The sequence below is a fragment of the Tamandua tetradactyla genome, chromosome 25 (genome assembly GCF_023851605.1).
Source record: "Tamandua tetradactyla isolate mTamTet1 chromosome 25, mTamTet1.pri, whole genome shotgun sequence".
NCBI classification, from domain to species: Eukaryota; Metazoa; Chordata; class Mammalia; order Pilosa; family Myrmecophagidae; genus Tamandua; species Tamandua tetradactyla.
In genome coordinates, this window is record NC_135351.1 from 44,729,401 (window position 1) to 44,799,417 (window position 70,017).

Sequence of the window (70,017 nt, forward strand, 5' to 3'; positions counted from 1 at the left end):
CTGCTGACTGCCAGACGTGTGAGCAAGCCTGTCTCAGGTCATCTAACCTCTAACCGAGCCAGCAACTGACGATGTGTGTGCGCCAACACAACAGGCACCAGCCAAGCCGGCCAAACCAAAACAGCCCAGCCAAACAATCATGAGCTAAATATAGTGCTGTTTTAAGCCACTGATTTTGGGGGGGGGGGGGGGGGGTTGCATGTTATGCAGCAAAAGCTAACTGAAACAGCATAAAAATTTGTTGTCTTTGTTTGTTTGTTTGTTTGTTCAACAAGCATTCCCTGAAGACATTCTGGCTAGGCTCAGGGACCCAAAGCCAAGCTAGAGGGGGCCACAATCTATAACAGTGTGAAAATTCACAATGCAGTGTAATGCTGAGAAAGGTGCAATGAAAATAGCATGTGACAAAGACACAAGGTGACTTACTGGCTTAGGATGGCCTTGGAAGAAAGTAGGTGAGAGCAATAATTGGATTCTCACCAATGAATTGACATTTACCAGCCAAAGAAAGTGAAGGAGACCATCTAAGCAAAGAAGAAAGCATACGCAAAGGCTGAGTCATGAAAATATCGAGAAATTCAATATAGTGGAAACGGAGCCAGAGGATGGAATAAGTTGATAATAAAGTAAATTTGGGTTAAATGACTCATTTGGTAAAAATGTGAAAAAAATCACAAAATTAAGCAAGAAATAATTAAAATGAAAAATCACAAAATTGTTCAAACCTCAATTATAATCATAATAACATTTCTCCCGTTCTCTCTGACACTGGAACTTATTTCTCTGTGTAAGTAAAGCTATTGCAGTACTAGTCTTTTCTTGTCTATTATATGTCTATTCTGATAGTTTAGTTCACATCATCAGCCCCATTCTGTTAGGGTCACTAATCATACTTGCTGTTCTAATTGGTATATACATACACCTGAATTATTTGCAAAGCAATTTAACTTTTCTTACATTGATTTGAATCAATAATTTCCTACAATCATTTCTTAGAACACAGTGGAAAAAATTGGTTTAGACTAATTCGAAAATTCCCCCTCTCAAAGTCAAGAAAATAAGCTTGATTGTTAATAAATGTATTCTTTGAGTACTAGACCATTTAAGAGCACATATACTATGCTAAAGAAAGAACATCTCTTTAAAGTGTTAGGAAGAGAGTGAGTATTTCAAGAATCATCATAAAACTCTGCCTAAAGCCTTCCCTTCTCTGGATCTTGTCTATCCATCTGGCACGGTTCCATCTTTTTAAAAGTATATATGACCCTACTTTGTATCACTTGTACCCCAATGTTGCCAATGTTGGGAGAAATGTGTTATACTGGGGAAAGTTACTCCCACTGAGAAATAAGAAATGAGACTGGGCTTCTGGTCTTTCTATCACCCACTACTTATAGTAGCAGAAGCAGTAACTACCTGTAAAACTTCAGGCAGGCCACCATCTTCCAGAAGGAGCTTGCACAGTGCCCTGCACAGGTACCTGATAATACTTGTTGAATGAATAAACAGAGCCACAAACTCGGCTTCAGTTATATGAATAAACAGAGCCACAAACTCAGCGCCCCATAATAAAATGACAAACTAAATGATCAATGCATTGGTTTGAAACTGTTTGTATCCCAGAAAAGCCATGCTCTTTTATTCCATTCTTGGGACAGACTTGCTGTAGGTGAGATCCTTTGATTAGTTGTTTCTATGGAGATGTGATCCACCCAGTTGTGGGGCAGGACCTTTTGATTAGATTATTTCCGTGGAGATGTGGCCCTGCCCATTCAAGGTAGATCTTAATTAGTTTATTGGAGTCCTTACAAGAGCTCATGGACAAAGTGAGAGCTCAGAGCCGACAGAGAGCAGAGAGATGATATTAAGACACAGACATTTGGAGAGGCTAAGTGAGGGGCCACAGATGCTAGACAGAAAGCCACTGGAAACAGGAACTGAGAGAGCTGTTTGAAACCAGAAGCCAGGATAGGATAGCAGACGTCGCCAGGTGCCTCCCAGTGCGAGAGGAGCCCTGGACTTGACTGGCCTTCCTTGAGTGAAGGTATCCTCATGTTGGTGCCTTAATTTAGACATTTTTGTGGCCTTTGGACTGTAAATGTGTAACTTAAATCCCCTTTGAAAAAGTCAATCCATTTCTGGTATATTGCATTCCAGCAGCTTTAGCAAACTGAAACAATCAGGAAAGTCCTCACCAATCCCAAAATTCAATGAAGTAATTTTTCCTACAAGACGACACAAAAGCAATACAAAGGAACACAAATTGCATACATCAGTTGAATTTATTATAGCCTGCCTAATACATACTATTTGTATTTGCTCTTTAAAAGGAACACAAAGTATAAAACTATAAAAAATAATCCTGGAAATTATACAAAAATTTTTAAAAGCATGATTTCTAAAAGACCTTTAAAAAGTGATTGAGATATGCCACAAGGAATCATAATAAAATGCAAAAGTTGAAAAACCAGCATTGATGTAGAAGCCAATTACCCATCATCACTGCGCATTACATATAAGGAAATCATGATAAATTACAGCTTCACTTCTGCTGCGATCAGTAGTACTTCTGTGACTGAATCCATGAATTTCATTACAACTTTCAACTGAATAAATGTGCAACTTTACTTATTATATAAATTAATACTAAAGCATACCTTGAGCATTTCACAAACCTTGGGAATACTGTCCTTTTTGGTTTTGGTAAAGACTGAAGATAGCATATCTTTTTGTATTTAATGTAAACCCAACTATTAATGCAAATCATGAGAAAAAGAAACTACATGGGGGAGCTAAATGACTTCTGTGGTAAGGAGCGTCTATGCAACTCCTTTTTAAAACACAATTCAAGTTTTCAGTACTGACTGGTGCTTACAACTCATCAAATGAACAGAGCAGGGCAATATAAACATTTCAAATGCAGCATAAAAATCTTTAGACTTCATGTCCACTGAACTAACCATTCAAAGGTAATTTAATATGTTAGGGCTGTCACCACAAAACTAGTGGAATGTTGTAGGAAAACGATATCATTCTTTACTCATTTCAAATCCCTTTCTAATATAGGTAATCATTTTTAAAAGTTATCACTCTGTACGAAAGACATTCAGTTAACCTAATTAAATATTCATTGAGCAATTCTACTCATGAACTGATGTAGAACCCCTAAAAATATCTATTTCTTTGATCTGATTTCTTTTAATCAAGTAATGTGATCAAACCCGAATGCAGTACTTCAATTTCTCCATACTAAGTATTTTCCATTGGTGAGCTGGACGTGACTTTAACAGAAGCTTTTGAAAAGTTACTTGGTTAAATCTGAACTTACTGACCCAAAATACCAACTTAAGGTCATTAGGAGAAGAAAAAAAAAAAAAAAAGCTCTAAGAATTTAATCTAGGCTTTTCAGTCACCTGATCAGAAAATTAAAGTCCTGGGATAAATAAGCAAATGCGCCAATTACTATGGAAAAGGTGACTTCAATGACAAAAACTTTCTGGAACAACAGCAGGGGTAGGACCCTCCGCTCAGTGTTAGTCAGTGAGCAATAACAAATCACTGCTGCTCATCCATCACTAGACTCCAAAACCAACACCGAATAATAACGTAGCTGAATACATAATCTAGTCTTTTCCTTTACCAAGGAATGAAGACATATACAAATCCATTTATTTGTTTAAGAATCCTGTCTGAGGCGGATAAAAAAGGATTCTAACAGCGCACATTTTAAAAAAGTACAATTAAATCTGATTAATTTACTTTTGCTGGGAAAGGACAATTTGACCTAATGAATCAGCCTTAAGAACTCAAGAGAAATGCATGCAGTTTTATTACTTCCAAATTCATAAACTATTACCACTAAAAGTAGCAATGCACTGAGGAACCATTTCCTACTACCATGATATTTGTGTGCAAATGGGTTAGCAAAATGATTTGGGGGATGCTTAAATTTTATTCATACTAATGAAATAGAATCATTTTCTTAGTTTATGTTGTCACTTCGTTTCAGAAATGCTTTTTTAATTGCCAAGAACAATGGAAAGCTCTAGTTCAATGTGAAAAGGATAAATTATTTAAAAAGGAGATTACATCGATGAGTTTTTATTTCTGTAATGCATGTTCATGAATCTTCCTTGTAATCCATTTCTTTGCAGTTTCTTTTTAAGTTCATGAAAAAATCACTCTCCACATAATACATTGGCATATCAATCTGAATACAAAATGTCAGTTTTGAAATGTTCTGGGTTAACAAAGCATCTCAAAATATATTTTCTCCAATAGTATAGATCAAGAGTTATTAAAATCTATGTGGCCAATTTATGAAAATAATGCATGTCAACAAATGAGTAATGAAATTTTAGAATTTCCTTAATTATAGGTGCAATAAAATACTTGTAAAAATCCATAAAAGGCCGTAGTTTAGCAAATGATTTTTCAGACCAACATACCAATTTGGGTAGTTCCTACTTTTTTTCTTTTCAGTATTACCCAACATTTCTTTCCAAAAACACTTACTAGGCACCATTCTAGACAATAATATTTTCCAACGTAATTTCCTTACATCTAAATGTCTCTTCTTTCTGCATTTGGTAAGTGGAAAACTTTGTCATATCAGGACACATTTCTCTCTCAAAGGCCCCAAAACACTCATCAGCACCTAATAAGTACCTTTGTTGTTACATCCATAAAATGAACACTGAAAGGTCTTTATCGTTTGATCTTACTTTCATCTTTTATTTAAAAAACAAAGTAATTGCCAAAAAGGTGACTTCAAAAAGAAATCTTTCTCTTCACTTACTTTGAAAGGACTTCACTAGACCTGACCTTTTCTTATAAGTGCAATTTTAAAAGATCAGATTTAGATTAAATTCTAACAAAACCATCACTGAATTATTTTAAACACAGTGGAGCTGGTCTGTGTTGATGTGATTTTTTTAAAGGCATAACTAATGTTCTCTTACTTCCTGGGCTCCACAGTGGGGAACCACTTACAATACGCAGACGTCAGTGTCTTTCCCTCAAAGCCATTTCCACTAGGAGAAAGAGGCAAATAATTTCATTCCAAGCCTTCGAAACAACACCCCTGCAGTTTCCAGTCCCATTTGCTTCCACTGTGGTGAGCCACCGTGCCCGAGACAAACACATTTTGTAATGTTTGCATAACTGCTCCTTAGGATATTTAAAAATATCATATAACCTTGTTTTGTTTTGTTTTCAGTCTAGATTGCAAAATATTAAAAAATCTGTTATGCTTTCAAACTCCTAACTACAGTCAAAATTCCATAGGTAAAATCTGTTAGTAATATAGTAACCTAAACTTCTCTATCTTCAAGGGATAAGGAAACTTGGCTGCAAACCCTGTTACCTTCAACATCATCAAGATCTCAAGACCCAAGGGTAAGGGACAGCTACAAAGGAACGCCACTGAAAGGATCAGTAGCACCGGGCCCAACACCAGAAACAATTCCACGCTACTGAAAAACAGAGACCCAGTATTAACAAGGCCCCTTCCTGTCGGGGCTGAAAGGATTCGTACAACTATTCTTGCAGGATTTAATCCAGTATTCTTCTACTCTAATTCCTTTGTTTATCCTAAACCTAAGGTGTTCACATTAGTCTGCCTCCACTACACAAAAGTGAGGTCGACATGACTCAAGGGATTAAGTCGCTCTGCAGTTCGCCTTAACATACGAACACGAGAGTAACGCTAGTAGTAATGATAAATTCAAAATACAGTTGAACAAAATTCTAACAATTAGAGTACCCAACTTGTTTTGCCATATGGCTGAAAGTCTGAGACAACTAATGTATATCACCTTTTAAACATTTTGAAACATTAATTAATATTAATAAAGTACCATCACACTCAGGTTTGGACTGCACTCATGAACACGTACATGCTCCAACAACACCCCCGTCAGGAGGGCACCTGGTTTTACCCTGCATCACACACAATCACCTGGAGAGCTTGAACCAGAAATCCCTGGCTCCTATCCGAGGTTCTGATTTGGTAGGTCTGGGGTGAGGCCCGAGAACCAGCATTTCTAGCATGTTCCCAGGTGATGCCGCGACTTCTGGCCCAGGTCCCACACTCTGGGAACCGCCGCTGTAAGTGATCCGTGAGCCTCAACAACCAGAGACACCAACTAGGGCAGGCCTGGGAAGGAGGCGAGGGATAAAAGTGAGCTCCAGTATTTCTCTCGGTCCGGAGGTTTGCGCTTTAACTTGCTGGTTAGCACAGACCAAAGAATCATCAAAAATTTGTCAAGTGACGATCTACTTGGCCAACACACACAGTTTTACCAGCTCAAAAAGCAAGCAACATTGCTCCCTTTACAAGCTAGACAACCACCATGCTGGAAGCTCTGTGGCCCTTCAATACTGCTACGCGAGACCACTTTCGAGAACTGAAGGGGCAGAGAAAGCTAAGCAATGTGTTCTCCATATTTTTGTTTTTAATTTAATGCTCCCCAGCAAAAGCAATGGGAGTCAATCAACACACAGCTCTTACAACACACAGAAAATCCACACCACAGAAACAGGATGATTATATTTGTCATTTGTCAAGTAAGTATTATATTTTTATTTAAATGAAAGTTTTTGCTTTTAAGTTACTGAACCATGTAGAGGGAAAACATTAATTTCATTAAAATTTGAACAAATGTTGCACAAAGAGAACATTTTAAATTTATAGTATGGTGGCATAACACAAGCAAAAGAGAGAACAGCCAGATGTGTGAAAGAAAAGAATTAAGAATGGGAAAATGTTCAAAATCTCATGATCCAGTGTGGAAGTAAGACACTAAGCTTAGTTTAAAGTCCATGGATTTAAAAATGCACAACCATGAAACACAAGCTAATGCTGGAGTTCTCCCTACAACATCCCTTTCCTCAGCAAAATCTTAAAAAGCAGAATCACATTTTACAGTCTTCAATACCTTCTGCTTTTTCTGTAGACACTGAGACTGTTTATGTAATTCAACCTCACAGCTGAAAAAGAAAGCTTAAGTGCTGAGGAGCACACCTCCTAATTAAGAAGGCTGGTGTGACAAAACCCATCAGTCTTTAATGTGATATTTTTCAACTGTACTAAGGTCCTGCTCCAACCAAAAAAAGTCTTAAGCAGATGAGGATTTCTCTTCACCGTCCAGGGAGCGCCTCAGCCAGCCCGAGCACCATGTATGGAAGCACCTCTAGCAGTCCAGCTCTCTCAGGGACAAACGGAGGAGGGGAAGACACAATGGGGTTCTGATATTTATAACAAGGTAACTTGCCACCATTTCAGACTACCCAGTGCCAGAAGTTACGTAAAACAAATAATTTAAGTACATGCCCCCTTCTTTGCAAAGTTATTCTAAATACTGATATATTTATTTTCTTAAACCAACCACATCAGGTCAGTTTAACAGTATAAATACCTCAAGAATAGGTCTTTGCTTATTTTTCTTTTATACCTCGATCTTTATACAAAGAAGCATTCATTTTTGTTTGAGCAGCCCATGGTAAATTAACTTGGAAATATTTTAAAGAGATTGCTGACTAAGATGTTTCTGCTTTTCAGGATTGTCTCTTTACAAAGAATATACCAAATTTCACACTTATTTAAATGTCTTAAAACAACATAGTCAGATTTTTTATAAACATCAAAAGGCAAAATTTTAAAATGCTTATGAGATAAAAACAGTTAAGTCCTTTCTGACATTTTAAAATCTCTTCACACAATATGACCAATTCAAACTTAAAATGAGGTATATTTTCTTCTCTCCAAATATCAAATACCTAGAAGATATAAAATACATGAGCAGGTTCAAATTAAAGTAAATTCAGAGGCTTCTTGTTTGTTTGTTTTTGCTTTAACCTGTCACACATTGGATGTGAACAAAAGAAATATAATTACTCTGTATGAGGGGCGTAAAGACATAAGACAAATACAGTTTTGTGGATTACTTTCAAAAGACGATAAATAGTGTGATCTAACACTAGTCATGATTTTAAGTATGTTTCAAGTGTCCATTCGAGGTCATCTACATACCAGCATCTGCACGAGCGGACACATGAAGATAAAACTTTACAGTGATCTTAGGGGGTGCTTAAGCAATTGAACATTTGTATCTTAATCTGGATTCTTAATCTTCCATACAATTAATAATCTGGCAAAAAAGTTTCACTTTTTGAATGCGTGGGTTACAGTCCAGAGAAAACATGAGGAATAAATTGTTTGGTCAGGATCTTGTTAGTTTCAGATGCCAAGAATTTAAGAACCAAAATATGCACACCATCAAAAATACTAATTTTGAAAATTACATAAGCTAAAAAATGAGCAAAAAAGTTAGATTAAATCACCCTGTCCAGCAAGTTCCAAAAGTTTCACACATTTCAAACATTAAGGCAACTTTTTTCCAGCTAAACAGTACTTATTTTATAAAAATATATGTCACTTCAAAACATTATATACATAGTGACAATAAATGCAGCTAGTTGTAATCTTTAATACATTAATAAAGTGTCATGTATTACAAAGATTAGGTGTTTGCATGTGTGTGCAAGTGGAGTGATGGTTTTTAAAGCACAGGTTTCAACACCGAGCGCAGAGAACGTCCTTCTTTAGTGAGTTCCCGAGTCACACACATGCATGGCAAAGGGACAGCATCCTCTCGTTTCTCTACAACGTTGTAACTGCATTTCTTCAAGTGGTCGGCCATGCTCAGGATGTCAGCGAATTTCCACTCATTAACAGAACAAAAGGCAGTACTGAATCGCCACACCTAAAAGGAAATTTTACTTCAGATTAAACAGGTCACTTCATAAGGAATCAAAGCACATTTCTTGCTCTAACTGCATCCGTCTCTAGTGTCAGAGAAACATTCTATATAAAGTTTCAAGTAGTTAGTTACAAAACTGAAAACTGAATCTGTTTGTCTAATTTTTATACCAGATACAAATCTGTTTATCAAATATTTAAATCATTTCTATGATACTATGACTTCAGTGTTACATCCAAGAATAAAAGAGAAAACTCAGTAAAGTAATATTTTTTAAAATTTCAACAATTTTTTTTTAAATGTTACCCCATGAATTCAGAGCCTGTTCCTATAAGACAGTATACATTGCATTATATATTTTTATCCTACCCAACTGGCTATATAGAACCACCCATTGTTGGAGAGTCTGACAGTGTTACTTTATTTCTAGGTTTTTCTCTCATGATTTCTATAAAAACATTCCAGAATACTGTAGTAAGAGACCTTATCTTCCCACCATTTACAAGTAGGGAAGGAACTCAGGGATAGTCAAGAATACAGGTGCCTCAATCTGTTTAAAATATTTCTAAAAATTACACAGAAACTTCAGCCTATATCACTATAAAATGTGCTTCTAGGCGAGGCGCTCCCCTGGCACGCTGCTCCCCGTCTGCTGGAGAATGGGGGTCCCAGCGGCTCCCCCTCGTGCTTACACCTTAGCGCACCAAGGAGCTGCCGGAGCCGGGGCGGGGGGGGGGGGGGGCGCGGGCGAGGGGCCGGGGGTGGCCCAGCCCAGCTCCCACCAGAGGACAGCGCAGGCCGTTGGGGAAGGGCGGCTGTCGTGGGGAGCTCCAGCACCCGCTCCTCCGGAAAGGGACGGCAGGCGGCTTTGCAGGAGCAGAGGCCGCCGGGGACTGGCACAAGGGCTCTCCCTGAGCGCTCGAGCTACGAAGCGCCCCCTCGGCGCGGGTCCTAGCAGTGACCCTCAGGGTGGTCCAGGTCCAGCCCTGCTGCCACCGCCTTCCTCCCAACCTCGCCCTGCAAAGGCGCAGGGGGAACCCGGAGCCACCCCGGAGTTCTGACAGAGCCAAGCAGGGAAAGCAGTCTCTACACTCACACAGCCAAGAACTCAGGAAAAGGAGGCAAAAAACAGAGGTTCCCACGCCCCGGTGCCGAGGTTTCTTCCAGTGGGTCATTGCCTGGTTCACCATCCCAGACGTGCCCACTCAGGGCCTGCCACACGGCGGGGGCAGGCGGCTCTGGTAAGCCACAAGGTCTTCCTTCTCAAGGAACTAACGGTCAATGAAGAAAAGTGAACATCAATCCATAAATTCGGACACAGCGGACGTGCTTTAGGAGGAATATAAATTATGGAGGAAAATAAATGGTTTCACAGTGGGGGTTCCAGAGGGCCGTCATACGAGGTCCGACTTAGTGAGATGCATGGAGGCTCTGGGGACCGGCTGCCTAGTTTTGACTCCATCAATTAGCTGACTACGAAACAAACTGCTCTAAACCTGTTTCTTCATCCACTTAAAAATGGGGTGGGAGGATTACACAAGTCAGCGAAAGGAAAGCCCTTAACACGTCGTCTAGCGTGTGTCACGTCCTCAACTGTAGCTCTTAGGCAGAGCACACCCAAAGACCTTGAAGAAAGAAAGAAAGTATCAGGAATGTGGCTGGAGCAGAAGTGACGAGGGGAACGTGAAGAAGCAAAGAGGACTGGATGTGAATAGTCTCAGCTGCTCGTCAAGGAGTCTGCCCCATCCCAGGCAGTGGACACGGCAGAGACGGCGTAAGAACTGCACCCGAGACCCTGCACAGAGCACGCTGAAGAGGGGCCCAACGGGAAGCAGAAACCCAGCCTGGAGGGGACTTCCGTGGTGATCTAGGAGAGAACTGAAGGTGAGGAAGAGCTAGGGAATGGCAGTGGAGACAGAAAAGCAAACCTGAGAGGGAACGGTAAAGAAGGGAAAACTTTGTGATCACCTGGATAGGGAAATAAAGAGGAAAAAAGGCTCAACCCTAACTCCTCAATTCGTGGTTTAGGCAACTTAGTAGCCAGGGTGCCGCTGACTGAGATGAAGGGGCATGGGAGCGGCACCGGTCAGACCTGCGGAGTTTGAGGAAACTGGGATAATCAGTGGTGAGGTCCAGCAGACACTGTGTATATCCTGGTCTAGAGCTCTGAAGGGGAAAATGGCTAGAACACAGAATATAAACTATATAAAGGATTTGTAGTCTCACCCACTCAAATCCGAGAGTAGGTGAGAATTTCTGTGCAGGAATGATTATACAATCCCCAGAAAATATTTCCCCCCATATGTCAGTACGAGGGGAAAGGCCAAAAAGGAGTTATCTTCAGGGCATCCTATCCCAAAGATGAGACAGGCCAAATGAGAGACAGACACCAAAAATCATCTGGGAAAATACACATGTATTGCATGCATGAAGCTTTCTGCCACTAGCATTTCCTTTTGGGGGAAAAAAAATTAATTAGTGTGTTAATGTATTGGTCAAAAGTCTCAGGTGTATAGAGAAATAGATGGAGAATTCTGAAAGACTGGAACAAGCAAAAGCAAGGGAAACCCAAAAGGTGCTAAGAACAAAGTATAAAGCACTATTCACCCAATGCAACAAAATGCTTCCACTTAATAAAACGCAAAGTTTCATATGGCAAGTTTTCTAAAATGAGAAACACCTCCAATCAACGACATCCAGAATGTCTTGTTTCTCCTGGATAGTGTCCCAAACAGAAACCTGGGCAAAAGAAGGGCATTACGGGAGGAAATGGTGGGGCCAGGGTTTGCTCTCAGGTCAAGCGCCCAATATGCAACAGCCTCTCACACGGTACCAAGCCCAGAGCCTCTACCCACAATGCCGCATCCTACTGCGCTGCTCTTATTGCCTAATATACTTCTGTTAGGTCGGGGGAACAGGGACGGTCACCATGGCTCGAGCTGTGTAAAATCTGCCGCCCCTTCTAGATGTCACCTAACCCCCTTGCTTAAAAACTGCCTGTACCAGGACCCAGGGGCGAGCTCCCAACTCCCTGCCTGGAGTTCTGTGAGCTCTGCCCAGGAGCGCAGGAATAAACTCGCTCACTCTAGGGTTTCTCGGTCTGCCTCTTCTCTCTTTCACCTCCAAAACCTTTCAACTTCCACATGACTCCGTTTATTTTCTCTATCCCCCAGATATTCCACTGGTAACTTGTATGTCTGCAGTAGTTACAACTTTTTTCTCATCTCTTCCTATCTAAGTTCTACCTGAAGTACTCAGCTCCTAAGAGAAGTTGCTAAGAACAGAGGAAAACTGCCCTTTATAAGCAGAAAAAAACCTTCTCTTATGCTCCTTTGGTGAAAATGCTTCAGATGGAGCCCAAGTTGAAAGGTGGTAATTTGGACCCAAACAAAGGTAGCTGTGACAGAGGAACTGAGGGAGTACTGAACTGCTTAGGTGAAGAAGCAAAAGTGGCTTCCACCATATTCAATTAGAATCTCATTCGAAGAAGTGTGCAGAAAAACCTGTGACTACTACAAATCTCTAAGTATCCCAGATCTTCATTAATTATCATTACAAAAAAATTTTCCATCATATTGACTTTGTAAGTTTTAGGGGATGGGAAATTTCTCAACAAGGTATTAATTTTATTATTTCAGCAGTATTAAGTGCCTACTATGTGCCAAATAAGGAGCCTGCATGGGTAGGATTACACTAACCTTTTCTTTTATTTGCCATGATGAACTTCCGTCTGGATGCTTCCTTTTCCCCCACTGCAGTATGACCATTCCACGAGACGGGAGCAGACTTCCACACACATCCCTCATCAGCCTGGAGACACAGGCGAGCTGGCACAGACTGAAGCCGTCGAGGAAGCCTGCAATATGCTGCAGGACCTCAAAAGGAAGACCACTGAGACGGTCACTGCGCCATCCCAACACACAGTTTCTAGCAGGCTCTACTAACACTGTAGATACACATGGCTGAACTCCAAAGGACCTCAAGTGGCGGTCATGAATGATCTTGGCTCCTTGTGCTGAGGGACAAAACCTGCGCTGAGAATAGGTACAACCATAGTAAGCTAAAGGGCACCTCTGCTCCATCCAGCCATTGAGTCCAGCGTGGATGTCACCGTGCACGTTCTTAAAATGTGAAGAGAATTCTTTTCTTCTAAATAACTGTCCACAAACAAATGTAAACATTGAACGCTGCTTGGGTTGGTACCTGGCCACACATTCCAATACTAAATCCAGCCCGAGTGTCTGAAAAGGACTTGGATTTGAAAGCTGTGGGTTGGCGTGGTCACAAGCGGAAGCTGACGCTATCTCCCCAACCATGGTGTTGGTGGCCAGTATTGCAGAGGGAAGTGAGAACGTCTGGGTCCCAAAGTCAACGTGATAAACATCGACCATGCGACTGTCAGCGATGCCCCTCCCACCCGGAGAGTCTCCCAGACAGAACAGTAATGCTGCCGTGATCAGATCTATTCCCTGGAGGCCCATGGGATCTTCTGCAACTTCCAAATCGGACGTATCCACTGCTTTATCCTCTTTCGGTTTGGACCAACACGAACTGGATAAAAATTTGAATGAAGGAGGATGACTGAAAGCCAAGACATCCACGTTCCTCAGACCCGCGAGGTCGACTCCTCTCCAGCACAGTTCCCTTTCATCCTCACCGTCTGGCAGAAGGATGTGCGGCAATGCGCCATTTGGCAGAGCACTTGAGGGTAGCACTTCCCGGAGCTGGGCTGCTACTGAAACAGGACTGGAAAGCTCAGAAGTGCCCCCCGATGCCATATATTCTCCATTTGTTAAGCTACTCTGTTTTGAGTCTAGGGCCTGTGTGCAAACATCTTCCACAGGAAAGCCATTACAAAGAGTGGAGGTACCAAAAGAACGTGAATTCAAGTCACATAATAAATCGCTTGAACCATTTTGTTCAGACTGGCCATTGCCACATGTATCCTTAGGGTCAATCCCACCGACCGCTCCTATCTCATCCTCAGAACAATGGTCCTGGTCATTTAGGCTTCTATCATGTGAGCTTCCTCCAGCAGTTTGCTCTTCACCCATCTCATCTTGAGAAGCACAAAGACTCGTACTTAGCCTGCCAAGGTCTCTTGTGGCAGTATTCAGAATATCTAAAGCAGCAGCCAGACTTCTGGTTGTTTCTACAGTAGCCTGATAAAGTGCACCATAAGATTCTTCATCAACAGACACCAAACCATTAGCGTGTGGTGTGTCTGGGACACTTGATTTAACTGAAATTTGTTCTCTAGGCTCTGACAGTTTGTCAGTCGCTTTAGACATCATGGTGGCCACCTTGAGAGATTCTAAGAGCATCCTTTGGTCTTGAAGGGCCAAGGCCATATCTAACTGTGCCACTTCGTCAACATCTCTGCTTAGATTCTCATAGGATTTCCGGTCCGCATAACTAACTGGCCATCGGTTCCACTCCATAGTACAGCACACCACACTTGCTGGACATGTTTCTAGATGCTCAGCAACTTTATTTCGGGCCATTGAAAATGGACATCCAAAGTTACTATTTAAGCATGGCACTCGTTCAAGTGGACATAGAAGCCGATGTTCATCAGCCTTGCAAGAATGGAAAACTGCCCCACAAACCAAAGGACAGCCAATCAGATCGCAGGAAATGCCAGGCTCCGGTCTGGTCATGCAGCGCCGACTGACACAATTCGTGCAGTGTGAGTGCCGCGGTGCCTCCTCCATTGCAGCCAGGCTGGCGCTACGTGTCGAAAGGGAAAATGGTGAGAGGTCAGGCAAAAGGTCCTCAGCCTTGAAAAACTGTTTAATAATGTAAATCTCTAATGTACTTTTGCCCACTACGGGATGGAAACAAATAAAATAAAGCTATATGGCAAGTTTATTTTGCATAAAATTAAAACATCTTGAAAGAACTTAAGTGCTTCAAGTACTTTAACTAAAATATTGTAACATTTTATTCTTATATACCATACGCCAATGTGCCAAAATAGGTATATGCGTTAAACACAATACTTATAGTCTAGTATTCTGTATAGTATATAAATTAATACCAATGACAAGTTAATGCCTACTTTAACAGATTTCAGACTGCTTTCGTTTTACCTTTGCTGCCTTAACTAAACTGATTTTTATAAATCTCACATTGCAGAGACTTCCTCATATTTTTAAAGGAGAAATATCTGAATTTCTTAAATATATGCAACCAAACTTTATTAGAAGGTCTCTTTTTTATTCCCTCTAAATATATGAGTTAACTTAAGATCTGTGCATTGAGCTCTCCTGTGCATGCCTTAAACTGTACTACAAATCAACAGGGTAAATCTTAATTACAGAAAAGAGAAAATTCATCAAAAAATACACGATTTTAGCCCAAGCTCTATGCCTATGGGCAAATCACGTCCCTATGAGGGTGGCACTTTCTTTGCATCCGTCAAAGGCCTCTCTACTGGTCACCTGCACGGACCAGGTGCTGTGCTGGGGGTGGCCACACAAAGGCGAGGAAGACCAGGTGGGGCTTCTGCTCAGGAGCAGCAGCAGGAGGTCAGAGACATGGGATTCAAGCTGCACAACTATGTGATCACACAGAAGACTCATACAGAAATTCCCAACAAGACAGGTAGGGCTTAGACAAGAATCCATATCAGTCTTGAAAGATGGCGAGCCTCAGGGCGGGACAGCAGGGCTGGTAAGGAGGGGCACTGCCTGCCGAAGCAACAGCACATGCAACTGAAGAAGAGCATCCCCTGGCAGCATATGCGCAGGGTACCACCAGCTTCCTGGTAGTGCCGGATCACAGAGGAGACGCAAGGTAGAGGCGAGGATGCATCAAGTCCCGAACGAGACCCAGAATGGAGAGTGCACCTGCTACTCTAAGGGGCTGAGGCCTCGAGGAACTGGGAGTCAGCAAAGATTTTAACCAGAAACAGAGTACCTATAAAATAGCATGACAGGACTATGGGCACCTAATATTTCCTACTTAAAATAAACTATTCTAACTTTCACCAAGAAAAGCTCTGTGCCAAAAATAAAGGAAAGCGACTTCCAGGAAGATGGCCAACTAGAGCAGCTTGAGATTAGCCCTGCTCCACGGAAAAGTTAGAAAAGGGACAGGAGGGCGACTGAGGCAGCGATTCGGGAGTGCAGCTGACCTGGGAGCGCCTTCTGCACCACATGCGGCAGCCCTAGCTGCAGAGGCTGAGGAACTGAGGGGCAGAAAACTGGAGCCTGGTGCAGAGGTACAGAGCCCGCGGGAGTGCACGGACAGGAACACGGGACTGGGAAGTAAGCCAGGCCGCATTCCTTGGGCACACTACCCTCACCAGTGCAGCCCCGTGACCAGCGACTCACCCTACACCCCACACACCTGAAGCCCCCTTGACCCACTCCCATGCCCCACACTCCAGGCACCCCCACCCAAGTGCAGCCCAGACCACCTCTCCTGCACTCTTCCCGAGAACAACCTCACCGTCCCTGTTTCCTGCAGGCTGTTGCCAGCACATAAAAGGTGCAGGCACTAACCTCCATACCTAGGTTACCTCCGCCCCCCGCCCACAGTGTCACACAGCCTCACCCCACCCTCCCTGAGCTCTGCACATCCGTTCAGGGCACTCCCAGGCCCATGCATACGTATGGGCCCCCAATCATGTCATTCAGTTTTGGAAACTGCTCTTTAAAGCAGCCCTAGAACGCACACGCGCACAGCCCTCAGCCTCACTTCCCAGCTCTGACAAAGTGCTGACCTGTGCAGCTGGGTCACATCTGCCCCCAATCCACAAAGGCATAATGCCAACCTGTTGCCACAGCTCTACACATGTGCACAAAGGGCCCCGTGCCTTAGACCAGCACACACCAGGATTACACCCCCAGACCAGCGCACCTGCACAGCTACATCCTCCTGGGCCACTGGGCACCCATGTTCACAAGCATCAGTGTAACATCCCCAAACTGCACCTATACCTGCCCTGAAACAAATCACTGCACTGAGTGCTCCACCCCATCCATGCCCTGCTCCCTCCTGTACAACCATCCCACAAACACAAGGCCTTAGACTACTGAAAGAAATCAACTCCCAAAGTAAATCAATCAAGATATCAACATGCAACGAACACAACAGAAGATCAATGAGCATATCACAATGCAGACAGGTATAGCCCTGCCTAATGACCAAATTAAAATACAAGAGGAGACACAGATGTTGGAACTAATCAAAGATGTTCATACAACTCTACTTAATAAAATAAGTGGGAAAGCAAATGACATAAAGGAGATCAAGAAGACAGTAGAAGAGCACAAAGGGGAATTTGAAAGAATAAATAGAAAAATAGAGGAAATCACAGAGCTTAAACACTCTGTTGACCAAATAAAAAACATGTTACAGGCACACAATACCAGATTTGAAGAGACAAAAGAAAGAATAAGTGATATGGGGGACAGGATAATTGATTTTGAAGACTCAAAATAGCAAATTGCAAAAAAGATGGAAAAAATTCAATGGGAACTCAGGGAAATGACAGATAAAACAAAGCGCGCAAATATAAGGATCATTGGTGTCCCAGAGGAGAAGAGCGGAGTCGGGGGCTAGGAAGCATAGTTAGGGATATAATGGGGGAAATTCCCAACCCTCGTAAAGGACATAAATACACAAGCCAAAGAAACCCACAGAACTCCAAAGAGAATAAATCCAAAGAGGCCTTCCATAAGGCACACATTAATCAGTCTATCAAATGCTGAAGAGAAGCAGAAAATCCTGAAAGCGGCAAGAGAAGAGCAATCTACTACATACAAGGGAAACCATACAAAAGACTGAGTTCAGACACCTCAACTAGCATCCTGGAAGCGAGAAGGCAGTGGTATGATATACTCAAGATCCTGAAAGAGAAAGACTTACAGCCAAGAATTCTGTGCCCAGCCAAACTGTCCTTTAAAACTGAGGGAAAGATTAAAGCTTTCATGGACAAAAAAGTCCTGAAAGAATTTGTCAACAAAAGACCAGCCCTATAAGAAATAATAAAAGGAGTTCTGAGCTGGAAAAAAAAAAGACAGGAGAGGGAGGTCTGGAGGAGGGCACAGAATTGACGAGTATCACTACGGGTAATTTAAAGAATTTAAAGAGGAAGAGGTAAATGAATATACAGATCTGACAAATAAAATAAAAAAGATAAGATGATGGAATCAAGAAATGCTTTTTCAGTAATAACTTTGAATGTTAACAGACTAAACGTACCAATTAAAAGATACAGACTGGCAGAATGGATTAAGAAACATAATCCAGTTACATGTTGCTCACAAGAGACTCATCTTCAACAGAAGGATACAAATGGATTGAAAGTGAAAGGATGGAAAAGATCTTCCATGCAAGCTGTAACCAAAAGAAATCAGGAGTAGCTATACTAATATCAGCCAAAATAGACTTTAAATGTAAAGACATCATAAGACACAAAGAAGGACACTATATACTAATTAAAGGGTCAATTCACCAAGACAATATAACAATCATAAATGTTTATGTTCCCAATCAAGGAGCTCCAAAGTACATGAGACAGACATTGGCAAAACTGAAGGGAGCGATAGACGTTTCAACAATAACTGTAGAGACTTAAATACACCACTCTCCTCTACAGATAGAACACCCAGACAAAAGGTAACAAGGAAATAGAGAAGTTAAATAACTTGATAAATGAGTTAGACATAACAGACATATACAGGTCATTGCATCAAAGTTATACATTCTTCTCTAGTGCTCATGGGACATTCTCCAAGATAGATCATATGCTGGGGCACAAAACAGGTCTTTACAAATTTAAAAGTATTAAAATTATTCTAAGGACTTTCTCTGTTCACAATGCAATGAAGCTGGATCTCAATAACCATCAAAAAATGAAAACACTCACAAATATAAGGATATTAAATAACACACTCTTAAGCAACCAGTGGGTCAAAGAAGAACTTGCTAGAGAAATCAGTAGCTATCTGGAGATGAATGAAAACGAAAATAAAACTTATCAGAACTTACGGGATGTGGCAAAGGCTGTGCTGAGAGTGAAATTTATTGTCTTAAATGCCTATATTAAAAAACAAGAAAGAGCAAAAATTGAGGACTTAACAGCAAACCTGGAGGAACTTGAGGAAGAGCAGCAAACTAACCCCAAAGCAAATAGGAGAAGAGAAATAAGAAAGATTAAAGCACAGATAAATGAATGGGAGAACAAAAGAACAACAGAAAGAATCAATAAAACCAAAAGTTGCTTCTTTGAGAAAATCCATAAAATTGACAAGCCACTAGCAAGACTAACAAAGAAAAAAAGAGAGAGGATGCAAATAAACAAAATCAGAAATGAGAAGCAGTGCGTTTCCAAAGATTCTGAAGAAATGAAAGAAATCATAAGAGGATACTATGAACAACTTTACGCCAGTAAATTACACAACTTAGACAAAATGGACAAATTCCTGGAGACACACAAACAAGCTACTACACTGACTCAGAAAGAAATAGAAGATTTCAACAAACCAATCAAAAGTAAAGAGAATCAATCAGTCATTCAAAAATCTTCCTACAAAGAAAAGCCCAGGGCCAGATGGCTTCACAGGGGAGTTTTATCAAACATTCCACAAGGAATTAACACTAATCTCGCTGAAAATTTCCAAAAAATTGAGGAAAAAGGAACTCTACCTAACTCATTTTATGAAGCTAATATCATTTTAATACCAAAACCAGGTAAAGTTGCTATAAAAAGGAAAACTACAGGCCAATCTCCCTAATGAACACAGATGCAAAAATTCTCAATAAAATATTGCAAACCAAATCCAAGAACACATTAAAAGAATTATACACCATGACCAAGGGAGGTTTATATCAGGAATGCAAGGATGGTTCAACACACAAAAATCAATTAAAGGAATACAGCACATTAACAAATCAAAAAGGAAAAATCACATGATCATCTCGATTGATGCTGAAAAAGCATTCTACAAAATTCAGGATCCTTTTCTGATAAAAACACTCCAAAAGATAGGAATCAAAGGTAACTGCCTCAATATGATAAGGGAATATATGGAAAACCGATAGCCAGCATCATACTCAATGGAGAGAGATTGAAAGCTTTCTCCCTAAGATCAGGCACAAGACAAGAATGCCCACTGTCACCACTACTATTCCAACATTGTGCTAGAAGTGCTAGCTAGAGCAATCAGGCAGGACAAAGAAATAAAAAGCATTCAAATTGGAAAGGAAGAAGAAAAACTCTCATTATTTGCAGATGATATGATACCATACTTGGAAGATCCTGAGAAATCTACAGCAAAGTTACATGAGCTAATAAACAAATTCAGCAAGGTGGCAGGATATAAAATTAATGTGCAAAAATCAGAAACATTTTTATACACAAGCAATGAGCTAGCTGAGAAGTTAGTTAAGGAAAAAATTCCATTCAAAATAGCAACTAAAAGAATCAAGTACTTAGGAATAAAGTTAACCAGGGATGTAAAGGACCTGTACACAGAAAACTACATAACATTGCTAAAAGAAATCAAAGCAGATCTAAATAGTTGGAAAGACATTCCCTGCTCATGGGAAGGAAGGATAAATACAGTAAAGATGTCAATTCTCCCCAACTTGATCTACAGATTCAACACAGTACCAATCAAAATTCCAACAACTTACTTTGAAGATTTGGAAAAGCTAACTACCAAATTCATCTGGAAGGGAAAGAGACCCCAAATAGCTAAAAGCATCCTGAAAAAGAAAAACAAAGTGGGAGGATTAACACTCCCTGACTTTAAAACCTATTATAAAGCCACACTGGTCAAAACAGCATAGTACTGGCACAAAGAAAAAAGCACTGACCAATGGAATCGAATTGAGAGTGCGGAAATAGACCACCAAATCTATGGTCAACCGATTTTTGACAAGGTCCCCAAATCCTCTGAACTGAGACAAAATAGTCTTTTCAATAATTGGGAATGGAAGAACTGGATATCAATAGCCAAGAGGATGAAAGAGGACCCCTATCTTACACCCTACACTAAAACTAACTCAAAGTGGATCAAACACCTAAATATAAGAACTAGCACCAAAAAGCTTCTAGAATAAAATGTAGAGAAACATCTTCAAGACTTATAATAGGAGGTGGCTTCCTAAACTTTACGCCCAAAGCACAAGCAACAAAAGAAAAAATAGATAAATGGAAACTCCTCAAAATCAAATGATTCTACACCTGAAAAGACTTTGTCTAAAAGGTGAAGAGGCAGCCAACTCAATGGGAGAAAATATTTGGAAATCACATATCAGACAAAGGTTTGATTTTCTGTATATACAAATAAATCATACAACTCAACAACAAAAGAACAAACAACCCAATTATAAAATGGGCTAAAGACATGAATAGGCATTATTCTGAAGAGCAAATACAGATGGCTCAAAGCACATGAAGAGATGCTCATTTTTACTGGCTATAAGGGAAATGCAGATCAAAACTACAATGAGATACCACCTCACACCTATAAGAATGTCTGCTATTAAACAATAAGAAAATTATAAATGTTTGAGAGGATGTGGAGAAACTGGGACACTTAATCACTGCTGGTGTATGATGGTGCAGCTACTATGGAAGATTGCTTGGCAATTCAATTCCTTAGGAAACTAAATACTGAGCTGCCCTATGACCCAGCAATAGCACTACTTGGTATATACCCAGAAGAGCTGAAAGCAGTGACACAAACAGACATTTGCACACTGATGAAAATGTCTTATTCACGATCGCCAAAAGATGTAAACATACCAAATGCCCATCAACAGACGAGTGGATCAACAAAACGTGGTATTACATAGGATGGAATATTATGCAGAAGTAAGACAAAATGACGTCCTGAAGCACATGACGAAATGGATGAGCCTTGAGGACATAACGCTGAGCAAAATTAGACACAAAAGGACAGATACTGTATGATTCCACTTTTATGACCAGCATAAAGGTATAATCAAAGGCTTATAATACAGAATACAGGGGACCTGGAGATACATAGAAGCTAGAGATGGGTGAACCATTAGCTAATGAGGCTGAACTCCACTGTAAGGGAATAGATAGGAGTAAAAGTGATTCTCTAGTGGGTCTAGAAGGATTAATACCATATTGAAGATGAACAACATTGGAAGGAGTTGTACAGTGGGACTACGTGTCCCACTGACTCACACTAGAAATATGAACGAGTTCTTGTAAGAATTACTTCAAAGATATGATTCTTGTATAAAGAGTGTCTAAGTTCAGGGTACAAGGGGAAAACTGCTATTGCACGCTATGAGCTATGTTCAAAAGGAAACCATCAGCACTACCAAAGCAATAGCAGAGGTAAATAATGGGGTGAGGGACAAGAGTTAAGAGGAGGTTTAGATTTCCTATTTGACCAGGGTGTGTTTATTGGCTTTCTGTCTCTTGGGAACAATGAAATTATCTAAAATTGAGAATGTTGATGGACTGTGGACTTTGGGCCCTCCACATAATGCCCAATGAATGCAGGTGGCTGAAGAATGCACTGATGGAGAAGTAGAATGGCGAATGATGGTGTATACTTATGAACGAAGGTTGTGCTGCTACAAAAAAGAAACAAAGTCGCGAGGCATTCAGTGATGTGAATGAACATGTGGGACATTTGGTGCAACAAAATAAGCCAGAAACACAAAAACAATAATGGTATGGTCAGCTTTAGAAAATGTTTCTAAGAAAACAGGGGCCCAGTTCATAAAATCCGGAGTGGTGACTATTAAATCCGGAGTGGTGACTATTATTTCTGGATTTTGAGAGGTTGTTATATATATATAACCTGATATTTAGAGATAAGAACGAAGCCAACAGGTTGAGATTAAAGTAATTCAGAACATAGGGACAAGGAAGACAGTGTCTATATTTTAGAACCATACACATTCTTTGAGACCAATGGAAGAAAGGTTTATTCGGTCTGGAACTGAAATTTTCTGCAGGGCATAATCTCATTCAACCTAACTGTACAGGTCATCTGAACAACTCAGACACAGGGAGCACAGAATAAGAAAGAGGTCCTTTAACCCTATATAGATTATGACAATGCCTGGAAACATCCTAGAATAGTAAGCAGATAATCCAAAAGTATTGGCAAAGTCCCCTGAAGGAGGGGAGAAAGAATATGGAACTATTAAACCTTACCATCAGGGAACCCCCTGATACTGTGTTAAACTTTAGGGACACCCAAATCAAAGGGCCATGCCCTCAGTCATGAGGCTTACTCTTGTAAAGCTTATGTAGGTAGTAGAGAAGCTTAGACTACCTATAGGCATGCCTAAGAGTTACTTCTGGAGGACCTCTGTGGTTGCTCGGATGTGGCCTCGGTCTCTCTAAGCACCAACTCTGCAAGTGAAATCATTGCCCTCCCCCTTACATGGGACATGACATCCAGGGGTGAAAGTCTCCCTGGTGACATGGGAGAGGACACCCAGAGATGAATCCGGAACGGGCACCATGGGATCAACAATTCTATCCTGACCAATTGGTGGAAAAGAAGTGTAATTAATAAAGTATCAGTGGCAGAGAGAGTTCAAAGAGTCGAGAGGCTACTCTGAAGGCGGCTCTTACACAAGCTTCAGGTAGACCTTGCTACCTATCATAAACTGCCAACCCCCAACCAGGACCATTCCAGCCAATCCTGAAGAATACCTAGGGCAATTTATAAGATTCCACAAGGGTTCCAGGCACTAGAGTAACTTGCTAGAATCCTACAACCTCCAGATTGGTTCCTGGTCCAGATAAGTCCTGAAACCTAGCCCAGCCTCTCCAGAACATCAGACAGTTCCATCTCCCTACCCTATATTAGTGACAGACCCTTCCAATAGCAAACATTTTGATTTGCCATAGCCCGAACAACCCCAATGAAACGTATGGAAAGATCAAAGGTGATGGTGGAATTATACATAGAAGATAGGACTTAACAAATGAATATGAATGCTGAATCATAAAACTGGTATTTCTTTTAGTCTAGAGTATTTTAGAGCAGCTAGAAGTAAAACCTAAAATTATGAAATTGTAATCCATGTCAAAGTCTGAAATATGTTCTACAGCTAATTGTGGTGCTGTGCTTGGAAATTTATAGCTTTTTTGTATATATGTTTTTCTTCACAAAAAAGAAGGAAAAAAGGCAATTGTGATGATAAAAAAATATTTAAGCCCTCTAGCCTCCTATACCCTGGAACAGCTAGAAGGAAAAATATAAGATGATGGATGGTAGCCCATAATAAACTCTGGGATCTGTCCTGTAGCCACTTGTTGAAGAGTGCTTTGAAAACTATTGCTTTTTTATTTCTTTGCTTTGTATATATGTTATACTATACAATAAAAAAAAGTTAAAAAAATAATAATAAAGGAAAGCACAAGCACCAGCGTATTGATTTAATTATAAATACTGAATGTATTCTATGTACTGCTTTTCCTATCATCTTCAACTTCTTTGTTGCCTTGTTTCTATTACAGTAAGATATTTAAGACTCTTCAATCTTAAAAATCCTAAATAAGAAAACAATAGTCCTGGCGGGCCACGGTGGCTCAGCAGGCAGACTTCTTGCTTGCCATGCCAGAGACCCCGGTTCAATTCCTGGTGCCTGTCCATGCCAAAAAAAAAAAAAAAGAAAAAACCAAACAATATTCCCCTTTTACTGTTTTTAAAAATCAGGCAGTCTCTGAAGAAAAACAAAAAAATTCCTCTATTCTCCCATATACCCCTCAACTTCCACTCTGGCTTTGCTGTCCCCCTATTCATTAAAACTGCTCTACTGAGGTCCTCAGGGTTACGTTTAAAGGGCATTTTTTTCAGACCCCAACGTCCTTGGTCATTAAGTCATTGCATTTTTGGCCAATCCCACCTTTTTGAAGTAGTATCTTCCCTTAGCTTTCACGTTGCCCCACTTCCCTGGTTTCCCTCCTTCCTCTCTGGTTCCCCTTCGTCTCTCCTCTTGCCTCTTCAAGGTCCCCTGCCATTTCTCACTCACACCAAACATTCTCTACGGTGTGCTCCACTTCTCCAAAAAGCTCCCAAACCGCCCACACGCTCAGAACTTCCCCAACATTCTGCCCAGACTCCGCTTGAAAACCCCAGACGTCTCCATGCAATTCCTCATCACACATCTCTACTTCCATGTGCCTCATGCAACTCAGCCCCACTGGGTCCAGAATTAATTTACACAGTAGCAGACAAGAACTTTCTGGATAAAAAGCTGATTCTTAGTCTGTCTTCTTTACTTTAGTCCAAGAGATTGCTAGCTCTCCGATAAGTTTCTCTAGAATTTCTACCTTGGTTCCAGGTGGCTTGTGTAAACTAATCACCCCCCAAAGTGCTGATCCTGTCTCAGCACTGGGGCTTGATCTCCCTCAAACTGGAACAACAACAAGCCTACCTAAGTCACTTCTGGCACAGTTTTACTGAGTAAGTAGAAAAGTTCTGAGTTGATATTACAGTGTTCAATGACACCAGGGATAAAACAAGGCATGCAGCATTTGACAGCAAAACTGCATATTAAAATTGTGTGAAAAGTTAAAATTATGAGCCAAGGTCTTTTGAATGTGTGTCACCATAAATGCTTACAAGTTATACAGTGAAGCTGCCCATGCTAAAGAGCCACATAAGAGAAAGGACAGATTAATGACCACAAACATTTGTACGTTAAGCAGACTTTCAAAGAGAAACTTTAATAATATTTTAGACAAACCTTATTGAGTGATTAGATTGTGAAAACAGCTGTAGCTTTCTTATTTTGCAACAACTAGCCCGTGTTCATCTCACATGCTGAAGGTTGTAAGCCTGACTGTTACTAAACAGAGATCTAAAAATACAAACAGTTCCAACAAAAGTGACCACTGCTCTGGGAACTTGTTGGGCACTCTGTTACTGTACATCATGAGACCAGACAAGGCAGAACACATCACAAAAACAGCACTTAATTCAAAACAATTTAAAATAGCAACTGCTCCAAACAACTCCAAGTAAATTACAAAAACAACAGGTTTTCAAAGGTTAGTAGGAAAGTAGAGAGCTCTCAAGCTTCAAAAATAAATAGCCTCTTCCACCCTATTTTTCTCTGAATAAGAATGTTTTTCTTCACAAAAGGATCTACAGACCAGTCATTTACTGAAATAAACTTAAAGGGAAGGAAAGGGAACACGAATTATGTACCTGCTTTGTGCTTCTTCACGTGTCATCCCACTGAATCCTCAGAACAACCCAGAGGAAACTGGGGCACAGGAAGAGAAGTGACTTAACCGAGTCCAGCTAGCTAGGAAGTGGCACAGCTAGGGTCTAAATCTACAGATAACGCTCGCGGGCATAACATGTTTACTTATAACAGTTAATGGAAATAAGGCAGCAGTTCAGTAACTGGTGATCCAGTCTGAAGATGTTTCTTAGGAATAGAGATTACACAACTTTGCTTGTAGTTTTTTACAACTTTTAATCACCGTTGCGGGTGACTTCCTGTTTAAAATTGTAACAGCACAGTGGTGTACTTTGAACCTATGTGTTTTAAATTATTTTAAAAAGAGTTTAATACTCTATATAAAGTATGGAACAGCTTATGAATTTAACAGTCATCAAAATGGGAATGCAAAGGAGGAACCAAGTTCTAATTCCATTTTACCATTAACTATGTTAAAAATTGAGTAAGAAAAGTCAGGATCCAAAGGAAATTCTAAGGATAGATCCCTCAGTTTCAGAATATAAAACTTTCCCAGCTCCATCTTCTTTCTAATCAAGATGACTATTATTAAAATAAATATGCCTCCATGGAGCATTTCATAATTGCTCATTAATCCTGTGAAACAAGTTCAAAACGTCAATCACTGATTTATCAGTTCAACAGTGACACAGCAGGCCCTGTAAAAAACATGTTGCTAAAACTGGGGTTTCAAGTTCAAGAGGAGTTGAACTGAAAACTACTCTACAGTATTTTTAAGTTTTTTAGACTTTCTTGAATCAGAATCTTAATATTTCAAATAACATCTGTATTAATTTATATTTAAGGATGAATTGCTAGGAAAAAGTTTCATTAGATTAGAAAATATTTGTAAATGACTAAAATGCTTTACAACAGTTTCAATTCTTTCCCAGTTCATAATCTATGGCTGACAAGCAATCCATGCAAGTAGTTTTAAGACATGGCATATTCCCCTACAATGAAACAAGACCTTGTCATTTAAGGCTATCTCTGGACAAATGGTACAGGCTTCAAAAAAGAATTTATTTAATTTTCCAAATCCATTATTATACAAAAGGAGATAAATAAAGCATTACAAATTAACAGTACTTATAAATAAGTTACTAAAAAGTCACCTTAAGTACTCAACACAGTTTTCTACCTCAGAGCTGTTGCTAATGTCTGCCCCTGCAAAACACACACCACACACACACACACCACACACGCACGCGCACACACACCACACACGCACGCGCACACACACCACACACACACGTACACACAGCCTTTCCCCGCCTACCTCATCAGACTACGTCTAAGCTTAAATATTATTTTCCCGCATACCCCAAAGGCAAGATATGAATCCACGTTATAAGTTCTCATTACATATTGCATTATCCTGGTTACACTAGTCATAATTTTAAGTAAATCACTATCCTGTTTAATATCCATCTCCTTAGGAAAACTATAAGCTTCATAAAGTCAAGACTACCTTTGTCTTCATGTATTGCATGAATTCAAGACTGTACCTCAATTACAGACATGTGTGAAATGTATATATAAATATAAGAATCATAATACAATCAAAATAACTGTGGAGTGAATAAAAAAGTATTTGCAAAGTCCCCTTGGAGGAATGGTGACAAAGAGGGACAATTCAACTTCCCCATTTGGAGAAGGTCTGCTATTCTTGCAAGCTGTGAGGACAACAAAATCAACAGGCCGAACCTTCAATCTGGGGGTCTGTTCATTTAAAACACATCCCCTCAAAGAATAGGCTAAGTCTACTTAAAATTAGGCCTAAGAGTCACCCCCAGAGAACCTCTTTTGTTGCTCAGATGTGGCCTCTCTCTCAGCCAACATGGCAAGCAAACTCACCGCCCTCCCCCTCTCTACATGGGACACGACTCCCAGGTGTGTAAACCTCCCTGGCAATGTGGACAGAAATCCTAGAATGAGCTGGGACTCAGCATCAAGGGATTGAGAAAACCTTCTCAAATGAAAGGGGGAAGAGAAATGAGACAAAATAAAGCGTCAGTGGCTGAGAGATTCCAAATAGAGTCGAGAGGTTATCCTGGAGGTTACGCTTATGCATTATATAATAACCTCTTTTGGTTTAAGGTGTCTTAGAGAGGCTAGAGGGAAGTGCCTGAAACTGCAGAGCTGTGTTCCTATAGCCATGTTTCTTTAAGATGATACAGCTTTTGCAAAGTGACTGTGTGATTGTGAAAACCTTGTTCTGATGATCCTTTTATCTACGATATGGTCAGATGAGTAAAAAATATGGATTAAAAATAAATAAATAATGGGGCAACAAATGTTAAAATAAATTGGGTAGAGGGAAATACTAGTGGTCAATGAGAGGGAGGGCTAAAGGGTATGGTATGTATGAGTTTTTTCTTTTTTCTTTTTATTTCTTCTTCTGGAATGACGTAAATGTTCCAAAAAATGATCATGGTGATGAATATACAACTATGTGATGATATTGTGAGCCAATGATTGCACACCAAGTATGGAATGTTCATACATTAAGAATGTTTGTGTTGTATGTTGACTATATTAATAAAAAATTAAAAAAAATAACTGCGTGGATCTCAAGTTTATTTTCTTGATTTCACAGAAAACATCATACTTCACAAAGATACAGCCTTATAGATTCAGCACTAGACAATCAGAGTGAGTCGAAATCCATCACTGCACCTGCCTTAGTCAACTACGTGCAAATATTTACTGACCACGTAGGTAACATGTTCCAGGCACTATATATGAAGTAAGACTGCCTATCAAAAAGGTAAGTCAAAGGGAAAAACAAATCAAAGAATTGTTTTAAAATCTTTAATTGTTTTAAAATCTTTTAAAAATGTAATAATAAAAGGCACAGAATAAAGAGTTTACCTTTATATTGTTCCACTATTTCAATTTCCTAATCAACCCTGCAGGCTGGTTACTGGGAAAGGCTGAATCTAGAGGTGTCAGGTTCAGGAAGAAAGGAAGGGGTTGGGGTCTGCACATGCACAAGTGCCTGAATAGGGAACAGAATGAGGAGAAGAGGCTCAAAATAGGAAGTGGTATCAGCATGATTAATACTACCATTAATGATATTATGTGAAATAGAATTCTACATAAACAACAAATGTTGCTACAATGTCATGCTGATTATGGAAACTGTAGACAAACCTGTTGAAATGTTAATCATTGGTACAAACAAGTCCACTGAAATATCAAATTCAGTAACAGTTATAAACTCCTCAAAGGCAAGTTCTGCCCTTCGCTGTATAATCCTAGCTACTCGTGCATACTAAAGACAAACACTTGCTGATTTTTGATCAGGAATACTCAGTTTTAAAGACCATAATAAATCTATAGCTTAAGTTGGGCTTCTTATGTCACTGGTTTAAAAAGGAGAGATCAGTAGAAAATCCACTATCATTAATTTAAATTACCCCACTGACAGAATACAAATTGGCTAAGTGATTACAATGTATACATTCTCTTATTAAACTTTGGATCTGACGTTCCATATTATATGAAAAAATGTTTTTTAGGTTTTTACCCCTCCAGATATGATATAATCAAAACATACATCTTCCATGTCTAAATATGGCTATGAGTGGCTTATTCCAAAGTGAAAGTTTTAACTGCTTATAGTGTTTTCCACCAAAACAAATTATTAGACTTACATAAAAAATTGAAATAAAAAGTAGTTAATATTTGATATTCAGACTAGAACCTATTTGAGTTGATACCCAAATAAAAATAATCCTCCTATTAGTTTATTAAAATGGGCAACATGAAATGGGGGAAAAGGCTTCCAAGGAGTTGCACCTGTGTGACCTTGCAGCAACTACTCTACTCTGAAACAATCAGGAACGCTACAAAAGTTGATTATAATGATGTGTGCATCCAATGGGAGGTACTTTACTCCATACAACAGTCATATTTATATTCACAAAATTTTATGTATAATTAGTTTTATACTGGATCATCTCAGCTTATACAGCTTATTAAAAGCAATCATAAGAAGTATGAAGCAAACATGGTCCATGGTTTTAAAAAAAAAGACACTTTTTTGTAAAAGATTTTCACAGACTGGGTTTTAAGGGAAGCAGGCTTGTCTGTATCTAACTGCCTAGTTGTCTACAATATAATTAGTTCAAGGGCAATCTCATTTCACCAAACTTAATTTGAAACTAAAATGTTATTTTATGTAGTCTTTCAGCTCAAGAATTTAACATCAAAGTCTTCAATAAATACAGTGGCATTCTATAGCATAATTCCTTAATTTACTGAAACAGTTTTAAGAACACAATTGAAATATTTACTCAAAATCATGCAGAACAGCATATGGCTTATCCCATTAAATCAGTCACAGTTTATTAACATTATATCAAACAGTGAATACAGTAACAAATGCCTACTTTGGTGCCCTTAAAATGCCTCCCAAAGCTATATTAAAGTATCCCAAAATGTTAACAATCTATTGATATGACATTGCTTTTCAATGGCGTATTTTGTTGGGAGTTGTTCTATTGTTTAAAAAAGCAAATTTCCCAATATTGGACATGGATAAATACTGGGTTGTAATTACCTAGGCACTTGGACTATATAAAAGTCTGCCTACACCTGAAACTTCAGTTCCCTTAAAACATTCACAAAAGTCCACCAACATTTCTAAAGTCACCAGAAAAAAAAAGCTTGTCACTGTATTAAAGGATCAGCTGGAAACAAATCTGCAGTTTAAAACATGAGCAAACCAGGACCTTATCCCCAGTTAAACCTCCGTAGTAGGAACAGTGACGAAGCAGCAAGAGAGTGATTCAGCGAAAGGCACCCACTGAGCGCCACCGTGCCCCGACCCCGCGGCGGAGGCAGAGATACAAGGGAGCCTCCGCGTTGCCATGCCAACAGTGCGCTGCGGGGAACCTCGACCCGCGGGAGCGGCGCCCGGAGCCCGTCCCCGCGCTGCACGCGGTCCCTCGGCGACACAGCCCAGCTCGGGGACGCAGCGGGGAGATTCGGCTCAGAAAGAGCCGCTTCCGCGTCCGAAATTCAAGCCGAGCCCAGCTCCGGCCCGAGGCGCACCGCACCGCTGCGGCGAGCGGCCAACGCGGCCCCGCGGCCCCCGGGAGGCGCCGCCAAGGCGGAGGGGAGCCGGGGCGCGGGACTCCGGCAGCCGCAGGCCCCCCTCCCCCGGCCTCGGGCACCGCGCGGACCGCCCCCGGCCGGCCCCCAGGACCCCGGGCGAGGCGGGCAGCGGGCGCTCTCGGCCGCGCTCGGGGCCCTCGGGCCCGTCCCCCGCGCAGCGCGCGCCGGGCCCGCCGGGGTCCGCCTCCCGGGCCGCGGCCGCCATTTGCCGAGCGCCGGGGCCGCCCCGCGCCCGCCCGCCCGTCTGCCGCACTCACCGCCCTCGACACGTCCGCGGCCCGGCCCGGCGGCTCCGCGCCCCACAGCCCGTGCGGCCCGTCCCGCGTCGGCGCTGCAGCCGGGCCGCCGCCTCCCCGCCTCCTGCGGGCGGCCCCACCGCGCGCCCCGCCCACCCGGCCGGCCGCGGCGAGCACGCGCACGGCGCACCGGACAGACGCGCGCGCCCATGCGGACACGCGCACGGCGCACCCGGGGACACGCGCACGGCGCACCCGGGGACACGCGCACGGCGCACCGGACAGGCGCGCGCTCCTGCGGACGCGCGCAGCCCCGACCTTGCGGTCACGCGGCCCAGTGTGGTACCCAGAGCCGTGGAGTGGGCGCGGCCTGCGTGGGGTTTTCCCGCGGGGCTTTCCGCTCTCGGCGGGGGTGCTCTCGCGTCGTGTGGGTTTAGAGCCTGCGCTCCTAGGGAATCACTAGGGGCAGGCCCCTGACAGGGAGCGTCCCTCGCCTGGCTGGGGAACGCAGCCCACGCCCCGTGACTCCCGGCGCAGCTGTGACCGCGGTCTGCGTGGGGCTCCAGGCGTGACCCCGCGTGGCAGCGTGACCTGCCTGGCGCCCGAGCTGCGGGGACGGAGCTCCCACTGGCCTGCCTTGGGGAGGGCCGGAAGTGACCCCCCTGACCCGTAGTGATGGGTGGCACTGGGCAGCGAGCCGACGCGGGGACGCAGAGGGGTCCACATGGCCGGGGCCTGAGGACACCCTCCGAGGGTTCTTACGTAGGACAGAGGATTGCAGAAATGCCCCACGCCTGTCTCAAAGACGGAAGTCTGCCCTGTGCTACCAGCAGCCCTTGTCTAAGGCCACGGGACAGAAGTGCTGGGCGGTGGGGGTCCCTGGGCCCCTGTCTCTCCCAGTGCCCACACCCCTGGACTCCTGCCCAGGTCTACCGGATGGAGCTATGATATGGCAGAGGGCATGGGGGTAGCGACGGGAAGACGGCTGTACCCCCAACCAGTGTGCTCTTGGGAAGGACAGGTGACATAATTTGCCATCCTGCAGAGAAATGACCTCCATACTCTGATTTCAAAGACCAGTAATTTTTTATTTTAAATAGAGAGAAACTTTGATTTCTACTATTTTATCGTGCCCAGAAAAGTATTAAAAATGGTGCCACTTACATTAGTGCTTGATTTCATTAATGAAATGAGTTTTAACACCATTTACTAGCAAGGACGTAATCATAGAATAGTGGCCAGTCCTTCAACTAAATGTAGCCTCTTGAAAAAATCTATTTTTCTCATTTGTGTAGTTTGGTTGCAGATGGGTGCTCAATCCAGATTGAGAGCCTCTGCCCAGAAAGCTGGACAGTGAGACAGGGTGAGCTTGTGGGAAAAGAGGGAGTTTAAGCTGCTCTGCCCTGTGCCCCCTGTCCTGGGCTGAGTCACATACCCTTCCTTGGTCTCAGTTCCCCTCCTATAAAATGAAAGGACTATTGTAGATGATCTCTGATGCTCTTTTCAGCCTTAAAGTCCCATGATCCTGTGACTGTACTTATTGAGATCTGGACTTTCCCTCTTACTAAGTCACCTTGCTGACTCCAGGTCGCCCACGTCAGGCTGGGTTGTTGTTTGAAAACCTCATAGGCTCCTTTGCCCTCCATCTGATACATTTTCCATGGCCAGGCGATAAAAAAAAATAAAAATTAAAACCCACCTTTCAGTCCCTTTTCCACGTGTCCTTCACATTTTTACTTAGTTTCCATCCTGGGCAATGTCCCAGCTCAATTTGGATTTCTGCTGTTGCCTAAATAGTCTTCCTTACTCCAGCATTTCCCACCTCCACCCGAGCTTCAACACAGTTCTTGCCAGGACCTCGTTTCATCTTGTTATTTCTTGGCTCAGAAATATATATTGGCTACTTAGTACCCATGCGATAGTCTCAACTTCTGTCCTCCAAGCAGATCACTCTAGCCTGATTAGTTTCCTTTGTCCACCGAACAGTATGCACGATACAACTCCATGCCTGTGCTGATAGCATCACACTGCCTGCAGTTCCTTCCTCCTCCTTTCCACCTCTTAGACTACAGAGACAACTGTGACAATCACGCTTTTGTCTTGAGCCTTTCCGTGTGCTCCACATGGCATTGCCATCATTTTACCACTCTATGTGTCAGCTCACCTTTTATCTCCCACGTTCATGGAAGCAGATTTTGCACAGCTTCTGTATCTTTCCTCTGCATCTAGTGCACCCCAATATACGTGTTAGATTCTCAGTGAATCTGCCATTTGAAAAGCGCAATGTGTGCTTCTCTCATTTCATCCTTTCCCCACTTTCAATCTCTGCCCGGTGCTCCCCTCAGGCAAGTTTCACTTGGTGCCATTTCAAGAGAATTAATCTAAAGCTCCAGTGGTAAGCAGAAAGAATGGCAGCAATCACTAGTTTCCTCAAATATGCCGACCTCAGTAATATACATGAATTTTGACATATGACTTGTAGAGCAAAGTTTTCATCTCTGTGGTTTAACTACCCAAAGGAGTGAAAGGGTCCATGGGAATGTAAAGTGAAAAGGGAAGAAAGGACAGTGCTGGATCTGACCTACAGCAAAGAAAGATCTGTCTTAAGCTGGTTTTTCCTACCTTTAAAACCTGGCCCTGTGCACCGCCTCACACAGGCTTAGACAAAGTGCAGCTCTGTCTGGATCTTCCCAGAGGCCTTTCTCAAGTTGGGAAAGGTAGAAGAACCTTCAAAATAAAATAGCACCACAGATGCAAGTCCAAGCCTAGACATCAGGCTAAAATGTAAGAGAGAGAAGTTACCAGGCAAGGCAAACCCGGCAGTCAGACAAATCACTTTCCTTTGTTCAATGACAAGGCAAATAGCATCTATGTTGGGTTTTCTTACACAATTAGACCAGCCTGCACTTAGGTAACCTAGGGCCAAAGTAATGTGCTAATTAAAGAAAGCATCATCAGCCAGAGACAAGTGTGAGTGGGAGGGAGGTGGCTGATTCGCAGCTGTGAAATCATGGGGCAAACAGAATTACCAGCTGGGTCTGAGGTGGGAAATGCCATTTCTCTTTCATGATTTGCTCCTAAGGGATTAAAGAGAAAGAAAGAGCTGGTTTGAATAACCTAATTATCAAAGCCTGGGTTCTAATAGCTGTAATTGTATTTCCTATACAAGCTCGTATGAAGTATAAAGAATATGACAATTAACATACAATTATATGGTAATTTGGAAAGAACCTGCTGAGAATAATGTTCATAACCCCAAATCAACCTTGCAATTTTATACGAAGAATCAAGGGAATTTGAAGCAAGTCATCCCAGAATGTTGGAAACCAGAAGTTCCAGGTCTTATTCCATCACGCCAGAGACGTGCCAGAAGACATCGTTGAAATTGTGTCTCATGTGCATGTCAATGTGTCACAATTTATTTCAATAATATTTATTAATATAGTGCCTAGCATGAAGGATAGGAGCTCAATACATATTCATTGAACAAATAAGAATGAATTCAAGTGCCAAAAAGGCTGTTGTGTCTCAGGGAGCTGCTACAAAGTGGTGCTGGATTGTGAGTGAGAAGGTGAGCAGGCAGCTTCCTCTCTGGTCTACGTAATTAATTGTCTATTAAATATAAATGTAACTTTGTTAAGCCAACAGCACATTGTATGTGTGGGGGGTAATGTTTAACTTCTACTTGTAAATTGCTCACTATTCAAAAGAATTTGATATAGATTAACTATCTGGGAGAAACCACGTCTAGTTTAACTCGCCACCGGACTGCTATTCGGCTTCCAAGCACAGTGTACTTTCTGTTCAGCTGCAGTGGTAGCAGAGTCAAACGCCTTCAGCCAAAGGCCATTTTGGTGACAAGAAGGAGACTCAAAGGGTTTGTCGTGGACAGGCACGTACACGGTTAATGTGTTGTTCCTTAGCTCTAGTCAGCAGCTGTTACCATGCAAGAATGGATGAAGTGTCAACCATATATTCTGATTTTTTAAGTTTTTGTAAATCTAGATAAATATACGGAAGTCATATAAATTTTTTCAATTTTTTTCTGAAAATCAATGTGAGGAAAAACAACGATAACAAAAAAGCCCACATCTTCAGCATCACTTGTTCTAGTAACTCACCCAAGAGGCAATAAAATATGAATACATTATATACTTGTTTCTATGGGTCCCCTGGTTTCCAGACTATTTGGGTCTCACTCTCCTCCAGAGCTGGTTTTCCTGGGCTCTCATGCCGGCTTAACTGTTTATCAGCCAGCAATCCCTGTATAAGTCACTTAACCCCCACGCGTGGAAGACAGACCCTAAGATGGTCCCCACTGATCCGTGCCTCTTGTGGGTCACACCTTTGTGTAATCCCCTCCTGAGTGTCAACAGGACCTGGGTCTTTCTTGTAATCCACAGAATGTGGCGAAGGCGATGGGATGCCCCACACATGATTAGGTGGAAAGACTGTGACTGCCGCCTTGCTGGCAGACCTTCTTTCTTACTTTGATGACGCAAGTGGCCATGTGGGAAGGGACCGAAGGCATCCATCCTGATTGCCAGCGAAGAACAGGCCCTTCAGTTCAGCAGCCCAGATGTGAATCCTGCCAGCAGCTGTGTAAGTGAGCTTGAGGCACCCTTCTCTGGGTGAGCCTTCTGGTGACACCTAGCCCTGGCCAGCCCCTGTCGGCTTGTGAGAGGCCCTGAGACGAAACCCCCACGAGGCCAGCCTGGACCTACAGAAAATGGGCCGTAATAAATGTGTGTGGTTCTGAGCCTCCAAGTTTCCTGTCATTGGTTATACAGCAATAGATGAATCATATACCATGCCTTACTTCCCTCCCGTCTATAATGAGAAAGGTAAAAGCACTGACCCCTCCATGGGCAATTGTGAGAGTTAGATGCATTCAAACATATAAAGTGCTGGCACCTATGAGGCCTCAAAGGATGTTGGGTGTTTTTTCCATAGCCTGGTCCTAGGGATGAATTCAGGCGTCTTAGCAAGGAAGGTGCAGTAGACGGAATCCGAGAGGGCTGGTGCAAGGGTGCTTCAAGGCCACGCGACAAACTGGCATCGTGCTGGGCAGTGGTCGCTCTTCCACACTAAGTACTGCCATTTGGCAACCTTGTGTCCGAGTCTGGCAGAGCTGTAGGACAACCCATGGAAGGGGGGGTGGGGGACAGGGGGCAGGGGAGTCCTCATGGAGGGCAGAGGCTCGGCGCTCTCCCCCCGTCCCCTGAAAGGACTGGGCACTGGGGACGGGCCAGAGAGGATCATGAGTTCATTTAACCCTGAGCGCATTAGAGCAGAGCTGGGAGAGGAGACGCTGCAGGGCTGCAGATTGCCACTGTCAAGGTGCAGTTAGTCTTTCCATTTAGACCTCAACACAAATCTGGTAGGCTCAGCAGACATCGGGGCAGGGCCTGCTGTCTGTCCTGGTTATTTCCAAGTCCCCAGAACCTAGGGCAGTGGGACATGGCTGATTCTAAATAAATGTTTGCTAACTGACATTTGTGTTACACCAAAAACTGTGATGGCTGTTGCTTCATGGTTTGAGGCGGGAGCACCCCTTCATAGACCTGTCTGTCTGACCTTACACTTTGGCATGAAGCAAAGAGGATGCGTGATGACAGTCACTGAGTTAGATCCCTATGGGCCCACAGCTGCCTTGGCATGTGCAGCAGGGTGGACCTCAGGCCCATGGATCATTTCTCACTCTTGTGAACTGAGGTGACAAGTTAATTTCTGTTTCTCAGACAAAATAGTTCCTGAATAAATAACTTAACTGGCATTATTTCCTTTTCTTGTTAGTTGTATAATGATTAGTCATGTTTTCAGAGTGCTGAAGATGGGGCAATTCAGTGATTATAGGTTGACATTGATGTCCACTCAAGAAAGATGAAGTGACTGCACGAGGAAAGGCTATCCCGTGGAAGTCCTGATAGTACAGTATGTAGACTTTGGGGAGGTTTGCTGTCAGGAGGGACTAGTTGTCTTCCTGAGTGTGGGAAAGGGGATAGTAAGGCCTAGCAAGAAAGAACGTGTCCTTCAAATTCTCTCCTCCAGGTTGAAAGGGTGATGTGTTCTCCATTCCCATCAGATGCAAAGCTGAGGCTAGAAGAAGCACTGCATGTCCAACCTGGCAAACGGCCCCCTGGTCTGTCTCTAGACCCGCCCTCTGAAGAAAACGAAACTGCAGTCGAGATGTGTGTGCCCACTGGAGACGACGATGTCTGAGGCTGCCCGGCGGTGTGAAAGGCAGACAAGTCGTCCACGTCCCTGGGGTGGGGCCCCAAACCACCCAGCTGTGCCTGCAGTGGGCGTGCGGTCCCCTGGAGCCACTGCTGCGTCAGGCAGGCCTGTCGGCACCCAGCAAAAGCAAACCTGGGGGTGGACGGGAACTCCGTGGGGCCTCCGGACCGAGAGAGCTCTAATGGGGTCTCTGAGCAGTCTCCAGAATTCAGCTCTGGATTTCTTCTTCTAGTTCTTCTTTGTTTTTCAGGTATGAACTCTGGTGAGAAACTAAGTCTGACCCTACCTGTGTGTGCTGGGTTCTCCGTATGAACTGCTCGTTCAGATTCAGTGCGCTGGGAGCCGCGTGGACGCGACTCTGACGTCATCGTTCTCAACTTGCCTTGATAGCCTTGGACCAGTTTTGTTCGACGTAGGAGTTTCACTGAAATTCTGATATTTAGGACCCAAAGGAAGAGCCGAAGTGCTCACTCACCCTTAAAGTCCTTGTCTCAGAAAGCCTGGAGGGGCTTCAGGGCATTTTAGGCTCCCCGAGGAATTACGGTTTTTCATATCCCTGATATTTCATAAATAAAAAGGGCAGCAAAATCAATTTCTGAGTCAGAAACAGAGTCTAGGATGTGGGGCTCCCACCTCACATGACCTAATTAGAGACTGAAAACAAGCACATTCATACAAAAACTAGATTGTCTCCAAACTGACTTGCAGTTCACCTATCAGAGGCTCGATTCCATTTCCGTCCTGAAAGGGACAAATCTAACACAAACCCTGTACGCAGCCATCCATTAAAGCCTATGGCCCAACCCAAAGGCCGTGCTGTCCTCTTTGGGTGCCCGGTCTGTCCCCAGGTCTCTCTCGGACACTCCTGAGTTGAATGGGCAGCCCCACCCCAACTCTGCCGGCCTGCTCCTCAGCATCTCTCAGCATCTGTGTTTGGGAGAAAGATGACCCGCAGCGCGTGCTTCTATCTCTTCCCCGTCGTGGTGAGGCTGCACAGCAGTGTGCCTTGAGAAGCAGAGCAGACTGGTGCCTCGGTAATCGAATAATGCTCGAGTGCCTCCCATGTTTCCTTAAATGTGTCTAACGTTTGTAAAAGAACCTAAACATAAAGTGGGGACAAGCAGACTTCGGAAGGAAGCTCACCCAAGATAAGGCACCTGATCTAACTGTTGAAGCTCCTGGCACGTGGCACTTCGCAGTCCTGAGTTGACTTCAGATGACCAAAGAGGAGTGGGTCTCAGGGTCATGGTGGGGATGGGTGGCAAAGGGTCCAGCTGAGAGGGGGTCTTCTGGGAAAGCCCTCTTTATTCCCTCTGCTCTCCTGAGGCATAAGAGAGGCTGGGGTTGACCACAATCACTTCCAGCCGCCCAATGGAAGGGCCTGCCTGGACTTAACGGCAGCCCCCCGAGCCAGAAAGGACTCATGGGCCACCCTGTGTCAGCCACAGCGAAAACATCACTGCCTCCTCCTCCTTCACTCTCATGGTTGCCCTTGAAGTCTGGCTTAGACCCCTTCTCTTGAATTGCTTTTTTCACCGTCAGAGGCAAGTTCTTCCCCCAAAAAAGTCAAGCAAATCTATCCTGTTAAGTGTAGTTGAACTAAACCCATTTTAGGTGACGACTACCTGACGTTTGGGTCATTGATGTGTTTCTAGGAATTTTCAACTAGATTATCTAGTGTTTTGGTGGGGTACCAGTGTTCATTATATTCTCTTACAATCCTCTTTTTTCTGGGAGGTCAGTAGTGATATTACCATTTTCCTTTCTGATTGTAGTCATTTACGTCCTTTCTTTTTCCTTGTTAATCATGCTAAATAGAAAAGAGAAAAATAAAAAACCAAGGAACAATTCTAATCAAATCTAAGCAAAGCAGGACAGAAATTTACAGGTCTATTGTTTGTACCGAAAACCTGAAATTGTTTAGGTTAATGTGGGATGTTATGGTGAGTTTCTGAGTTAACGGTGCTCCAGGAGCTCAGGACTTGACACCTCACCATCAAGCTAGAATCAGCCTAGTGGGGTAGCAAGTGTCTGGAGGGACCCGCTGATGAGGGGTCTGGTGGATTCCAGTTCGTATGCCAGCACGTGTGCTCAAAACTATCCTAGAATTAGAAAAGCAACTTTTGTGCTATGAGTTTACATATTTGCCTTGCCTCCTTGGACACAGATTTATTTTTTTTCTGTACATTTTCATTTTTTCCATAGATTGAGAGAGTTCTACTTCTAAAAAATATCATTATAAATTCAAAGTGAAACTTACACTAGGGAAAATTTTAAGCAATATAATATTAGCTCATCTTGGTTTTAATTCACATTCCCTAATAAGTAATGATAGTGAGTGTCTTTCATAATACTTAGTTGCCATCCAAATCCCTTCTTTGGTGAAATTTCACTTCTATTTTTAAAATCGCGTTGTTTGTTTTCTTACTGAGTTTTGAGAATTCTTTATTTAATCTGGATAAAAGTCCTCAGTTAGATGAGCTTTGCAGATACTAATTCCAGCTTCGGTGGTGCAGTGTGCCCCATGGTATGCCACAGGAACACGGGCTCAGGCACACCAGAAAGTTTCAGCAAATGGCCGCTTTATTATCCATACAGCACAAGGGGTCTGAAAGAGCGGGGGTGCAATCCCATCGGAGCAGGTCTTCCCGGGAGGCCAGTGGCTCGGGTCAAGTCAATGGACAGCAGCTCCACACCCCCCAGTTGGTGTCAGAAAGAAGAGAAACCTGTGCCTCGAGTACTGAGTGTTTATACACCCTGGGGCGGGGGCCCTGCCGCTGACAGTTCCTGCCCTGACAAGCAGCTGGAGCGCTCGTTCCCGGTGTCTGGGTTAAGGAATGGTCAGGCCGTCCGTTAGACCTGAGGTCTCTCTGCAGCCTCCCATGGCTGCTGCAGAACGGAGACGCTGAAGCAGGAGCCCACACAAGAAAAGGAGGCGGGGACCGGCGGGCAGGAGACGCCACCAGCTGCATCCCTGGCTCCTCCAGTCCCTTGTCTTTTCGTTTCCTCAACAATGTTTTCTGAGTTTTTAATTTGGATGATATCCATCCTTAATTTCCGGATTCTTTCTTTCTCTCGTTTCCTACCTAAAAATGTTTGTGGAACAACCAGGGCGGGTACCATACCTTGCCGTTGGTTGGCGTGCCTCTTATGTCTCGGAATCTCCATCTTCCTGCTCCTTCGTTCTCGCCTTCTTATTTCTTGAAATTTGTTTATTAAAGAAACCAGGTCTTGCTCTTTCTCCGCCGGTGGTGCTCCCGCCGCCATCTAGCCCTCCTCTTCCCCCTTCTCCGCCGGCGCTCCTGCCGCCATCTAGCCCTCCTCTTCCTCTTTCTCCGCCGGCGGCGCTCCCGCCGCCATCTTGCCCTTCTCTTTCTCCTCCTGCTCCAGCGGCTCTCCAACCACCACCGTGCCCTCTTCTGCCTTCACCGGCTCCTCCGCCACCATCCTCGACAGCCTTGCCATCCTCACCTTTCCTCCTCCAGAACAGCTACTAGGGGAGTAGAAACGATACAGAACAGCTCCCGGAGCCACGACAGAGATCAAAAAGAGAGCGTACCCCATCCTGGAACGGCTGACTGTCTGGGAGAACCCTCTCTGGTGAGATCGCTGAGGGACGCGGGCTTCCCCGGGCCAGGGCAGCAAGCGGCCGGAGTCCCTCCCTTCCTCCTTCCCAGGCCAGCTGGCAGAATAGGGCAGGCGGTCCCCTCAAGCCGCGGCGGCTGGTGCCCCCACCACGCGCGGCCCCCCGGACCAACTGAGAGAATTGGATTGGAAATCCCCAGGCCGCGGAGAACGGTGACCGGGGGGGATCCCTTCCAAACACGTGACTCCCCGGTCCGGCTGGGAACGGTGCAGTCTCCCGGGCCGCGGTGGCTGGCGCCCTCCCGCCACACTTGGCGCCCCGGGCCAACTAGGAAATTCGGACGGGCGCTCTCCCGTGCTGCAGCGGCCGGTGACCCTCCCCGCGTTCGGACCCCCGGGCTGGCTGGCACTCTTCCAAGCCGCTTTGGCTGGCGAACCTCCCCCACGGCGAGAGTTTTCCAAAGTTAAAGGACCCACAGCACCTTTTACTGGTGGGACCTGCAGACAAACATGTGCCACGAGCGCCACCTACTGGGCAGGATAAGAAAAACAGAACCCAGAGATTTCACAGAAAAATCTTTCAACCTGTTGGGTCCAACACCCAGGGAAATCTGACTAAATGCCCAGATGCCAGTAGAAGATAACGGATCACGCACAGAAAATTGAAAATATGGCCCAGTCAAAGGAACAAACCAGTAGTTCAAATGAGATATAGGAGCTGAGACAACTAATGCTGAATATACGAACAGAAATGGAAAACCTCTTCAAAAACGAAATCGATAAACTGAGGGAGGACATGAAGAAGACATGGGCTGAACATAAAGAAGAAATAGAAAAACTGAAAAAAACAAATCACAGAACTTATGGAAGTGAAGGATAAAGTAGAAAAGATGGAAAAAACAATGGATACATACAATGATAGATTTAAAGAGACAGAAGATAGAATTAGTGATTTGGAGGATGGAACATCTGAATTCCAAAAACAAACAGAAACTATCCGGAAAAGAATGGAAAAATTTGAACAAGGTATCAGGGAACTCAAGGACAATATGAACCACACAAATATATGTGTTGTGGGTGTCCCAGAAGGAGAAGAGAAGGGAAAAGGGGGAGAAAAACTAATGGAAGAAATTATCACTGAAAATTTCCCAACTCTTATGAAAGATCTAAAATTACAGATCCAAGAAGTGCAGCGCACCCCAAAGAGATTAGACCCAAATAGGCATTCTCAAAGACACTGACTAGTTAGAATGTCAGAGGTCAAAGAGAAAGAGAGGATCTTGAAAGCAGCAAGAGAAAAACAATCCATCACATACAAGGGAAACCCAATAAGACTATGTGCAGATTTCTCAGCAGAAACCATGGAAGCTAGAAGACAGTGGGATGATATATTTAAATTACTAAAAGGGAAAAACTGCCAACCAAGACTCCTATATCCAGCAAAATTGTCCTTCAAAAATGAGGGAGAAATTAAAACATTCTCAGACAAAAAGTCACTGAGAGAATTTGTGACCAAGAGACCAGCTCTGCAAGAAATACTAAAGGGAGCACTAGAGTCAGATACAAAAAGACAGAAGAGAGAGGCATGGAGAAAAGTTTAGAAAGAAGGAAAGTCAGATATGATATATATAATACAAAAGGCAAAATGGTAGAGGAAAATATTATCCAAACAGTAATAACTCTAAATGTTAATGGACTGAATTCCCCAATCAAAAGACATAGACTGGCAGAATGGATTAAAAAACAGGATCCTTCTATATGCTGTCTACAGGAAACACATCTTAGACCCAAAGATAAACATAGGTTGAAAGTGAAAGGTTGGGAAAAGATATTTCATGCAAATAACAACCAGAAAAGAGCAGGAGTGGCTATACTAATATCCAACAAATTAGACTTCAAATGTAAAACAGTTAAAAGAGACAAAGAAGGACACTATATACTAATAAAAGGAACAATTAAGCAAGAAGACATAGCAATCATAAATATTTACCCACCGAACCAGAATGCCCCAAAATATGTGAGGAATACACTGCAGTCACTGAAAAGGGAAATAGACACATATACTATAATAGTTGGAGACTTCAATTCACCACTCTCATCAATGGACAGAACATCTAGACAGAGGATCAATAAAGAAATAGAGAATCTGAATATTACTATAAATGAGCTTGACTTAACAGACATTTATAGGACATTACATCCCACAACAGCAGGATACACCTTTTTCAAGTGCTCATGGATCATTCTCAAAGATAGACCATATGCTGGGTCACAAAGCAAGTCTTAACAAATTTAAAAAGATTGAAATCATACACAACACTTTCTCGGATCATAAAGGAATGAAATTGGAAATCAATAATACGCGGAGTGCCAGAAAATTCACAAATATGTGGAGGCTCAACAACACACTCTTAAACAACAAGTGGGTCCAAGAAGAAATTGCAAGAGAAATTAGTAAATACCTCAAGGCAAATGAAAATGAAAACACAACATATCAAAACTTATGGGACGCAGCAAAGGCAGTGCTAAGAGGGAAATTTATTGCCCTAAATGCCTATATCAGAAAAGAAGAAAAGGCAAAAATGAAGGAATTAACTGTCCACTTGGAAGAACTGGAGAAAGAACAGCAAACCAACCCCAAAGCAAGCAAAAGGAAAGAAATAACAAAGATTAGAGCAGAAATAAATGAAATTGAAAACATGAAAACAATAGAGAAAATCATTAAGACCAGAAGTTGGTTCTATGAGAAAATCAATAAGATTGATGGGCCCTTAGCAAGATTGACAAAAAGAAGAAGAGAGAGGATGCAAATAAATAAGGTCAGAAATGGAAGAGGAGACATAACTACTGACCTCACAGAAATAAAGGAGGTAATAACAGGATACTATGAACAACTTTACGCTAATAAATACAGCAATTTAGAGGAAATGGACGGGTTCCTGGAAAGACATGAACAACCAACTTTGACTCAAGAAGACATAGATGACCTTAACAAACCAATCACAAGTAAAGAAATTGAATTAGTCATTCAAAAGCTTTCTAAAAAGAAAAGTCCAGGACCAGACGGCTTCACATGTGAATTCTATCAAACATTCCAGAAAGAATTAGTACCAACTCTCCTCAAACTCTTCAAAAAAATTGAAGTGGAGGGAAAACTACCTAATTCATTCTATGAAGCCAACATCACCCTCATACCAAAACCAGGCAAAGATATTACAAAAAAAGAAAACTACAGACCAATATCTCTAATGAATATAGATGCAAAAATCCTCAATAAAATTCTAGCAAATCATATCCAACAACACATTAAAAGAATTATACATCATGACCAAGTAGGATTCATCCCAGGTATGCAAGGATGGTTCAAAATAAGAAAATCAATTAATGTAATACACCATATCAACAAATCAAAGCAGAAAAATCACATGATCATCTCAATTGATGCAGAGAAGGCATTTGACAAGATTCAACATCCTTTCCTGTTGAAAACACTTCAAAAGATAGGAATACAAGGGAACTTCCTTAAAATGATAGAGGGAATATATGAAAAACCCACAGCTAATATCATCCTCAATGGGGAAAAATTGAAAACTTTCCCCCTAAGATCAGGAACAAGACAAGGATGTCCACTATCACCACTATTATTCAACATTGTGTTGGAGGTTCTAGCCAGAGCAATTAGACAAGAAAAAGAAATACAAGGCATCAAAATTGGAAAGGAAGAAGTAAAACTATCACTGTTTGCAGACAATATGATACTATACGTTGAAAACCCGGAAAAATCCACAACAAAACTACTAGAGCTAATAAATGAGTACAGCAAAGTAGCAGGTTACAAGATCAACATTCAAAGATCTGTAGCATTTCTATACACTAGTAATGAACAAGCTGAGGGGGAAATCAAGAAATGAATCCCATTTACAATCGCAACTAAAAGAATAAAATACCTAGGAATAAATTTAACTAAAGAGACAAAAAACCTATATAAAGGAAACTACAAAAAACTGTTAAAAGAAATCACAGAAGACCTAAATAGATGGAAGGGCATACCGTGTTCATGGATTGGAAGACTAAATATAATTAAGATGTCAATCCTACCTAAACTCATCTACAGATTCAATGCAATACCAATCAAAATCCCAACAACTTATTTTTCAGAATTAGAATAACCAATAAGCAAATTTATCTGGAAGGGCAGGGTGCCCCGAATTGCTAAAAACATCTTGAGGGAAAAAACACGAAGCTGGAGGTCTCGCGCTGCCTGACTTTAAGGCATATTATGAAGCCACAGTGGTCAAAACAGCATGGTATTGGCATAAAGATAGATATATCGACCAATGGAATCAAATAGAGTGCTCAGATACAGACCCTCTCATCTACGGACATTTGTTCTTTGATAAGGCAGTCAAGCCAACTCACCTGGGACAGAACAGTCTCTTCAATAAATGGTGCCTAGAGAACTGGATATCCGTATGCAAAAGAATGAAAGAAGACCCATATCTCACACCCTATACAAAAGTTAACTCAAAATGGATCAAAGATCTAAACATTAGGTCTAAGACCATAAAACAGTTAGAGGAAAATGTTGGGAGATATCTTATGAAACTTACAATTGGAGGCGGTTTTATGGACCTTAAACCTAAAGCAAGAGCACTGAAGAAGGAAATAAATAAATGGGAGCTCCTCAAAATTAAACACTTTTGTGCATCAAAGAACTTCATCAAGAAAGTAGAAAGACAGCCTACACAATGGGAGACAATATTTGGAAATGACATATCAGATAAAGGTCTAGTATCCAGAATTTATAAAGAGATTGTTCAACTCAACAACAAAAAGACAGCCAACCCAATTACAAAATGGGAAAAAGACTTGAACAGACACCTACCAGAAGAGGAAATACAAATGGCCAAAAGGCACATGAAGAGATGCTCAATGTCCCTGGCCATTAGAGAAATGCAGATCAAAACCACAATGAGATATCATCTCACACCCACCAGAATGGCCATTATCAACAAAACAGAAAATGACAAGTGCTGGAGAGGATGTGGAGAAAGAGGCACACTTATCCACTGTTGGTGGGAATGTCAAAGGGTGCAACCACTGTGGAAGGCAGTTTGGCGGTTCCTCAAAAAGCTGAATATAGAATTGCCATACGACCCAGCAATACCATTGCTAGGTATCTACTCAAAGGACTTAAGGGGCAAACGGACATTTGCACACCAATGTTTATAGCAGCGCTATTTACAATTGCAAAGAGATGGAAACAGCCAAAATGTCCATCAACAGAAGAATGGCTAAACAAACTGTGGTATATACATACGATGGAATATTATGCAGCTTTAAGACAAGATAAACTTATGAAGCATGTAATAACATGGATGGACCTAGAGAACATTATGCTGAGTGAGTCCAGCCAAAAACTAAAGGACAAATACTGTATGGTCCCACTGATGTGAACCGACATTCGAGAATAAACTTGGAATATGTCATTGGTAACAGAGTCCAGCAGGAGTTAGAAACAGGGTAAGATAATGGGTAATTGGAGCGGAAGGGATACAGACTGTGCAACAGGACTAGATACAAAAACTCAAAAATGGACAGCACAATAATACCTAATTGTAAAATAATCATGTTAAAACACTGAATGAAGCTGCATCTGAGCTATAGGTTTTTTGTTTGTTTGTTTGTTTGTTTTTACTATTATTATTACTTTTATTTCTTTTCTCTATATTAACATTCTATATCTTTTTCTGTTGTGTGGCTAGTTCTTCTAAACCTATGCAAATGTACTAAGAAACGATGATCATGCATCTATGTGATGATGTTAAGAATTACTGATTGCATATGTAGAATGGTATGATTTCTAAATGTTGGGTTAATTTCTTTTTTTCCGTTAATTAATAAAAAAAAAAAAAAAGAAAGAAACCAGGTCTTTTGTCTCATAGAGACTCCCCCAGTCTGGAATTTTCTGACCATATCCTGCGGTGTTTTCTGACATTCCCCTTTGTCCCCATTGGAGCTCTTGGTAGCCACATCAAGAGAGTGGATGAGAACCAAGTTCGATATTGCAGCAGGAATAGTTGGCAGGTGGAACAGGGCCACGATTCAGCCAGGAGGCACATAACGTCTGGCGATCTGACTCTGGGGAATAGCAGCAGCCCTTGGGGATTATTGTTACTAGTATGTTTTTCAAACAGCAGAAGATATAACCAACTATCAAGTTTGTTGCTGATAATTTTATTCATCTGTTATTGTAATTTGACAGTTAAAATGTTGTCTCATGCCGTATAGTTTAAGATACATTTTCAGTGTATTATTTCAATTGATCTTTCTGACAACTTATTTGGCAGGCATTATTCTCATCTCCATTTCCACGTGAAGCGACTGGAGTTCCAAGACATGAAATGACGTGTGTGAAATCACATGCATCCAGAAGTGAGGGAGCCTTCTGAATCAAGAAATACAACCTCCTTAGTCATGACATGCCATTGATTGGGTCATTTGAGGGTTTCCAGTGAGCACCCGTGATGTGTCGTGTCATGCCCTATTGAAACACTGCAGTGAAAGGGGCTGGGATAACCCACGTTGTCCGTGCCTCGTAGCTGCAGTCTATTGAGAAGGGTGGACATCAGGAAAAATAGCACACAAATAATCGCACGGTTACCACCTACTGTGAGAAACTCCTCATTTCTGTTTTAGAAGGATTTTATAACTGTCATTCTATGAAATAGCCTTAAATGGTAATAAGCCTAATTTTCCGTCTCCCCCCCGCCATAGTTCATGCCATCTGAACTACCATGAAGATGAAAATCTTCCCTTTGAAACTGAGGGGAATGCTTTCTCTCATACCCACAGAAGCTCTGTACATCCCCAGAAAATAGTAGAACCTCATTTGATTAGTTTTAATGTATAGATCAAACTCTCATCCCTGCAGAACCTATCTGCCTTTTAAACTCAACTATCAGTAAACAGCACAGATCCTAGAAGCCAAAAAGGCTGAAAACAGATGTCCGTAGAGTAGACAAATATGTCCAACACACAGGTACAAATGCTCATGCATTTTTTCCCTAGAAGATACCACTTTAGCACTTACACCTAAATTCCCTTATTTTACATACAATGCTTTTGAATGTGGCTTTCTACCATTGTAACCTACCACAGGATAGAGACTGAAAATTGAAATATGGTAAGAAGATTGAAATAGACACTAGCGCTAAATGCAGCAGGAAACAATTGCCTGCCTGTCTCATGAAAGGGGAGAAAGCAGTAGAATTCAGACAGAAAAACCAAAAAAAAAACAAACTCCATCTGTCTCTGACTGTTCACTCTCATCTGTCCTGAAGCCAGTTTCTGTGAGTAACGTTATAGCAACAACCCACAGCATGCAGGAAAGAGTTGGTGTGTTCAGTAACTTTTGTTTAAGAAAACAGAAGCATGTGTATTTATTAAAATTTCTATTTAAAATGATTAAAACAAAACAAAATAAAAAATCTAGCTAAACCGCTTTCAAGCTAAAAGGAAAGTGGCCCTTAGTTATAAGCATTACTTGGCTTTTTAGAATGTTTAATTCCCAGTTGTTTCTAAGTAGTCAAGTTTGTATTGTAAGTTTATATGAGAATTATATCTAAATGCAACAAAAATATTCCTTTGAACTTATGAATAATCAACTTAGGTAAACATAGAATCCGGGGGACACTCCAGCTCAGAGCCAAAATCACCGTTATTAGCTTCCCTCGATTTCCTCAGCAAGAACCGAAATGCAGCGTGTTGTCAGGAACTCGGGTATGGTGTCCAGGGACTAGTGCGTGCAGGAAACAGGGAATTAATGTGTAATTGGAACCTAACTTCCATTAGGGACGGCGGGAACGCTTGGCCATGGACGGTGGGACGGCAGCACAGCATCGCGCGTGTAATTAACACCACTGCATTCTGTATTTGAATGTGGTTAAAAGGGTCCATTTTAGGTTCTATCTATGTTACTAGAATAAAATTTTTTTAAAAATTTAATCTACTTACAAGAAGGAAATGCTCCAGCTTCCCGGCTACAGAGTCTTGTCCCCCGGAGCCCATTGAACCCCCGTGAGGGCCTGTTCGCCAGACTCCAGGCCATCCTTGATGGGGGTGGGGGCCTGGGCTGGAATTCCTTCACTATTGGAGCACTTCTGCTTCTCTTTCATCTAGCGGGCAAGACAGAAATGAGAAACAAGTTCAGAAATTGAGTGTCATTTATGATCTGCTGAAGTCTTTTGATTTAATAAGCATCCATGAACCAAGGCTATATTATTTCAATATAGGCAAGCTTTAATGTCCAGCCAGAGATTTTAGCACAATACCAACTGCAAAAACAAACAAACAAAAAAAAGTGGGGTTAGAAACTGTTTCCTAAATGAAGCCAGTAAGTTGGCCAATGTTTGTATTAATTAGATGCATGTTCTTTGGACAGAGCAAATAGTAAGAGGGACCCGCTTACAGGGATGGGATGGTCTTACTCTCATTTCCAGGAGATGTTTCATAGAGCAGTTTTCCCTATTGGCTAGTGACAATGAATAATAATAATACCCCCTGTTCAATCTCAGTGATATCCAAACACATACTGTCGCTTGGTGTATGGTCAATAACTATAGGACTCCGTTCTGATGAATGAATTATTTAATAGTAGCAGCACAGTGGAGTTCTCTGGAAAGCTTCTTTTGTGGCTTCTGTCCAGGCAGGCTCATCTGGATCCATCTGCTCAGAAAGGCACTACTCCTTTGGCACTGTGGGTTTCTGGCAAGCACGTTTATAGATACGCATGGGACAATTTTGAAATCATAATGAGACATTTTAACAGCCAGTTGGTCGTATCGATGACAGCCCCCTTCCCAAAACAAAATAGCTATTTCGAAACTATCTTTGGTTGCTAACTCTCACCCTTCAGACTGTTATTCGGAGTCCACGCAGCACGTTTCCTTGTCAAGCGACCTTGAAGTTCATCTGACAGATGCCCCTCCCGGAGTTTTGTAAGAGAGTGGCTCAAGCCTCAGTGTTCCTGAGAGTGTGTTTTCGAAGGATCTTGTTATATCGAGACTGGTGTTCAGCTACTCCTGCCTCCTGTCTTTTGTTGACTAAAATTATTGCCAAATTATCTGGAACAGAAATGTAGGGCCTTTTGACATTTCATTATTTTCTAAGGATCTTGGCACTGACTATGGAAATTCCCCCATCCTCCCCAAGGGGAGGCCAACTCGTCTTTAAGTTCCTTCTTTCTCACAGGAAGCTGCCCATTCTACCCCAGCTCTTCCCTGCCAGAGGCCCACGATTCTGTCCTTAATTGGCAATGCCGAAAAGTTGCTAGCTACTTGCCAGGGAGCGCATTCCTGAATTCCTCATTACTCAAGTCTCTACTTAAGGCTCCCCTGAGAGAAACGATGTCCATGGATGAAATCAGAAAGATTCACACTTCATCCATGTCTTCACATTTTGTCCCGTTGCCTTCCTGACACCTAGGTCTGGCAAGTGGGAGGTACCCCACAAGTGTTGGCTGAATGAGAAGTGAATGCAACCCTTTCACTGGGTTAAGTCAGAAGCGTCAAGAGAGGTATTTCGGGAACAGATTGTTTGGGCCCTCATAGAATAGCTAGTTGTGCTGGTTGGAAGCTTATGTACCCAGAAAAAGCTACGTTCTTTTAATCCATCCCTGTAGGAGCAGAACTATTGTGGCTGAGACCTTTTGGCTAGGTTATTTCAATTGAGATGTGACCCATCCCATTCAAGGTGGGACTTAATCCTTTTTCTGGAGTCCTTTATGAAAGGATAATAGAAAAAGCCAAGAGAGCTGACAGAGCAAATCCCCAGAGATGCTAAGAGAGGACCCACACAAGCTCAGGGACGAGCCACTGGAAGCAGGAGCCGAAGGCAACGAAACCCAGGGGCGAAGGCCCAGCAGATGCCTTTCCGTGGGACAGAGGAGCCCCGGATGCAGGCAGCCTTTCTTCGGAGAAGGTATCTTCCTCCTGATGCCTTAATTTCAACATTCTCACAGCCTTAGAACTATGAGTTTGTAAGCTCATACACTCCCATTGTAAAAGCCAGCCCACCTCTGGTATATTGCGTTTTAGCAGCTTTGTCCTGAATGGTAGTTGGTACGATAGGCGTCCTCGGCTGGTCCTGAGAGCTGCTCTCTGTATCCTCCTACGAAACGCATGTATTTCATACCCTCCTCCTATGAAGCTTCTCCGTAACATTTTCCTTCTGGCCTTGGTATAAGGAATAGTTATGCTAACCCTGGAAGTTTGCTTGTTTTCATTTCATGCATACCACTTGTGTTACCAGATGCCCTCTTTCCCATTCACTGTCATGGAGTGAATTCTGTACTCAAAACGGGACTATGACAGTGTTTTTCAACTAGCTCAGTTCTACTTCTATTTCTGTTTGCAGCCATGTTTGCTGTTCTTTTCCCTTCTCACAGAACTTGTAGATTACGATTTAGTGGCACATTTTATTAGTAGCCTATTGGTATATTTTATGTGTCCCTTTAAGTGGCCTTAAACCTCTTTTAGAATCAGGTAGGGTATTAATGATTACAAATTTTGATCCATTAATTAAATAAAATATTAAGTTTTTGAATAGAAGGATTTGACAACTGGTAATTCCTGCTTTTAAAAGCCTCTGAGAAAAGACCGTTTTTCTTAGTATGTTGTTTGTTCTCACCCATCTTCTGTCTTCTTATAGAGAGAGCAACTCTTTCCTCTGGAAATGGCTCCTCTTTCCACGGCAGCCAGGTGATTGTCTGGCCACTTGTCTCCTAGGAAACGAGAGTCCTCCAGGATGGGGCACCAAGCCACACTGCTCTGATCAGGAGCAGTCCCTGCAGTGTCTGTCTGTCTGTCTGGAGCAGGGCTGGAATGCACGTGGGCCAGCCCCATTCTAGGGGGATTGAAACGTAAAACATGGGAACTGCAATGGCCGTATGCCTGCCCCATGGAGCAAGCCTGGCCCGGTGCGAGGAAAACGGGCACAAAGCAAAAAGGCAGCAAATGAGAGTGAGAGAAGGTGGGAGAGCCCTGGCCGCACTCAGGGCCCTGTTTCTTCAGTTCTGAGACTCAACAAACTCCTCGCCTGTCACGCACAGGTGGGGTGGTCACCCTGTAGAATTTGTGAGATAAATTATTTATTTATTGTTTTCCTTTGCGGGTTCACACTGGATTTCTGTCACTTTCAGGCAAGGGTCCTTATTGATGTCTGTTGCCTTGAAGCTTAACTGTGTAGAATCTGGCGCTTCAATCTGCTTACTCAGAATGGTGTCTGCCTCAGTACAGAGTGAAAGAAGTCAGTCCCCAGCCTGCGTTTGTGCAGAGGTATGATTTACTCATCTTGGAAAGTCTGCATCTTGCTCTAATTTTCCTTTAAAAGAAAATGAGCTTTGCTTCTCACAGATTGGATATATAAAGCATTTGAATTTTCTTTCAATTACAAAATGCCAGGATTGCAGGCAGCGCTCGGGGACCTCAAGCTCAGACTGCCTGCTCTTGCCGCTCTGGGCAAAGCCATGCTCGGGCAACGGCTGTCGGAGAACGAGGGACTTGGTGGCCAGCATTTTCCAGATTTCCTCCATCCATCCTTACACTCCAGTCACCAGAAGCTCCGGGGCAGGGCAGGCCGTTGGGAGGGGCATGACCCCGGCTCCCAGCTCCCTCACACCTGGCGTGGCACAGACATCAGTGACTTCCTCGGAGCGTCGCTGGGGAAAACGTGTGCATGTTAGCATCTGAGGTTCGGTAACTGGAAGCTCCTGTTGTTGCAGCGTCTCCCTGTAGAAAGGCCTTTACAAGATGCCCTCAGCCTTTATTCAAAGTTCAGGCCAAAATTACAAAAACAAGAGCTGTCTGTGCGTATCCACGTCTTTCGCATAATTATTAATTACTTAAACTCCCTTCGTAGAAACAGACTCACAATAGAGCCTTCCTAGAGTTTGTCTTGGAAGGAGACTAATACCTCCGTGAACTGCTGATTTTCTTTTCATCTGAATATAGAAACTACGTGAGCTCACCTCCCCTCATTTTTGCCCTTGACTAAATAGAGCTAAATTTAATGCTCAGTTGCATAAAACTAGGTTAAACTGGCTATGGGCTGACTATACCCTTAATTACCTAACTTTACAATCTTGTTCTTTTAACGGTTGCATTGGATGCGTCCCTTTTATTTCAGTAAGTGCCCTCAAATCCTCTCTGGAAGCACTCGGCAGGGTCTGAATAAGAAACGTGAGAGGGGCCGTGCTGGGGGCACCCCCCACGTGGGAGCCCCGGGGAGCAACCCCTGCTGCCCCTTAGCTGCTGGGTGTCGGGCTGCACCCCCCGGAGCTGCCCCCATGCCAGCCTCCTGCTCTTCCCTCGGCGCGGGCTCCCGGGGGCTCCCCTGGCCTCCCGCAGACCGATGCCCCTTGCACCTGCAGCCGCTGCGGGCAGTGCCGAGGCCAGCACGTCTTCACCCCGTGCAGGTGTCCGCAGGGTCTGTCTTGGTGCCCGGGCCCCTCCTTAACCCGCTCCTGGCCAGGCTGGGCCCTCCTTGGAGGCTCTGGGTCCCGCGCTCCAGGTGGGCCGAGATTTGGGAAGTGGAGGAAATATCCGGGGCTGGTACCCCCAGCCCTCCGGCCAGCACGACAAGCAAAGAGCCGAAGTAGTGATTTGCTCCCACAAACAAAATGAGGAGAGGAATTACTCACCAGGGGTGGCACTGTTGGGTCATTTCCAGACATCAGATCTGGTCCCTTTGTAAAGAACATTTAGTCTCATGTTGAGGTTTTGCATTTAAAGGCAGAGAACACTTATACAGGAATTCAGCAACTGTCCATGTCCCGACACACCTGGAAATGGCTCTGAGAGAAAAAAAAAAGCCAGGAGGGTTTTCTGGGGCGTTTCCCAGTTAGAATATTCTGTGCATGTCGGGGTACAAGTCCGCCCAGGGCGTCAGACACTCGGGGCCCGAAGGCACCTGGGGACCACTCTGTGCATGGCGACGATCGTCCAGCCCGGGAGGGCTGCCTCGTGTGACGGCAGAAGCACGTTCTGGTGCCGAAACAATCTTCATACCCTTTTGAGTAAGATTTAAGAAAAATGTTTTCTTTTTTAAATTTCCAAGTTTCACAAACTGCTTCCGGATAATTTTCTGAGTTGAATTAACCGCACATTCTCTTATTTAGGTCGGAAGCCAGAGAAGTCTGAATTAATCCATGTAATCTTATTTACCAGTCTATCATTATTATTCTCAGCTGCAAGGAATGAATCTATGTGATTATTTTCCTAAAAGTAGGATCCTCCAACATGTAGGTTAGAGAACCTAGGTAAGAATGCAAGGGAATTAATTTTTTATTGTTTTTAGCAGTTTAGAAAAGAGCTCCGGTCTGCAGTACTAATTTCAATAGCCCTCTGTAGGTGTTTTCTTCTTTTTTTTAACACTAAGTTCTTTTGTTAAGAATTGTCCTTTCTCTATAACCTCAAACTATATTGTTTCCTTTGACAAAAAGACTTAATAGGCACATAAACTATATTCTTCGGTTTTACTGAAGTAGTATTACCTAAACAAGAGAGCACAAAGGAAATTATACTCTTGCCATATCCAAAAATCATCCAAAAGTGTTTGAGCAACATCAGTGGACTCTTTGAGGAAACAAGAAAGCCCAGCAAACATTTCAACAATTTCCAGGGGAGACAGGCGATCTGACTGCTGCATATTTTGAATACATGTTGTGCTGTTTCAAAGGATGTGTGTCCCCTAGAAAAGCCAAGATTTAATCAAAATTCCATCTCATAAAGGCAGACTAATCCCTATTCAATACTGTATGTTTGAAACTGTAATCAGATCACCTCCCTGGATATGTCAAGGGTGGTTTTTAAACTGGATTAGGTGACGACATGTCTCCACCCATTTGAGTGGGTCTTGGTAAGTTTCTGGAGTCCTATAAAAGAGGAAACATTTTGGAGAATGAGGGAGATTTGGAGAGAGCAGAGAATGCTGCAGCACCACGAAGCAGAGTCCATGAGCCAGTGACCTTTGGAGATGAAGAAGGAAAATGCCTCCCCGGGAGCTTCATGAAACAGGCAGCCAGGAGAGAAAGTTAGCAGATGACACCATGTTCACCATGTGCCCTTCCAGATAGAAGGTGACTGTGTTCACCATGCGCCTTCTCACTTGAGAGAGAAACCCTGAATTTCATCAGCCTTCTTGAACCAAGGTATCTTTCCCTGGATGCCTTTGATTGGACATTTCTATAGACTTGTTTTAATTGGAACATTTTCTCGGTCTTAGAATTGTAAACTAGCAACTTATTAAATTCCCGTTTGTGTAAGCCATCCCATTTCTGGTATATGGTGTTCCGTCAGCCAGCAAACTAAAACACATGTAGATCAACGTGTTCATAAGAAGTTCTCCGGCTCTGCTCCTCCCAGGCAGTTTATGGTCAGGGCACCAAGGGGGCACTGCATGGAATAAAAGCTGGAGACCATCTTTCCAAGCCATTTCCTCTCCTGGAGAAACAAAGCCGCAGAGCCCCAGTAAGATCTGTGCAAAGGCTTTCTGGAGTAGCGCTGGACATTCGGCTCGAGGTGGCTCGCTCCATGCACCTCCGACTGACCAGCGGTGCCAACAAATAAGCTGTTGTCAGACGTGCCCCACCTCTACCAGCATCTTCACTCTGAGTTCCAGGAATTGGACCATGGCCCGGTGTGCAGCTTCTGTGGACTCGTTTGAATTTCTCCTTCAAATTTCTGTCACCACCCGTCGTGACACGTGTTGTAAACTGCAGAAGACCAGAGCAGTTTTCTACCGTTGTATTTGGTGGACCATTTCCAAAAAACCTGTCAAATTCTGGCAGCAGCAGGTGCAGTTTCTCTTCTTTTCCTTCTGAGTCATGTGCCCGGGAGGGTGGACCAGCTCCGTGGTGAGACGGCGGGGGTGCATCGTCCCAACCCGCTGTCCTGCCTTGGCCGCCCCGTGACCCTCTCCACCGTGCGCGTCTTGGCTGGTGAAACTCCTAACGCTTTAGGGCATTCCTCGATCAACAGGTTCAGAATGTGGGGGCATAAGAGCCCCTTCCCTCGATGGTTCTTTACCGGGCTGGCCTGAATCTCAGTGGAAGCAACAGCAGTCTGTGCTTCCTCCTGAAGCAGGCGAGGAGAAGTCTCATCCACGTCTGTGCGTCCCCACTCACCTTCTCTGGCTCTTTTAGCTCCTCTGGGGCTTTTCCTCTGTTTTCTTCTTATTTCCGTTGCAGAATTTGTTCCCCCAGCTGCAGATACTTCCTGGGCAAAGGGCCAGGTTCCCCAGCCGGGCGGCCTCCCTCCTCTCAGCTGCGACACGGAGGAAGCCACGTGGGCCTCGTCTCACAGACCTGCTCCTGTGAGTCGCTGCGGTATTTTAAACATCAAGGAAAGTAGTTGGCTTAAAGCCGGGAGTAGTTTTTAATTGATTTTTCAAAAACTGGGGCATCCTCAGTGCCTGCCGCGGAGCGGGCGGTTGCGTGTGCGCCGAGCGCGGGGCGCATCTCAGCATGACCGAGCCGGTACCTGCGCTGCCCGGCCCGGCCGCGGCGCGTCTGCGACGGGGGGGCTCCGGCTCGGCTGGGGCCGCCGCGTCCCTCACATTTCCGGCCTGTCCAGGGGGCACACACCTCGTCCGGTGCTGCCTCCTCGGGGGGACGCGGGTCGGGCACAGGGGCGGGGGCAGGGGGAGACAGTGGGCGAGATGGTGGGCAGCTGGCATCGGCTTGTCCCCACCCCACCCACAGAAGGTGGCAAAGGGCAGATCTGCTCTGGCCTGGCCTCTCCCTCCCTCGCTGCGGCCCGCGGTCGAGGCCTTCCGTGCTTGGGCCAAGTGGACCCCTCCACACCCCCTCCAGGGCCCCTCCGGGACTCCATCCAGGACCCTCTCAGGGCACCCCCAGGGCCCACCCTCCACGACCCCCTTCAAGACCCCCTCCAGGGCACCCCCACAGGACCACCTCCAGGCTCTTTCCAGGGCGGGATCCCCCACCCCGGCCGTGTCCCACCCCAGCCGCAGGCACCTGTGTGCCCGCCGTCCATGCGGGTGGGCCTGGGGATGGGCCGACAGGCAAGTGGACAGTCCAGAACTGGACAAGGCGATGGACCAGGTCATGTGACTACGGTCTCCACTGTCTCCCCATGGCCGCTCTGCCGAGACCCCATGACCAGGGAGCCTCTGCACCCCCGGGTGCCGCAGCTCTCCCGCCGCCTCCGTCCTTTCTGCATTGCTCGTGCTGAGGCCAGGATTCCTCACCCACGGCCAGAGGGAAAGGGGCAGTTGGGACGGTCACCCCCAGCGGGAGGCACTTGCTTCTGCTTTCGCTGCGTCCCCCCAACTTCTCAGGACCCCAGCAGCGATGGAGCAGGAGGAAACGGGGCTCCTTCGTGTTGGAGCGCCCACCGCCCCTGCTCAGAACCGTTCAAACAGGCGACATGTCATTAGCTGCGCCCCGCGGAGGCCGGAGGTGCAGACACTGCTTCTCCGGCAGAAAGCAGACGGGGGCGCTGGGGACTGGGGGCTGAGGGACTTCCTGGCACTTGGCTGGGTCCCTTGCCCCGAGGACCCAGGCAGCTTCCGTCAGCTCGGGAGCCCCAGCTGGGATTCGTGCGGGACGAGTGTGTCTGGGGAGAGCAGCAGACAGCACGCGATGCAATAAGAAATGGAGGCGTGTGTCACGTTTGGGCGGGGAGCCTCCGGGCAGGGTTTTCTGCCCCAACCAAGAGGGAAGAAGAGATGAGATGAAACCATTTCCTTTTTTGTCTCTGGTCTCTTTCCCAACCAACTGCTTGTTTAACTTGTAAAATACCATTTATCCAGCCCGCCTCTGGAAGACATTTGTTTATAATCTGACACTGTGCCAACTTTCACAAATTCCTCTCTCTCTTTCTCTCTCTCTCTCTCTCTCTCTCTCGGTCTTGCTAAACGTGTAACATGAAAAGCTGGCTGTGGCCTCTTTGACAGCCTTGTCCCCTCGTCCCAGCTTCTGCTTGTCGCCTGCCTCTGCTCTCGGAGTCCGCTCAGAGGACAGCAGATTAAGAGGAAACGTCTATTCATCTAACAGCAACCGAAAAAATGTTTCCCCCTAAGTTATACATAAACATAAGTTTGTCAGCATGTTATTAGAAGTATCTGATGTAAAGAAAATATTGGATGATTCTAAGAATTTTCAGTGATAAACTCGTGGTTTTCCGTCATGGAGTACAATGTATATAAAGTTCCAGAAACAAAGACTTGCCTCAGCTCCCCGGATGTCATTCTGTTTAATATTTGACTTTTTCCCTTCACCTGCCAGGTCAGCCAGTTAACCACCACTGAGAGGTAAGTCAGAATAAAGCTGTTTTCACTTGTTTGTTTGCTTGTTTCACATGCTAGATAATGCTGATTATCACTCCAATTCCAAATAAGTCCACTTAGATAAACCGTTTAATGCTTACACTGTATTGGGAAGCCATTTTATGATTTTTAAGCCACTTTTGTTGATAGAGGGGACAGTCATTCGTCCTTACAGATGCATTACGACATACACTCAAATGTGTGGAAAGATTGCAGAGAATTATTTGATAAAGATGCTTCTATGTTTTGGCCGTCAGAGCAGAAAGTATTCCTCCTTGATGCCTGTGGAGGGGCATCTGCCCTGCTCCCGGGTGCCCCCTGGAGTCCCTGTGGCCTGGGGACTGCCCCCAGGCACGGCCAGCAGGGCAGGTGGGCAGGTGCTGGGCAGGTGAGGGGTCCCCATGCCGCCGGGAGCCGGAGCTCTGGCCCCGGGCCTGGCAGCCCCGAGGGTCACCTGGGCCAGCTCTGGGACAGCCGCTGCCGGGCGGGGGCGAGCGGGGCCTGCACCCACCTGTGCAGTGGCCACAGCCCCAGCCCCAGCAGAGACCTCTTGTGGCCCTCCCTGCGCCCCGGCTGTGCCCCCGGAAGGCGGTGCTCAGGCTGCGGCATGGCCGAGGGGTCAGGTGGGTGCCTCCAGGTCCGCAGGCCTCGCAGGGAGGGAAGCGGGAGCAGGAGGCGGGAGAAAGTCGGCGGAAGCTAAGGGCAGACACCGGGAGGGGAGCACCCTAGGCTGGGCAGAGGCACCAGCCAAGGGACCCCGGGACTGGGTGAGCCGGCGGGGGCAGGGGGGCTGGACTGCAGCCCACTGCCCTCGCACCTGGGAGCCCGCTGGGGGCAGTGGACACCCAGCACTTGAGACAGTCAACACACTGCCCTTTGTGTGCTTGTTTGAAGTGGTTACAGGTGGATTTCTAGCCTCACTTTGACAGAGTTCTAAGGTTCCCGTGAATCTTCAGCTGAAATGCAGCGTCTCACCTTCCTGTCTGTTCCAAGACAGCACGTGATTTCTGTTGCTTCTTTTCTCACCCAGCCCCGAACCTTTCCTAGATGGGAAGCTTGGCATTTGCCAATAGCAGAACGGTGATGCGTCCGAGCTGGACCAGGGAGCTCATTCATGGAGGCAAATCCCAACAACCTGAGTGTCTGCGTGATGAAGATAGAGTCCAGATTTTTTCAATCATTATTGTTAGTAGTGTTTCCTTATGGATTTGCGGGCCCCTAGAAAGAATTGAAAAGGCATGAAATCATGGATTTTATCTGATCAAAACCCAGGAATTCTGCTGCTGCCACACATGGGCTTAGCTCTCTTCGGTGTCATTTCGTCTGACAAGACCAGAGCCCTGAGAATGAGCACGGGATTAGAAGACCCAGGCAGGTTCGACGTCTTCCCTTCTCTGGATTCAGCTTTGCAGACGCCACCCGTAGCTGCCCGCGGAGACAGACAGCCAGGTCACCACGCCCCTCGGCCGCTGCTCTGGCTCTGCTCTGGGCATTGCCAAGTTGCTGGTGACTGTGCAAATCACCGTCCAGGGAAAACCAGGTCGTCATTCTTACTCAGTTGACTTACCCATGAAGTCTGTCATTCATAACTTAGATTCCCCAGATCGAATACCTATAAAAATAGACGTGAGAACCCCACATCCCGATTCTGTTGAGTGAGTCACTTTTTATTTCTGCCAGCAATATCCTGGGGAATCAGCCTAAAGCTTAAATCCTACAAGAGCCCCAGATGGGTCTCCCAGTGGGCAGAGCAGAAGCGTGGGGGCAGCTGTGACTTCAGAGCAGCTTGTGGGCTGCAGAAAGACGTCTGCTCGCAGCCTTCCTGCCCCACCACTTGATATGCTCTCAGGGGATGTCTCACCAACAGAGCAGAGCGTGTCAATGAAGCAAAAGGGAGCAGGCCACTTGACAGGGCACTCCAGCGTCTCTTTTATAAGAATGACAATGACACTTTCCAGGCAGGTTTATTATGGAGAGTAAATGCAGACATTATAAACATACGTATGGAAAGTGCCGGGAACGCGAGGGACCGTGCCTGCCTTTCCCTCAGGATCCAGCCCCACCTGGCACTGGAAAGTGCCTCCGAAGCTGCTTTTCACCGTTAGCTAAGCCCACCCCCAAAGGCGGAACTCAGTCCTAGATGCTTTCTGGCCCCTTTTGCCTTTGGAAACTTTGTGAATTCTGCTCCTCTGACCCAGCACCCCCTCCTCCCATCCCCCAACCCCCAGTCACTGTTCAGGGTCCCGTTTATTCTTAATTTCTCTGAACTGGACTCCTGGATTTCTCCTATTACAGCACTCGGTTCATCACTGTTTAATTGTCTGCTTCTTTGTTTCCTTCCCTAGCAGGACTTTGTGTTGCTGTTGAGCCTGGCACATGAGAAGGAAATCCCAACAGTTTATAAACTGGACGTTATAGCTCTGAAATTTGACTAAAAGAAAAGAGAGGAGGTGAGTGGATATGAAATGAATAGCTTAACCCTGGATTCTCCAGAAATGACCTTCCATGTCCTCTAATGCAGAAGTCTTTCTTGAGTAACTTCTGAATCCAGGTTGAGACTTGAACGTGACACTAAGGAGAGTCACTGAGTGGGCGCCACTGGATCCCGACGGCTCTGCCTCCCGTGGTGAGGACAGACCACGGCTCGTGGCCTTGGCGGTGGCATCTGTACCTAACGCGCTCAGAGCAATGATTGGGAGATAGAAGGTCTGAAGATTCAAATCGGCTAAGTTTATTTGATCATCATGGGAATAAAACTGTGTGTGTAGTGGGATGGGCTGGGGGTGGGTTACTGGGCAGATTTCCGCTATTATTCCCAAGGCTGAAGTGACTCCTGGGAGGCAGGGACCACACCTGGACACTGAAGGGGAAACCAAGCCTGAGAACCAACCAACCCCAGAAGGCTGTTTGTCCAACCTCTTGCCTCCAAGGACTCCTGCCTTTAATCACACTCACAGGTCTTAGGCCTTTTTGGTTGCATTCCACTGTTAATGTTCTCTTAACCAAACCTATGTGAAGATGGGGAAAGAATCCTGCTAGAAATTTCTTTGCGCTCCAACATCATACCTATGGAAACTCGTATCCTCACCTCTGGCTCCAGGCCAGCATGCCACAATATGGGGGAGCAAAACAAGGCTTAGAGCCGTTAAGGGGCTTCAGCCAGGTGTTCTGGGATTTGCCCCAGCCTCTCGCCGTGCCTTCTGGCCTTTCACCACTTGACCTGGTCAGCTTGTGGGATTTTATGACCCTCAGGTTTGTCTTTGAGTTACTGTGTCTAAGTCGCCATCGCCAAGACTATATAAACTGACAGTGTATGTTCACAGCTTTTCAGGATTGATGAAGTTAAGTGTGACAGATCTTTGTTCTTTGAGGAGGGATTTGACTTTTAAAATAAACTAAAAGAACTTTGGGATTAGTTTGCAATCCATCTGGGTAATTCTTATTGTTTTCATAAAATGCTGAGAAGCAGCTATAATGCAATGAAACCCAGTGTTGATGGCGGCTTAAGAACAATCTCTGAAGTCCCTTGTCACTCTCTTAGTCTGACTTATTTTAATAAGTGAAGAGAGTCTCGTTCAGCTTTAGATTTTGTCATGTATTCAAATCATTGGGATTGTCATTATGGTTTACCAACAAATACAATGCAAATTTCCACAGAGTGGCTGGGACTGATGGCGGCTTAGTCATTTCACAAAGTCAAACTTTGTAAAGTTTGTGGAGTCAGAAGGTTCCAGCAGCATCTACAGTATTCACAGGAACTTGGAAAACTCTGCATTAGAAGATGAGTTTAAGATTATCCTTCTGATTGGTCTGAGCATGAATGAGCTCGTACATCCTTCCACCAAGGGAGCTGTCCCAGAATATGTTTTCCCATCTAGATTTGTGTTTGGACAAGGTGAGAGATATATTCTAGAGGCAGAATCACAGGTCATTTTCAGGCAGCAGAAAAATCATATATATTGACAGACACACTGATCTCTGTGTGGCCTCCTGTTGGGAAAAAGTTGTTCCATTCTGTTCCAGTTGGCCTAGAAGAACAGGAGATCTCGTTTTGTCAGTTGCAGTAACAAACAGAGACCGGTCATTTCTTTGCTTTATCAGTCAGGTGGGAAAAAAGTTCTTGGGACTGACTGAACCCACCTTGATTGCAGGGAAAAAAGTTCCAGGAAGAGCAGTTCTTCATGTGAAAATTAAAAAGTAGCAGACAGAATATGTTTATGTTACTTCTGTTATTTAGCTGGTTGTGTCTTCAGAGGCCACTGAGGTATGTCCTGCCTTGCAATGGGTCTGACCCCTGTGTAAATTTGGAAGTGACCTATTAAATCCTGTGATTCAGGGTCTCTGGGAAGAAGGCGCCGAGACGTCGCTAGAGGTGCAAGGCCTGCACGGGGAGCAAAGTCAGAGAAAGACAAAGGGGAGAGCGCTGGAGCAGGCACGGCCAGTGATGTAGGTCTGACCCCCGGGAGCTGGCACAGAGACTGGCCAGAGCGGAGCCCTGCCTGGGGGAGCAGTGGCCAGGCTGCCTCCTCTGGGCATGGGCATGGGCAATGGCCGGACGCAGCCCTGCTGGGGGCCCTCGCTCACTGGCGCCTCCACCCGCAGGCGCGCTCCTTGCTGGGCACAGGTCCGTGTGGCACATCTTCTCGGCCGTCACGAGTAGCGGGAGGCATCTGGAAGCTCCTCCAAAGCACCCCTCACCACTTCCTTCGTGCTCGGTCCTGCCTCTGCTGGACATGCGGACATGTGGTCACGTGAACAGCTTTGCAGTAATGCCTGTGTGTTGCTGAACTTGTCCCACCCGGGGAAGTCACAGCTGAGGATCCCATGGGCCCCAGTTTCCTGCTGAGAGCCCTCACACCGCAGCGCTCTGCTCCAGGTGAGATGACGGGGTGCACTCAGGACACCCATTTTTTAACTCAGCTGAATCCAACGCAGCCACGCTGTCAAAGGTAATATGCACTGGACTACTCCATAGAGAACGGGGCAAAGCTGAGACAGTTACAGAAACTATTTGGAGTAAAATCAGGACATTTTGTGCCCTTCGGCCACTCTACGGAATCTGTTTTGATTCTGGTTCTCGCAAACCCTGATTTCTGTTTCCACCAATCCATCAATCCTCTCTCTGTGTGCCTGATACACCAGTTTAAATTGCAAAAATCAATTATGTGTACCTAGGAACTCAAGAGACAATTAATTCTGTCCAGGGGAACGGAGGGAAGCAAGAAATGAACACTCTGAGAAGGGAGGCGACAGCTGATGGTGGGCAGGCAGGGACACTTCAAAACGAGAGGCCCAGTGAGGGCAGCATGGGCATCCAGAGTGTGCTTGTCTGGTGTGATAAATAGTGTGCGTGTGTGCGCATGTGTCACCTACGGAGGAGGCTGAGGAGGAAGGCTCAGTAGGACAAAATCGTAGAGTGGACAGCAGAGCCTTGTTTTGGTTCCTGTAAACTTGAATGAAAATCTTACCAGAAGACCTGTGAGATGCCCCGGTGGTAAGTGGAAACTTCTCCACGGTAGAGCTGCCCTGTCCTCAACTGCAGCCTCTAGCCACGTGAGGCTACCTAACTTTACATTTCGATGAACGAACATTAAAATACGTTCAAATTTTAATTCTTCAGCCACACCAATCCCATTTCATGGGCTCCACAGCCACGCGTGGCAGGGGCTGCCATGCTGGTGGCACAGACAGCACGTATCTCATCAGCAGGAAGATTCTAATGGACAGCACTGACTTGATGATACAAAGTCAGCTTCCTGTAACCTTGTTCCTGCCATAAAGAAGGCCAAAGGACATTAGCAAGGGGACTTACAATGAAAATTTGGGGCTGTTCCCTAGAACTGGATATGAGAAGGGACTACTGCAAAACCCTGCAGAGGTTTGCGGTGGATCTTCGGAATAAATAAGATCAGAGACCTGCCAATGTGATGGAGCCTGGTTTTCATCTGATAAAAAAGTAAGGCTAATTGGCAGGCATTGTGTTAACACTGGTCCTGCCACGTACCGGGCAGGACACTGGACAGATGCTGCTGCATGGCGGCTTCTGATGCGTCTTTCTGAGGATGCTGCTACTAAAGACCCGCCATGTCGCAGAGGCTGGCAGCTCTTCTGGCCTGATAATGCCGGTGAGTACTATTAGTGAACGCTTCTTGTCAAAGGGGCTCTGCCCAGCATGGAAGGGGGGTCTAGGCTGAGCTGACCCCCCCGCACCACGGAAAGCTCTCAGAACCCTTTTATCTTTGTCGTTGTCCTCTTTAGAAGGGCGGTGTGACCAGGCGGCAAATAGCACTATTCTTACAAGGTTGGTGAGTCCGTTTACAAGGTGCAGTTTCAGTAAGGAGACGGGTAGTGGTGGAAAGCAGCAGCGCACAAGCTGCCTTACCCCTCACTGGGCAGTGCCGACGTGGGCAGGGCCCTCTGAGGGGCTTTTGCTTCAGACCTTTTAGGATACGCTACCCTGACAGAGGCCAGGAGAAGTTCCTCTCCTTTGGTGTCCCCTGGCTGATGGAATCACCTTTTATGTCACAGTGTAATATGCATTAGGTACCAGGAAAAAGGTGTTAGGTGTTTTCAAAGTCTAGAGAGCAATAAATAGACCTTAAGTACACAATTATTTCTTGCTGCAAAACTCTGTGATGGAAATTTCTGCTTTGAGACAAAATGGAAAAATGACTGGGCTTAAGCTCCTGTCTGAGGCAAACTAGGACAGCCAAACAAGATATAAGCAGTGATTTGCAAGACAGTGGCTGTCAGGCAGCATGGTGAGTGACCCTCCAAGACAGGAGCCAACGGTCAACCCTACCATTGTCCCAGCTTATGCCTCGAGAGCATCTGGGGGTGTGGCGTGGGGGGAGCCCCTAGTGGGGCCCTGGGGACTCCCTGAGATGAAGGCAGGAAGCTAAGGGCTTGGGGACACTAAGGTGGCCGGCTTCACAGGGCAGAGTGCTGTGCCAAGAGGGAACCCTGGAGAGAGATGGGGCTGCCTCCAGTGTGTTAGGTGGAGCCCGGCCCAGTGCTCACACAGGAGGGGCTGCCTGCGGCCAGAAAAGGAAGCACAGGCAGGACTGGGGAACACTGGGTCCCTGCTCGCACAGCTGGAGCGGAGGGTCTCAGAACTCACAGGTATCAGGCAGAGCACTAGGGGAGGTCTGGTCTCAGCCACGGGACACAGGTAACCCTCTACCCGGCACCATTGCACAAGAGATCCTGAAGGGAAGAGCCCAAAGGATCAAACTGCTTCCAAGTAATTTAACTGCATCTCGCAACAAAGCTCAGGAATATCTGTAGGAATAAAAATATATACAGCATCCTAAAAGATGAGCTCTCATCCAGTTAAGATTACCAACCACACAAATAAATGAGAAAGCATGACTCATAATAATAAGAATAAGCAATCAATTAAAACTTACACAGAATTGACAACAATGTTAGAAATAGTGGACATGGATATTAAAAATTATTATAAATGCCATATGCTATCAAAAGTTATTTAGAGTGATGGAAGATAACAAAAGTCACAAATGGAAATCCCTGAGACGAAAGCTACAACTGATGAGATAGAAAATACTAGAATTAATGGCATATTAGACATACTAACTGCGTGAGTAAATATGTAAGACTTTTCTTATACTTACATCTCTTTCAAAGAAAATTTATTGGTTATAAAAAAGTAATTAAAAAGTATTCTGGAATTTATAGCATATGAATAAATCAACTTCGTGCCAACAATAGCCTAAAGGACAGGGAGGGAGAAATTAAATATATTCTTGTGAGGTTCTCATTTACTACACAAAGTGGTATCACATGGCGTGAAGACAGGCTGTGGGAAGTTAATTAAAAGGACTACAAATCCTCCAGCAACCCCTAAATTAAGAACAACCACAAAACATGCACACCTAGTGTGGTGGGCTCCATCGAGTACAGCAGTTGGGACACACTTTCGGTCTTGGTGAAAACTGTAGATAGGACCTCCTGAAGAAGTTACTTCAGTGGAGGTGAGGCCCCCCCTGAATCCAGAGCACGGGACCCCTATAAGAATAGTTAAATTCAGACCCAGAGAAAGTCAAGGGAAAAGCCGGAACTCAGCAGAACCTAGAGGAAAGGAGGAAAGGAGAAGATGCCACCATGTGAGAGAAAAGCCAAGGGCCAAGGATTTCCAGCAGCCAGCCCCAGAATGTCACAGTCTTTGGGGAGAAATCAGAGCTTTGCTGACACCTGATTTTGGACTTCACCTAGCCTAGAAAACATGAGACAATAAATTCCCGTTGTTTAAGGCCATCCAGTGTATGGTATTTGTTTCAGCAGCAGGGAAATTAAAACACCTAATAAACCAAGAAGGGAGATAAAATGGAATCATAAAATACAATCGATTCAAAAGAAGGCAGGAAAATAGGAGAAAGGGAAGAAAAGGCAGATTGGGCAAGGGAAAAATAAAAGCAAGATGACAGACTTAATTCTAATCAATGCCAATAATCACACCCGATGTGCCCCGTCCATATACCCCAATTAAAAGGCAGACGTCATCAGAGAAAAAAACAAAACAAGATTATAGTTTGCTTATAAGAAATGCGCTTTAGTTCTTCAAATGCAAATATACAAATAGATTAGAAGTAAAAAATGTAAAAAGATATTCCAAAAGATATTGATTTTCCAGTCAAAGAAAATCCTGGAGTGGCTTTACTTGTATCAGGCAGCGCATTTTACAGCAAAGGGTATCAGCAAGCACAGAGAAGGCTACTTCAAAAGAAGAAGGGAACAGATTCAAAAACTGTTAAGTACCTCATAACAGAGTCTCAAAACGCATAAAGAAAAGAACTGAAAATATACAAGGAGAATTAGACAAATCCACAATTGTGGTCAGAGGTTTCCATGCTTCTCTCTCAGAAATTGGTAGAAGTAGAAAGAAAATCAGCAATGGATCTGCAGACTTTACCAAGCATGTTGGCATTTATAGATGGTGTCCCCAACAGCAGCAGGAAACACATGCGTCGCACAGAACATTTACAAGAGAAACCATATTCTGGACCAAAAGACAAGCCTCAAAAGATTTAAAATAATTCAAGCCATACAAATTATGCTTCCTGACCACAATGGTATTAATTAGAAGTCAATAACACACAAATCTCTGGAAATTTCCCCCAAATACTTTAAAACTAAATAACACACTTCTAATTAAACCATGGGGCAAAGAAGAAATCAAAAAGACATTAGAAAGCATTTGGATTGAACGAATAAGAAAATACAACATGTCTGAACTTGTGATGTACTGTAAAGCAGTACTTAGGGAAATATCAACAGCCTTAAATGCTTATGTTAGAAAAGAAGAAACGTCTCAAGTTGATGAGCTCAAGCTTCCACCTTAAGTAACTAGAAAACGAAGAGCAAACTAAGCACAAACCAAGCAGAAGAAAGAAAATAATAAGTATCAAAGTGGAAATCAACGGAATAAAAACAAAGAAAATTAATGAAACCACAAGCTTGTTTTTGAGGTCAATAAGATTGATAAACCACTACCCAGACCAATCAGGAAAAAACAGAGAAGGCACAAATTACTAATACCAGGAATGAAAGAGGGCTCATCACTACAAATATGACAGATAATAAAATGATAATGAGGGAATATTAGGAACAATTTATGCCAATGCATTTGACAACTTAGATTAAATGGACAGACTCCTGAAAAGATATGAACTACCTAAGCTCACTCAAGAAGAAAAAGATAACCTGAATAACTCCATCCCAGCAATTTGTAGTTAAAAAACTTACCACAAAGAAAAGTCCAGACCCAATAGTTTTACTGGTAAATTCTCCCAAACTTTTAAGGAATAAATAAGATCAATTCTGCACAAAATCTTTCAGAAAACTGAAGAGGAGTGAATACTTACCAACTCAGCTTATAAAGTCTGCATTAAATGTCTTTGTATTTCTGTGATACCAAATACAAAGACATTATAAGAAAACAAAACTACAGAACAATGTCTCTAATGAACATACATTCTAAAATTCTAGATAAAATTTTAAGAAATAAAATTCAACATTATATAAGAATAATAATTCATAATGATCAAGTGGGGTTTATTTCAAGAATTTGAGGTTGGTTTAACATTCAAAAATCAATCAATGGAATCCATTATATTAACAAAGTAAAATAGAAAAAAATTATTTAATAGATGCAGAATAAAATTTGGCAAAATCCAATATCCATTCCTGATAAAACTCTCAGCAAATTAGGAAAAGAAGGAAACTTCTTGAACCTAATGAAGGGAATCTGTGAAAAAGCTAGCATTTACATCATACTAAATGATGAGAATGGTATGTTTTTCTCCTAAATTCAAGAATAGAACTAGAATGTTCATTTCTACCACTTCCACTCCATTTCATACTGGATCTTCTAGCCAATGCATTAAGACAAGAAAAAGAAATTTAAAACGTCCATATTGGAAAGGAAGAAGTAAAATCTTCTTTATTTACAGATGACATAATGATCTATGTAGAAAATCTGATGGAATCTTTTAAAATTTTCTTAAAACTAATAAGTGAGTTTATAGAGGTTGCAGAACTATATCAATCTATAGAAATCAATGGCAATGTCTATGTATTAAAAAAGAGACAATGGGAAATTGAAATGAAAAGAGCAATAGCATTTGCAGCAGCATCAATGATATGAAGTACTTGTTGATAAATCTGAGAAGATGTGCAAGCTTGATACAATAGAAATTATAAAGCATTGCTGAAGTAAGTTAAATTGAAACCAGATAAATAAAGAGCTATACTTTTTTTGTGGGTACCAAGACTTAAATATTGTTAAAATTTCAACTCTTCCCAAATTTTTCTATAGATTCAACACAATCCTAATTAAAACCTCAGCATGCTTTTCTTTTTTTTTTTTTTGTAGAAATTGACAGGTTGCTTCTAAAATTCATATGGGAAAGCAAATGTTCTGGAATAGAAAACAATATAAAGTTGTGGGACGAATACTGCCAGATTCATGATTTAATATAAACCTGTAGTTATCAAGACAGTGTGGCACTGGTGTAAAGAGTGTGTGCCCGGTTAATTTTGTTTGCCTGAATGTATGAGCGAATAAGAGCCAAACTGCTGTGTGCTGTAGACTCATCTCTTCTTTTACTTGCTTCATTTCTCTCCCCTCCTTGCTTTGGACCTTAATTTTGGCATCTTCAGACATTCCATAGGGACATTTATTACTGTACACCCTCACTGTTTTTAATTGTGCCAAACATCTTGAAACTGAAAAAGATCGTGAAAATAAATGGATGAGTTTTAAAAAACAAAAATAGCAACAACAAGACAATAGAGCTCTTATGGAAAGGCTGCGTCTTGCTCTCTGGTGAGAGGAAGGGGCAGTCTTCTAAGTCCTTTACTTATAGATGAGATTTGAAAAGATTTGAGGAATAAAGAGAAGGAAGAGAAAACTGAGCATAGCCTTCTTTCCAAATGAAAAGCACAATGGAATCAAGATTTGAAGCTGTCCTAGATTTCCAGGACATTCT

At 43.7% G+C, this 70,017-nt stretch overlaps 1 protein-coding gene across 5 annotated transcripts; it reads right to left on the bottom strand.

Moving 5' to 3' along the window:
• Window positions 1-3,376: 3,376 nt before the first annotated feature.
• Window positions 3,377-31,417, bottom strand: FBXO30 (F-box protein 30). 5 transcript variants are annotated; one of them, XM_077143394.1, is made up of 4 exons: window positions 31,358-31,416; window positions 28,851-28,977; window positions 12,461-14,492; window positions 3,377-8,765 (listed from the first exon to the last, which is right to left on the bottom strand). In XM_077143394.1, exons 3-4 carry the CDS (start codon window positions 14,474-14,476, stop codon window positions 8,562-8,564), a joined length of 2,220 nt encoding a protein of 739 aa, XP_076999509.1. In that variant the 5' UTR covers window positions 14,477-14,492; window positions 28,851-28,977; window positions 31,358-31,416; the 3' UTR covers window positions 3,377-8,561. The 5 variants fall into 5 exon arrangements, with proteins under 5 accessions (XP_076999509.1, XP_076999510.1, XP_076999507.1 ...); XM_077143395.1 differs by lacking the exon at window positions 31,358-31,416 and adding an exon at window positions 30,716-30,846; XM_077143392.1 differs by lacking the exon at window positions 31,358-31,416 and adding an exon at window positions 30,544-30,846.
• Window positions 31,418-70,017: the final 38,600 nt, after the last annotated feature.

What these genes read in the sequence shown, in the direction of transcription:
- FBXO30 (XM_077143396.1), bottom strand. Translation starts at nt 14,476, where the DNA reads ATGGAGGAGGCACCGCGGCACTCACACTGCACGAATTGTGTCAGTCGG. An exon ending in CATGGCAAATAAAAGAAAAG is followed by an intron (nt 8,766 to 12,460) that starts GTTAGTGTAATC and finishes ATTTCCTTTTAG; the next exon opens with GTGTGGCGATTCAGTACTGC.